The sequence below is a fragment of the Phyllostomus discolor genome, chromosome 3 (genome assembly GCF_004126475.2).
Source record: "Phyllostomus discolor isolate MPI-MPIP mPhyDis1 chromosome 3, mPhyDis1.pri.v3, whole genome shotgun sequence".
NCBI lineage: Eukaryota > Metazoa > Chordata > Mammalia > Chiroptera > Phyllostomidae > Phyllostomus > Phyllostomus discolor.
In genome coordinates, this window is record NC_040905.2 from 93,317,260 (window position 1) to 93,378,757 (window position 61,498).

Genomic DNA, 61,498 nt, shown 5'->3' on the forward strand with positions numbered 1-61,498 from the left:
TTCCCTGTGTCTCTGGGTTTCTGTGTGTGTGTGTGTGTGTTTTCAGTGTTGGTGTGTATTTGTGTGTTTCTTAGTGTGTGCTCCTCTGTGTCTTCCTACTGTCTTGTTGCCTGTGTCCCAGTGAAAGCTCCCATTGCATTCTTTCTCCCTGCCCTGTGTGGGGTGTCTTGCCCTCTGTGTGACCTGTGTGTGTGGGTGTGTGTGTGTGTGTGTGGGTGTGTGCAGTGTGAGTGTGTCTATGCCCTTCTGTTCTCTGCATGTTTGTCTCATCCTCACCCTCTCAATCTCTCTCTCTCTCTCTCTCTCTCTCTCTCTCTCTCTCTCTCGTGTGTGCGCGCATGCGTGTGTATCTGTCTCTGTTCACAGCAGAGCCTGTCCGGCAGGGCAGCGGATGTGTGAGGGATGATTCAGTGGCTGACAGGAAGCCCGCCGCCTTGCCTGCTGCCCGCAAGTGTCAGTGGCATTGGTGTCGGCTCCGGTAGGTGTGTGGGCTCAAGATGAGGTGGCCGCAGTGAAGAGCTCCCAATTCTCAGGTAAGCCTTTCCTAGGAGTGCTGACTCTGAGGGCAGGGGTCCTGAGTCTGCCCCAGGCCCCCAACACCCCATGGGGGTTGAGGTGTTCTCACTGGCCCAGCAGGAGCACCTGGCAGCCCACTGGATAGAGTGGGAAGATGTCAGGACACCTGGCACCCCCTTCTTTGGCTGCAGTCCTGCCCTGGCACCCCCGACGAGGGAGCCTTCACCCTGGACCCTGCGGTGCTCAGAGGGGCAGCCTTTTTCTGGAGCTTCAGCCACTTTTCTGCCCTCACTGTCCCCAGCCCAGCCTGCCGTCCTAGGCAGCCCCAGGGTGGTCCCATCATTCCAGAGACAGGTGAGGGGTCAGGACTGGTTCCCCAGGCCATGCCCATGAGCCAAGATTTCTTTATCTGTAAAATGGAACAGTAACATCCCAGACATGGGGCTGTGGGAGAGTGGGTGAGACGCTGCAGGCAAGCGTGCCCATGTCCTGCCCCAGGCCAGATGGCAGCGTCTGCCCCGTCGCTCCCACCCGGTCCCCAGCCTGACCTGCCAGCTCTCTGCTGGGGTCCCGAGAGGCTGGAGGCCCTGGGGAGCTCCCTGTGCCCAGCTCTGTCCACAGGTGGCCCTGGCCCTCACCAGTCCCCCGCCTCTGCCCTGGGACTGGGGCTGCCCAGGCCCTGCGGAGTCACTGAGCATTGAGAGCCTCCAATAGGAGCATCTAATCTGGTCTTATCTGAAGGCCAAGGTTATTTGGGAAAACGAAACAGACCCCAGAGCAGAGCCCAGTGGCTAAAGCCTTCCCGGGGCTCAGACTGGGACCTCTCACTCCACCCCCACCCCCAGCCTGCCCTGCAGCCCTAGTGGGCCTCAGTTTCCCCATCTACAGTATGGTGAGTGCTGGGAGAGTGGGCAGTACCACCTCCAAGGGCCTTTCCAGGCCGGAGGTTCGGATGCCGAGTCCCGAGCCGCCCAGCCCTGAGGGCTTTCCCACAGCCGACTTGTTGCAACCTTGTTCATATGAAAACTGCCCACTTCCCCTTGTGCTATTTTGGCCTGCCAAGCCATGGGCTGTGGCAGCCTCCCTCCCTACCCCACCCTGCCCTGTTTGGCTTCTTGGGGCCTCCTGGAGCCGTTGGGTCTGCCTCTCCTGGGGCCCAGCCTCCTCTCCCTCCTCCCTCACCCCACCCCACCTGCTCTCAGAACATGGGTGGAAAGTGACAACAGAGGGCAGATTTATTCAGTGTGGCAGGGAGAGCACAGGAGTTTTCCTCAAATTAGCCTCTTTTAAAAAATATTTCATCATTATTGAAAATGTAAGAAAAAGGCAAAGGAGTGTGGCCTTTGGAAACAGCCTGCCCTGGGTTTTGATCCCGGCCCCGAGACTGGCCAGCTGTGTGATCTGGGACAGGGCATTCACCTCTCTGGGCCTGCTGTCTCCACGCAGGCTGCGCGTGTCTGTGACAACGACTGAGGGACGGGGGCAAGGCCACGCTCTCCTCCCATGCCAGCCCCACTCAGGGTCCCAGCTCAAAGCCCATGTGAGACAATGGAGGGAGGTTCAGCCTGCCCATCTGGGAATCAGGCGGGAAGCCTCCAGACAGAGTCACGCCACACTGCTCCCTGCAGGCCGCCCAGCCAGCTCTGTGCCCCCCAGCAGGCTGCAGCTTCCTCTGCCCCTTCCACTGGGACCGTGATGGCGGCCAGTCTCAGTGGTCACGGCCGACCATGCCCCGCCCTGCACTGGCACCTCAGGTGCGTCATCTCGATGCCAGGCCCCATGTGACAAACCCACGGGAAAAGCGTCATTGTTTCCCCTACTTAACAAAAGGGGTGACCAAAGGCCCATGACTCTAGGATTCAACTTTTCTTCCCGGGGAAAATTTGCATTCTTGTGCTCCTCTCCCAAGCCTCCCCGGTGCCAGGTGGGTGGAGGTGGCCAGGCCAGGGCCACCCTTGAGTGTGCTGTTCACTTCAGGAAGCAACAGGGCTCTCCATGGTCAGGGTCCCCTGGGGTGGGGGCCCAGGGCTCTGAGTGCCAGGTGGACAGTGTGAACTTGCTTCTGGGCTCTAAGCAGTCCCTGGGGACGGCCAGTGGCAGACTCACGTCTGGGGTCCCGCAGGGGGCATGTGCGTGACACGCCCCAGGTATCTGTGCCCAAATCTCCTTTGGGGACAGAGTCACTGTCTTAACCAAAGGACGAGTTGTCAAGGGTCAGGAGCCTGGGGGAGCGGTCCCAACCCGCTGGCTGGAAATAAGGTTTCTCTTCAGAAAGCCCCAGCCGTGAGCTGCCTGGACATGATTGACCCTCATGTCACAGACGAGAGAACTGAGGCCAAAAAATGAGATGCTGTGGCACAGGCAGGATTTGACCCTGGAGTCCTCCCTCTAAGGCAGGTGTTCCCCACTTCAAACTGCCCGAGATGGATGAGATGGACGTGGGCCGTGCCTGGGGGCTTGGGAGGGAGTCCACCCTGGGGCGGCCACAGGAGGCAGAGTGAGGAGCGCAGGCAGCACCCAGCCTCTGAGAGCAGGGGCGGGGCTCCCCTCACACTGCGTCCTGCGTGATGGGGTCCGTCTTTCTCCTCACTCGGAGGCTGCCCCTTCATGAGATGTGGGAATTCTCCTGTTCCCACTGACTCACTTGGAGTTTTGGGGAAGGAGAGGTGGCCTCTCCGTGATGGGTCCCTGACCAGCGCTCCGCGCTGCATGGAGGCCCCTTGTCATCTTAGCCACAGAGGTTCGGGAAGCTCGAAGAGGTGAGGGGACGGCCAGGCGCACACAGGCCTCAGGGGCGCCCAAAGCAGGTGGACAGTGCAAAGTCCATCTTCTCCCCAAGCCTCACCCTCTACGGCTATAAAGTGGGGAGAAGACCTCCTCCTAGATGCCTGATGCAGGGGGCACAGGTGTGCACAGAGTGGACGCCCAGTGGTGGGGGCTCCGTGTGTCCCGCTGGGCATGGCCTTCTCAGAGACCCCCTGCTGCCCTCAGCTGTGTCCCAGCTATTTTGAGGGGCTGAGTCTCTTTGTATTTCAATGGTTCTCCTTTGGAAACCCCCTCAAAAGGGCTGTACTCGCCTTAACCAACCCGATGCGTGACCACCAAGGCCTGACAATCACAGTGCCCCGAGGCCATGGCCTGGACCAGCCACTAAGAGGACAGTGGGCAGTGAGAGACTCAGGGCCTCCTCGCCCCGCAGCCTCTCTCCTCCAGCCACACATCCCACCACCAGCCACCGTGGGCAGCAAGCTCCCTCTGCCCTGAGCACACTTCTCCCGTGCTCTCAAGCCCACCTCCTCCAAGAAGCCTTTCTTGATCTCCCAGTTCCCATGGCAGGAGGAATCTGGGTGCACCAGTATTTAATGAATGGAAACCCCACTCCCACCTTCGCCAGGAGGCCATGGATGGGGTGGAGAAGCGTTGGGTGGGGGCTGCTGGGAGCTCCCATCCAGAAGGGTGGTCCACAGACTCGGAGTTTGGGGAGTAAAGCTGGATTTACAGGAGGGAGGGGATGCCGTGGGCAAAGCCAGAGTTGGGGTCTGGGGCTGGAACTTGAACCCCATCTTTCTCCTCAGCATCTCCGAGATCTCTGGCCTCAGTGTCTTTCTCTGTGAACGGGAGCAGCCTGCCCCTCCAAGGGCAGTCGTGCGGGTTGAGTGAGGGCATCTGCAGGGATGTGCACACGCACTGGCGCTGTCTGGTGGGCCCCAGAACCTTCCAGCACTTGTCAGGGTGCTGGCCTGGGAGGTCAAGAGTACAGGCCTGGAGTCAGATAGAGAAAGGGGTCTGGTCCTGACCCGGTCCTCCAGCAGGGTAGGGGGGCATTTCCACAGCCTAAGCTCAGCTGTGGGGCTGCCAGGGGACTTCAGGGGTAAGAGCCCTGAGAGTGTGGGGCTGGGCGTGTTCCCGGAGGGGCAGCCCCGCTGCCCTCCCACCTGACTCATGGGGGCCCCCACGTTGTAGCGTTGCAGGAAGTGGCCAGGAGCGAACATGAATGCAGAGACTGAGCTGCTGTGGCCTGGGGCGGCCCTCCTGCTGCTGCTGGGGGCAGTGGCCAGCCTGTGCGTGCGCTGCTCCCGCTCAGGTAAAGGTGGGGTTACGAAGGGGGGACGAGAGGTTGTGGGTGCAATGGAGGGGATGACGGTGCGCCCAGAAACCCTCCCAGGCCTAGATCTGACGCTGGTCGGAAGCGGCAGTCGGATGAACCTCACAGGGCGGGGATGATTCCCCCTTGGACTGGCCCCAAACTGCGCCTGAACACAGTGTGTCTGCCTCATTATGCAGCTTTGGTTTTGCCAGATCGAGGGTTTGTCTGAGGTGGGGGTGTTGCTCAGGACAAGGTGGTAAGGCTGGGTGGCCTGGGCAGCCACAGCGGCCACCTTCTGTACATTCTGCTTTCCTAAATAAACAGGGAGAAACACCCTGTCAGTGTCAGGGGCCCACAGAGATTGGCAGGCCCCCATGTCCTGTCCTAGGCCTGCACGGGGCACAGGGGTGACAGGAGGAGGGGGGCCGTGGATCTCAGCCCCACTCTGGCTCTGGACACTTGCAAATCTGGTCCCGTTCTTACAGGTATGAAGCGGCCCGAGAAAATCTGTGAGCAAAGGAATCTGTGAGTGCCTCAGGGTCCCCAGCCTGGTGACTTCATGTGCCTTGTGTGGGGCATCCTTTCAGGTGTCCCTGCATGCTGTCCCTCACCCCTTCACCCACATGTCCTCCATGCTGAGCTCTGCTGGGTCCTGAGCAGTCCAGAGAGGGAAAGGGGGCCACCCAGAGGCTGTCCAGGCCCTGGCCTCGCCTGGTCAGCAAGGGCTTCAGGAGGAGGGGAATGCCACTCTCCAGCTGGCCCAAGAGCATCTCCAGAGATGCTCCCCGTGAGCCCAGCCCAGGGCAGCCCCAGTGCTGGCGTCAGGGGTGGGGGAGGGGGAGGGACAGAGGAATCCTACCCTCTCCTACAACGGGAGCTGGGGGAGGGGGGCAGTGTTGAGCATGGGTCAGAGACAGAGCAAAATGTGAGCTGTGTCTGTGTCTCCCCTGGAAAATGCAAAAGGAGCTCAGGGGAGGATGTGGCCCTGACCCTGGGTGATTAAGGATGGCCTGAGGCTTAGAGGAGGTGGGAAGAGTTTAAGAGAGAAAGAGGCAACAGGGAACATTCCAGAGAGACAACAGTGTGGGTGGGTCACTGACATAGGACCATGCTGGCCACTGTCTTCCAAGGATGAAGTGATAGGTACTGTGTGTCCTGCGAGCGATGAGCTGGGTGAGCCCTTGACCATGGGGGAAGGCCTTGGCCTTTGTGCCAAGGCAGCAACAGAAGAGCTCAAAGCAGGGGCTTCTGTGCAGCAGGAAAGGGGGATGTGGGGTAAAGGTAAAATGGGGTTAGTGATCATTTCCTGCACTGTGGCGGGACCCCAGTGATGGAGCTCCAGGCACTTCGAGGGCCTGTTTTCCGCTCCATGAGTCCTGGGAGGGTCAGCCGTGCTGACCACTGCAGACCAGGGGGCGACCCAAGAACAGCCCCAGGCATGGGGGCAGCGGCCATCGGTGTCCTTACTTTGAATGGGAACATGGCCGATGGGGGGCCTGGGGACCGCCAAGGCCTGCGTGTGCACATGTGCACAGGCCTGCACGCCTACTCTCGCCCACACGCTTCCTGCACACTTGCTCATGCGTGGACTTGTCACACATGCAGCACTGCGTGCACACCCGGCGGCTACTCACATACAAACACGCACACACACCCTTTTCTCATTTCCTTTTGCAACCGAAAAACCACAGTGAGATTTGAAAATAGAATTTTCCCATCCAGGCCCATGCCCGGGGCCAGGACTGGGTCTTTCTAGGCATCTTCGGCTACTCAGCTGGCCGTCTAGATTGCCAGCCCACCACCTCCGCCAAGGTGGGCTGGGCCCCCCTGGTGCCCCTCCACTCTCCTGCCCCAAGGCATAGCTTGGCAGCATCTCCCCTCTGCCCTCCTCCCTCAGTCCCTGCCCACTCAAGGCCCCAGGTTGACGTTAGTTACAACTGTAGACAAAACTTCCTCATGTGGGGAGTATGAAAATGGGGCCAGGGTTAGGGGAGGAGGGGAGGAAGCTCGGGTTCTCCCCACCCCAGCCCTGCCAGCCTCTGTGTGTGCCGGGCCCAGCTCCTGCACCGCGTCATCTGGGAAGCCATGCCTGACTCCCATGGATTCAGAACACCCTTCCTAAACCAGATCACCCTGACCCCCAGCACCCCAGGAGCTTCTAGAAGGCTGGGCCAGATACCCATATTAGTCCAGGGGAGGAACCCCAAATGCACTTGTGATTAGCTAATCTGCTCTACTATCCTTACTTGTTGCTTCCATTCTCAAGGACACTTTATGGTCCAAAACGGCAGCCAGGGCTCCAGCCCTCATCTCTGCATTTCAGCCAGTAGTAAGAATGAAGGACAAGGACAAAAAAGGCTGTACCCCAGTTGCCAGTAACTAACTCCTTTCAGGAGCTTTCCTGGAACTCCCAGCAACATTGGCTTGCATTTCAAAGAATGGAGTTTAATCACATGGCCACACTTAGGTGCAAGGGAAGCTGAGAAATACAGTCTCTTACAGGGGCATGTTGCTGGCTAAACAAAAGTCAGGGTTGTGTTTCAAAGGCAGGAGGGGACCCTGGGCAGTGGCTAGATACCTGGCTAAGTCTGCTAACCTGGAAGTAGTCCCACCAGTCACTTGGGAGTAGATGGTGTGTTTGAGGGATGTGATCTCTTACGTTCAACACTCCTGGAGTGGGAGGTGGGCAGGGGCAGCCTCCTTGTTGCTCCTGGTTGAAGTCCCCACTGGGTCCCCAAGCAGTTGTCCCAGGAGTCTCAGGGCTACCTCCCCAGCCCCACCCACAGACCCTCTGACCGGATATCCCTGGGGTTCTTGGGTAAGCCCCATGGAGAGAGACAGGCCTCTCCGGTAGCCGACTCCAGCCCAGGGCCATGTGACAAGGGTGAGCACCAGGGGGCAGGGCTCTAGCCCTGAGACCTGGAGGGATGGCAGCTCCTTCTCCTCACTCTCGCCCTGGTGTGTCCCTCCTCTCTGTCCCTTGTCCCTGTCTGTCTATCTCTCCTGTCTCTCTGTCCCTTGGGCTGTGGGAGCCAAGGCCCTAGCTCATCACAGCCCCATGTGTTTCCAGGCCAGATGACCAACAGAACTTCGCAGTGTCCCGGACCTATTCCCGTGAGTCCCCAGATGGGAGGGTTCCAGGCACTGGGCTCAGGGTTGGGGGCTCCTATCAAAGCCCCTTCTGTCTTTATCACCCTGAGGCTGTGGCCTGGTCTGATGGGGCAAGGGGCTACACTGGCAAGCTGGCCTGGGGTCCAGCCAACACCCCATTGTCCTTTGCAGTGGCCAAGCCCATGATGGACATAGCCTCCGACAGGACACCAGCACGGTAGGAATGAGCCACTTGTCCTGGGCCCAGAGGGGTCGCAGCCCCATGGAGAGGACCGGGGTCCCCACCTGGCTGAGCCCGGGCCAGGACCTTACTCCCCGCTCAGGCCTCAGAGTTGCGTGGCTGGATTCCAGAGCCCCACCACGAGGCTGGAGGGCTAGGGCCTTCCAGTGACCCCCAAACCGTGGGGCCATTCCTTGTCCCTCAGCCCCTACCTCCCTTCTCCTGCAGGAAGGACAAGCTGCTGCAGTTCTTCCCCAGCCTCGAGGGTGAGTGAGCCCCCACACAGGAGTGGGGCAGGGCTGAGGGGGACCGAGACAGACACTGTGCAGAGGCCTTTGCAGAGGAGCCACACAGCCAGGCCGGGAGTCCTAATGGGCTTGGCCTAGTGGGGGAGGGGACAGAGGATAGGTACAAAGGTGTGAAGATGGTAGGAAGCCCTTGGCCCTTCTTCCAGGTTCTGCATCCCCAAGGTATCAGAACTTCAGAAAAGGTAGGCGGGCTCCAGAGACATGGGGGCTGTGGTGGGGCCACCTCCTGGAGCTTAGGCCTGATTCTGCTCCTCCTGCAGGAAGCAGACTTGGATCGAATGCAGTCTACATGTGAGTGGCCTTCTCCCAGCCCTGGCCCCTCCTCCCACACCCACCCGCCCCTGCCTTCAGCTTCCTTATTTTTGGTGGAAGGTCCGGCCACCAGCCCAGGCCCAGACAGGCTCTCTGCAGCGTTGTCTCCCTTCAGGTGGTCTTGTGGGGATGGGGATGGCGACAGGAACATGGCCCTGCTCTGGGGATGGGCTGTGTCGGGGGAACTCATCCTTCGTCACCCTGTCAGAGAGGCAAGTGACTGGGGCACCTGGAGCCCCAGAAAGGAAAGGCCCTCAGATATCTAATCTCACAAATGGGCGAACTGAGGCCCAGGGAAGGTGGAGACTTGTCTAGTGTCACATGGCAAAGTGGCTAGTGCCAGGCTGCCACCCCTCAGCCTCAGGAGGGCTGGGGGGGGGGGGGGTGCCGGGGAAGTGGGGTGGAGGGAGCAGGGGAGAGCCTGGCCCAGCCCCCAGGGCCCCTGGGGCCGTGGTGGCTGGAGCATTCCTTGCCTCACTGCTGCCCCGGGAAGCCCCGTCCCGGCCACGGGCCTGCCCGGCAGCTGCTACTGTGTTTGTGTTTTCCACCAGAGACCCCACCAGCATGGACTGTTTCACCTGGGAGCAGTTCCAGAAGCCCCAGGAAGGTGAGGCAGAGGGAGAAGAGGCGGATAGGGAGGAGGAGCATGGGAGCTCAGCTCACTGGTGGGACCAGAGGCGTTCAGGAGGACCCAGAGGAGGAGCCTGGGCCTGTGTTTGGGTGGATTGGGGAGAGGAGGGAAGATGAGGGAGTTGGCACCCGGGGCAGGAGACCAGGTGCAGAGGAGGAAAGGGATGTGTGGGAATCCGAGGGTGGGCCACAGGAGTGAGGGGGAAATGGAGGCTCTGGGGACAGGAGGGAAGTTGGGCCCCTTGTCATCCAGGCCCCATTCAGGGCTAGGCACACAGGGGACCTCAGAGAAGAGCCCTGGACGGGGCAGACTTGCTGGTGGCTGCTGAGCCCGGCAGGCTCTGAGGGTGATGGAGCTCTGGGCTCTTCACACTTTGCGTTATAGAAAGAGGAACTGAGGACTGAGGGCACGGAGTGCCTGCTGGGAGATGCACAGGCCTGGGCTCCTGTCTGGGCCCTGCTTGGATGGGGGGTGAGGTGTTGTGGTGGGCAGGGAGTGGGGTCCTCTTCTTCCCCTCTCCCACTTCCAAATTGGGGTGGGCCCGTGTTTCTCAGAGCATTTTTGACGCAGATGGACCTGGATGGGGCAGTGGTTAGAGCTCAGCTTTCTCATTGGAGGTGGGGGGCAGTGCCAGGGTGCCAGGCTCTGGTGTGCCACACTCACCAAGGCCCTGGGCAAAGGCTCCCGGCCCAACCAGCCCTGCCTGAAGGGTTCTGCTTCCAGATAAGCTTAGATCTGGTCCTGTCTCCTGGGCTCCCAGAGGCTTTCTGTGCCCCTCACTGCCTGATAGAGATGGGCCTCCCTCCATCCAACTATCCATCCTGAGCCTGAATGCAACCCTGTCCCCTAACCTCCCTTCCCCAGTGCATTTGGGGGTGACCCTGGAGGACAGAGAAGGAGCCTGGGGTGGTGGGTGCTGGGTCAGGCCAGTGCCCATTTAGAAGCTTGTCCAGGAAAATGTTTGAGGCCCCTGGGGGACCCAGATGTGTGGGGGCTTGGCAGGACAAGTCATCTGACAAAAGAGTGCTGGGTGGAAGGAGGGAGGAAGAGCCAGGCTTGACGGACAGTTGTCACCATAACCAGAGTCCTCACCCCTCTCCCCAACAGATGACGATGATGCTAATTCCTATGAGAACGTGCTCATCTGCAAGCAGAAGCAGCCCGACTCAGGTGAGGCTGCCAGCCCAGAGCTGAGTGGGGCTGGCGAGATCTGAGGTCCTCGTGGCTCAAAGGCATTGCCTGCCTTGCAGCCTGAAAGTTCACCAATACCTCTCGCCTTTGGTCAAGTGCTGAGTCGTGTCCTGGGAGAAGGGCCCATGGGAATGCCTGGACCTCAGTGGGAGTGCTCTATGGGGATCCCTTCCTCCCCCGTGGGGCTGCCCACAAGGGCACAGGATGCCTCTCTGAAGGGGCCATGGCACCTCGAGGGCCTGAGGAGTAGCTATGGCGGCTCCGACCCGAGGCCCCTCTCCTGGTTTCTCTCCCTGCAGGTGATGAGGGATCTGAGGATTACCAGAACTCAGCCTCCATCCAGCAGTGGCAGGAATCCAGAAGGGTCGTGGGTACGTGCCCCGAGAGCAGGGGCTCCTGAACCATCCACTGCAGCAGGCCTGGACGGATGTGGGGAAGGGAGGTGGCAGTTGGGGGCCAGCTTGGGAGGGCCAGGCCAGGGTGGGCTCCCCTGCAGCCAGTTCAGCTAATTTCAAGTGAAGCCTTCAGCGCATGAGCGGCTGCACTGGCCTTGAACCATGCCAGGACGCCACTCAGCAGCCTGGCCCCCCGAGGCGGGGGCCCCGTCCCGGGTGACCCATCCGGCTGTATGGATGGAGTCCCACTTGTTCTGCTTCCCCGGCAGGACAAACCTGGCAAATCCCAGACCCAGGACAGACACGCCATCCAGAGCAGCCTTTTCCTTCAGGCTGTTTCATGGCATCTGGGGTTTTGAGCCCCGGGTGGGTGCGCTGGCTCAGGGAGCATGTCTGGGTGTGTCCACGGAACCACCTGACGGTTTGCCTGCTGGTCCACAGAGAAGGTCCTGAGAGGAGCACCTCCCTGCCCTGCAGCAAGCCCAGACGAGGACGACGAAGAGCCCGATTATGTGAATGGGGACGTGGCAGCCGCAGAAGCCTAGGGCAGACCCAGAGGAGGTACCTCTGCCTTGGCGCAGGGTGGCGGCCTCACTGGCCGGAGGGGCCCCTTTCCAAGAGAGATGGCAGCTTGGGCTGGAGGAGCCACGGTGGTGGCCAAGGGGCGGCACCATGCACATGGGTGCTGGAATGGGGTGGCTCTGCGGGGTGCTGCACCTCCTAAACAGTGCCTGCCCACCCTGCCCCCACATCCCATGGCAGGCTTGGTGGGGTGACAGATTCATGGCCAGCACGAGGGTCTCATTCTGTGGGGTTGTTAGATAGGGAAGGCTGGTGAGTTAAAGGTGGGCTCTGGGTGGGTCCCTGCAAACTTAACCTTCCCAGACTTACTTCCTCATTTGCAAAATGGACCTATTAGGACCTGTGTCTTAGATAAGACACTGCACATAAAGCATGAGCCCAGCAGGGCTTGGCCAGTGTTGGACTCAGGGCCAGGGCTCAGGACTGGGAGATGATAGTGCCGACGACATGGTGGCTGAAATGTGGTAAGCAGCCACTTTGCCGGCCGGCATGGCGCCAAGTGCTCAGACACACCGTCCCTTACCACCCCGAGGGCATCTAGCACCAAGCCATCTGCCCGATGTCACACTTAGAATCAGTGGAGCAGGGGACATCGGAGAGGCAAGATCCACCCCAGGCCCTTGAAGGCTGTCCGAAGTCCCTGTCGGAGGGACATGTGCCCTCCTCTCAGTGGGTAGTGGGCCTGGGCTGGTCAGGAGCCAGCCACAGAAGTTTGAGCTCAAGTGCAGAGAAGCCCACTGCTCACTCCTCCACCCAACATTTACCACACCTGCCGGGGCAGGTCCTGCCTTCGGTGTCAGGGACACGGTGGTGAACACAATGCACAGAATGCCTGGCATTGTGGTGGGAGAGAAACAGGAACCGTGAGGTAAGAGATAGGACAGACAGGAAATATGGTGTGCTACATGGTGGTAAGTCCTTTGGAGACACCACAGCAGGGAGACCCAGGGAGTGAGGTGGGGGGTAAGCAGGGAGGCCCCCTCTGCTCCCCTCTGGGGTAGGACACCCCAGATGAGAAGTGAGAGAGAAGGAAAGGAGGTGGAGGCCAGTCCCATAGGGCCAGCATCTGGGTTTTTTCTGAGGTTTGGGGGTGAGGAGTGGGGACAGGGGAAGGTTTGGAACAGAGACTGATATTTCTAGAGGATCACTGGCTACTGAGCAGGGAAATGAATACAGCTAGCCTTCTGAATCCTTGGATTCAACCAACCTCAGCTGGAAAATATTCTGGGGAAAACAAAGACAATACCTCAGAAAGTTCCGAAAAGTAAAATTTCAATTTGCTGAGCACTACAATGAACCCACACAATTGGTGTGCAGGCGTACCCTGCTGTGGCCACACGCAAGCACACCATTTCCCATTACGGACTCTAGCATCCTCGGGTTTGGGTATCTGGTGGGGTGGGGCAGACAATCCCGGACCCGAACTCAAGGATACCAAGGGGCGACTATATGCGGGGGCCGGCAGTGGGAGCAGGCAGACCAGGAAGTTGAGTCTAGATCAAAAATAAATGCCACCGCGGCCCAGGAAGATAGCGGGAGGAGAGTGCTGAATGCTGTGTGGAGTCAGCAGGCATCCCCTGGGCGTGGGCACAAGGTGGAGTCGAAGAGGATTGCAGGTTCTGTGTGAGCAGTGACAGGGTGTCCCTATTGGCCACTGACGTCCGGAAGGCTACATTGCAGGCAGAGCAGGTTTTGCGGGCAAGTCGTTTATTTCTGAGCCCGTTCATTGGAGAGACCCATGTAGGGGCAGTCTGTGTGCAGAGAGGGGAGAAGGCGGGCCAGAGAGGGACACTGAAGACAGGCCGGAATAGGCCAGGCCTTGGTTATTAGGGACCAAAGAGCAGTCAGGATTTCAAGGGAAAAGCAGAAGCTCCTGGAAGCACTCCATTTGGTAGGCAGGCTCTCTGCTCAGCCCAGCTGTGGGCGTGCAGCTGAACGCTGACCACCACCGTGTGGCCCTCTTACCGACCCAGTCGCTCCCTTGCCAAGGGAACGAAATGCTAGCCAAACAAACCTTTTCCTTTTAGCCAACCATTTTCGCCTTCACTGAAGGGGCCCAGGAACCCAAAGCTCACAGGAATATTGACTGTCTCCCAATGACTGCTTCTCCAGAGCTGCTCGACTTCTGGACCCCAGCGGTTACTCATGGGAGGTGCACCGTGTCCCAGGGACCACCCCTCTGGCCACGCGGAGCCGGCCTGGTGCCAAGGGCAGTGCAGCTCCCGCCGTAATTAGAAGCCCAGCAGTAAGGGCAAGCCGCAACTCCGTCCCATCTAAACATCCTACAACACTGGTGTTTGTGTTCTTTTCTGCTTCAGATTTGGATCCCAAATTGCTTACCAATGTCAGTTGCTGGGACTTTTTTCGTGATCGATAACTTTGTATGATTAATTTATATAGATGGAGCCATATTTGGTATTCTACATCCCAAGTTAGATTTGGTCTATCTTGTCTCCTGTAAGCATTACACGGACTAACTTCAGCAGACACTCAGGGGGACCCTGGGACTTCCTTTGGACCTCGGTTCACTGAGGAAGAGCTGAGGCTCCAGCACCTGAGTGCCCCTTTTGTGGGCACACCCTGTGGACACAGCACGTCAGTTCTGCCGAAGGGGCAGGCAGGGTGCAGCGGAGGCACCCCATCATCTGCTCCGAACCTTCTGCTCCAGGGCTGGCCTCGGTCAGTGGACTGGGCAGCATGACCGTCTCTGCACAAGGGCAGAGGCCCAGTGGGACTTTGAGTGAGAAGAGCCAGGCAGGAAAATGCCTCCTGCAATCACCCTTGCAATAAACCTTTCTAGTCTAAGAGCAGTAATTCTCCAGTGTCCGTTTTCCCTGGTTCCTGTAAAGCCAAGGGAATCAATCAGCCTCATTTCATAGAACGGGGGCCTGAGGCCGAGAGAGAGAGAGAGAGAGAGGGAGAGAGAGAGAGAGAGAGAGAGAGAGAGAGAGATGGAGATAGGTTGGTCTGGGAGCAGGGGCCCCAAGGAAAGCTCCTTCCAGGATGCCACAGTGATTCTTTCCATGAGAAATTAATGCCACAAACTAGGAAAAAATATTTACAACACAATCGTCACCTCACACCCGGAAGCCCCATCCTCACAAGCTCAGAAGTCAGCTTAGGCCTGAGCAGGGGGCGTGGGGGTCATGGGGTCAGCGCTGCGGGAGGAGCGCCTCCTTGGTTACAGGTGTGGAAACCCTGTCTCTCTGGGCCCCTCACCAGACACTGGGCACAGTCATTTCTCCACCTCACAGAGATCCCAAGGCTCCAGACAAAAAATAAGACCAAGAAATGACATGTATTTTGTAAGACTTCACCTTGCAGTTTTTGAAGACCTTGTATTTCTCCTAATAGAAACCCAAACCTAAAGAGCCAGCCATCTCAGAGCCTCCTGTGTCCCCATCCAACAACGGGGTCTGGGCAAGGGGCTTAACCAGCCCTGAGGGAACGGCACTAAGCGGCAGGCCCTTTCCCTCCCTGCTTCTGCTGGCGGCAGAGGTTCCGGCAAGAGCACCAGAGCCACTGGGAACCAAGCCTGGGCACAGAGGAAAGCAGACGGGCAGCCCAGCTGGCCCAGCACCGAGTACAGCAGGGTGCACGTGGCTGCACGCCAAGGCCCTTCGCCCGGGAACCCACAGCGCAGGAGCCAGCCTGGCTCACAAGCGTCTTCAATCAAAGCTTCTCACAAGACCAGTAGGCACAGAAGCTGGGTCACTCCCACCCTGACCACCTAACACCACCATCAGAAAGTGACGCCCGCAGTTTGCTTCGGAACAATCCCAGAGTGGGCTAGGGTGGTGGGATGCAGAGGAAACAAGGTTGGCCGTGTGTTGGTATAACTTTAAGATGGATGATGAATATGCGAAGGCTCACTGTAGCACTCTTTTATGTACAATTGATATTTTTCATAAAAAAAATAGTACCTTGATAAAAAGAAAGGAGGGGGAGGAAGGGAAGGAGGAGGAAGAAGAAATTCTACAAGTTAATGTAAAATTCACTGAGAAATTCTAAAGCACCAAGCACTGCATAAGAAAAGGTGACATGGCGGGAGTTTTTCTAAACAGCCAGTCCTGCTGCATGTGGACCGTCCTCCAGGTTCTAGAACTCAGACTGGCTTGAGCAGTCTACCACACAAATCACCTTCTCTACCTGCAGCATGCAAGGGGCGCACAGAGAGACAGGAAGCTGGCTTTCTTTGCAGCCGTGCATTGCCACACCATCAACGACAACGTTGTGTGGTTTTATTAGCTAAAATGCCAACATATGCCCAGACTGGGTGACATGCCCTGGAGGTTCTCTGGGGCCTTTCCCGCCACCACGTTCCTGAGCCTGGGGCTGAACACAGATGCTCTGCGGGTGTGCGGGGGCACCAGGAAGGCCGTGCCGCACGAAAGAAAGGTGAGTTCCATGGCAGCCTGGGCAGCATTTTCTTCTAAGGCAGAACCCCGGGACTGCTGTCCTTCAGGGACTCTCATAACCTGCCCAATGAGTCCACTCTAACTGGCCACCGGGGCCATTGTCTTCTGACACAGCCGGGCCAGCAGCCCTGACATCTGCAGAAGGGAGTTCACACCTTCTGCTATCTTCATGTGAGTGTATCCAATTTCCTGAAAAACATAGCAAATTTAAATCGGGTTAAGTGAGGGAGGAATTTGTTTATTTTTAATCTGTACCAATGGTTTACTCAAAATTGATGCAATGAACTCAAACTCCAACTAAAAAATGAACTTTAAATTGTCCTGGATTATCTTTAACTAAAAGTTCAATTTATTTCCTAAAAGGATATTGATACTTCTTTGCAAAATACTGTTAATTCAAAGAAAGTCAATATTAAAATATTTATAAAACATATACCTGATAAAAGATTTGCATCCAGAATATATAAAGAACTCTCAAAACTCTTACTAGGTTAATAAGAAAACAACCCTTCCCAGCCAGGGTACATTTTTGGGTTGCAGGCCATAACCCCCAGCAACCGCACATTGATGTTTCTCTCTCTCTCTCCCTCCCTCCCTTCCCTCTCTAAAAATAAATAAATAAAATATTTTTAAAAATTAAAAAAAACACAAAAAAACAACAACCCAATTAAAAACCTGGTAGATTTGAGCAGATGCTTCATCAAAGATTTTGAATGGCAAATAAGCACATGAAACAGTGCCTGACATCATCAGTGGCTGGGAAATGCAAACCAAAGCCATGGGGTACCACTACACACCTATTCAAATGACTGTGAAGAACCAGCAAGTGCTCCAAGGGCTGGCTGGGATGTGCGTCAGCTCAGATGCTCACGCACAGGGCTGGTCGGATGCAAAATGCAACAGCCGCTTTGGAAGACGGTTTGGCAGTTTCTTCTAAAGTTAAACTTGCACTTACCATTTGACCAAACAATCTCACCTCCATGCAGTGGAACACTACTCAGCACTAAAAAGGAACGACCCACTGACACTTTCAGCAAAAACATGAGTAAGTCCAAACTGCATTTAGCTAAGTAAAAAAGCCAGACTCAAAAGACTATGATTTTGTTTGATTCCATCTGGATGGCGTCCTGGAGGATTCTGCCCCCAAACGGAGAGCAGACTGGTGGTTTCCAGGTGCTGGAGGTGGGGAAATGACTACAAAGGGGCATGTCAGTTTGAGGGGTTAGAGTTGTGTGTACAGGACTGAATGTTTTGTCAACGGAATGCCCCAGGAGACCAAATTTTACTCAATGTAAATTATACTTCAATTAATCTGACCTTAAAGATAAATAAACAAACCTCTAAAGAGGAGAGTCATCCTCAGGAAGAGTAGGGCGCTGGCGGGCAGACTGGCTTAAGCAAACTCCCAGCCCCCAGGACAAGCAGCCACCCGCCTCCATTGTAGTCGGGAACGCTCACCGAGCATCCTTCTGGTGCCCGGACGTGAGTAAACCCAAGAAAGCCACAGGGCCCCGCATTCTTGAGGACTGAGGCCCGGCTGTGCTCTCACTGACCTTAATGAACTCCAGTTTCAAGTATTCTGCCATTTGGAAGGTTTTGCACACTCGAAAAATGTTGCCAATGATGTCTTCTGGTGAATAGCCCAGATGCCACAGGTGGGCGAGAATCTGGACAAAAGAGGGCATCTGTAAATGACAAGGATACTCGGGGGAAATGAATTTAAGTCACACTGGCCTTGGCCTGTCACACTGCTAGGAGCGGACAGACCATCCTACCAAACCCAAGAGATTCTGAGAATCGGCTGAACACTGTGGACCTGTGGGCCACACCCTCTGTATTGTGTGGGGATAATGTAACTGGTTTTCCCAGCAGACAGAAAGATAATATTGCAAATGTTTCAAAATACATGACAAGGTCTGCTACCACCCTGAGGCTCTTTAAATGCTTTATTAATCATCCCCAGAGCAGAAATAGTAGAACCCTGTATCTGCCATGCTTTCCCTAGCTACGAGTCCTAACGCTCCGTCTGCAGGAGCAGCCCTCAGCACGCCCTGACCAGGGCAGAGATTACAGCAGTGGTCCCAGCCCCTGCCTTCTTGATCCCCAGTCCACCCCATCTGGACCACAGGGTCTGGAATCAGTTGTTCTTGCCTTTGCTTGGTTGTGTTGGGGTAAATTCAGGGCGTGGGGAAGCTCCGGGCACCTAAACCTGAAGGCTTCCCTCAGGCCCACTCAGTGATCTAGTCCTGGTACCTGGGTCTCTGCCTGTCTCCCTGCCTTGCACTTCACTTTCACATTGGGTCTAGCCCTGCCCTAAACTTAGTCAACTTCTAGCCTAATCGAATGGGAGCAGGGAAACCCCGCAGTGGCCAATGGCCTCAGATCACACCACTGCCACCCACGTGATTTGAGAGTCACTTGAACCCCAAAGGTGCCCACTGGAACCTGCTCACAGGACCAGACTCTGTAATTAGGCCAGAAACCTCCTGGGCTCTCCTCTCCTGGCCGACTGGGGACTACTGGGTCCCAGGATGCCCATGTTCCTCGGGAGGGTGGTGGGGAAGTCTCCCCTTAACAGAGACAGATGGCTTCACCGCAAAGTAAGGAGTTGGGCTGGTCCTTCCTCCCGTGTTAGGTGCAGAGAATATAATTATAGCACAAACACATGTCTGAATACCGGGTCTACCACTTTTAAACAGTGTGATGCACACAGAGAAGGGGGTTTAGCCTCTACCATGGTTTTCTCATTGGTAGGGTATACGTAGCATCTTTTTAAGAACTAAGGGGAGCTCCCTCAGCCTGCTCAAGAAGAGATAGGTCCCTCACAGATCAGGGTGTGGGGCAGGAGGAAGCAGACCTTGTAAGCTTCGTCGATATTGGCATTCACACAGTGCTGGATCATCTCCTTCACCAGCAGAGGGTGCGGCTCGTCGCAGACCTGACCAAACCAAAAAGAAGTGGCTGAGGGCACCACCTGAGGACCCCAGACACACCAACTTCTGGGCGATTTATGTGACCAACTTTCCTACTTGTTTTTCATCAAATTCTCTAGCAAACAGAAGCAGGTTGGGGAAAGCCACTCACCACCAAACAAGGCACCAAGTAAAAAGAATACGATGTCGACCTATCACAGTGAGGAGAGCTTCCGACACCATGTTACCAATTTATCCAACAGAAGATGAATCAACAAGGGCCACTGACGAATCTCTGCTCGGGGGCAGCTTCAAAGTCATTGTAAGTCACATCTCAGACCACCCGGCTGATCCCTTGCTCAGAACCACTTAGAACCCACTTAAGATGTAGGAGATCTTTCAGGCCAGTCTCCCACTGGAATCCCAATTGGCTTTCCCAGGACAGGGTCCCCCAGCCTCAGTGTGACCCGTGGAGCTGCCTGGTAAGTGCTGTGGCAGCCATCCCCAAGACCAAAGGCTGCCTCCGCCACCGGCCTCAGATCCCAGCATCTAGCACAGCATCAACATGTAAATCTAAATGAGAGCCTCCTGATGCCTCAGCATAGTGCCTACAGCTACCTTTGGCCTTCTCGCCCCAGTTCAATTAACTGCCCTCAGAAGTCCTGGTTTCCAGGGTCCACAATGCTCTGGAATTCCAGGGGGACACGAGACCCTAAGTGTCACTACCAGTGATTGAGCAAGTTCCCCTCAAGTGTCCTTGAGTGTGCATCACTGCCAGGGTCTAAGCAGAGGCTTTTGGCACAGCTGTCTTCACCCAAACACCCGGTAAGAAAGGGCTATAGACGGAACACATGGACCGCCCTACCCAATTCTTACCCCCATTAAGGGGAAAATCAGATGCCGAGCTATCAGATACGGCAGTTTTCAAAAGTATTCCCAAAAGAAAAATCCTTTGCCAATGTGGGAGAGGGAGAGTCTTTTGGCTCAGCTTTGAAGAGATGTCGTACGCCCCGCAGGCGCCGGAAGTGCTGAGGGGAAGGCACCGTGCTCTCCCGTGCTCCCTCCTGGCCTCCGGCAGCTGGGTGGTCTCGGGCAGGCCACCTGAGCTGCTTCCTTAGCTGCAAAATGCCGATGAGAACCTGTGTGTGCAGGGCTTCTGAGAGGCTCAGAGCATGCGAGGAAAGCCCCCAGCACTTGCATCTGTCTCACGCTGGGGGCATCCCGAGTCCCTCCCAACTCCCCAGGGTGGGGAGGACAGTGGACAGACTGGAGCCAGGCAAGCTCCCCACCCGCGGAGGGCGAGCCCCGGCACAGCGGTGATGCGGAGTCTGTCCCCTTCCGGCCAGGATCGTCCCACCTCCACTCCACAGGCCCCTGCAGATAAACAGGGTTTTCGCATGCTGTGATGCCCACACCAGTCTTGTACCTTGAACACATTCTCGCTGTTGATGAAGCCGAATCCCGAGAAAGTAGACTGCAAGTTGTTCAATGCCTGTTGAGGAACACACACACATCGAGGCTGATATTTGACCTCGGCCCTTCCCCATCCCTCTTAGCTGAACACCCTCCTGGCAAGCCTGCTCTCCGTCAGCCCAAGGCCCCAGCGCTCGTCCCTCTGGCTATGCTCGGCTCAGTGCCGCTGGCACTCCCCTCTTCCCCCTAAAATAAGGGGCTTGGCACACACGGGAGGTCCGCGCCTCATGGCCGGGACCGCACACACCTGCCTCATGTCTCCCTGGGCGGTGAAGATAATGGCTTCCAGACCGTCATCAGTGTACTGCACTTTCTCCTTCTCGATCACGGTCAGTAACCTCGCGAGGATCTGGGCGTCGGTCAGCTTTGTGTAGCGGAGGACTGCGCACCGGGACTGGATGGGCTCTGAATGAGACAGGACGCGGGTGAGGCTCCCAGGCAAGGAGGGTGTCGGCCTGCTGGCTCCTTAGTTACTGGGATGCAGCTGCACAACCCGCGCGGCCCAGCCATGCTGGCGCCACTCTCTCTACCCAGCAGGCGCTCACCACTGATTGACTGATTGGGGTTAAATTTCAAAATATCAACCAATAAGCAACAAGAGAGGCCTCAACCAGCACTGCCTGGGACGACCTAGGCTGCCCACGGCTTCCAGAAGGGAAAGATCCTCCAACACAGAGACCTCCACGTGCCACAGCCCACAGGTGGGCAAGTGCCGGCCCAGGTGGACCCAAGATTACCCCGTGTCTGCTGAACATCAGGGCCCTTCTGGGGAGGTCATAGCCTAGCCAGCTGGGTAAGCACAAGACACCTGTGTGGTTTCTTTAAAGATCCACAGAGATTGGATTCTGACTGCATCCCCGCAGGGCTGGGAACCACTAGACAAACACATGCAGAATTCTGGAAGCTGTCCTTGACCCCAGGTTTGGACTATGACAACAGCTTCTCCAAGCCCCAGTCTGGTCTCTCTGCTGCCACAATGGCCGGCCTCAGACTGTTTTGATCTGTCACCTCTTCCTGCCAAAGCTAGCCCTTCAGTAGCCCCCCGAAGTACAGAGCAGTTCACCTCTCACCCTTGTATGTAAAATCTTCTGCAGACCTCACCTGTCTCAACTCTCCTAACTCCATGCCTGGGACCTCCTCTCCTGCAACAACAGACTTTGCATCTCCTGGAGGGCTCTGGCCACCTAGGGCGTTCTTTCCTCCAGTTCCTTCCCATTGAAACCCCAACCATCAACAGAAGCTCCTTTCAAACGCCCTCCTCATGCAGCCGGCCTGGATCTCCCCAGCCTGCAGTTATCTCCCTTCCTTCGTTCACACTTTTCAGGGAACTTATTCCTGTTTGCTTATTTCCATTAAAGAAACCAGTTAGCACCCCAGGTTTTGGGGACACATTGGATAAATATTATGATGAGGTCCTGGCTCCTCAGAGCCTAGGTTTTATGGGATGGAGGAGATATGAGCAAGAACATTATAACTCAGTAAGACAGGGCCTTGGCAGAAGTTTCTCAGAACAGCTCTGGGAACCCTGGCCAGATGGTGTGATCAACTCAGCCTGATGGAGCTTCTCAGTGGAGAAGCTGGGTTTTGGGGGACGAGGCTTTTAGCCCGGAAAGGCAGAAGGAATAGCACAAACGTGAGAGTGAAGACAGGGCCGGGGGCTGGGGAAGGGTAAGACTGCCCTGTGTGGGGGTGAAAGGAGATGAGGCTGTGGGCACAGGACTCTGTTAGCCTGGGGTGGGCTGGGAGGCGGAGGCATGGCTGCTGTACAGGCATCGGGAGGCCACCAGAGGGTTAAGCAGGGGAGTGGCAGGGTCATGTGTGCTGAGATGACCCTGGCAGCCGGCTCAGGTGCAAGAGAAGCTGGGAGAACACTGCACCAGGGAAGGGGAGAGACAGTGAGGCCAGACCTGGGGTGGAAGAGGGTAGGGGTTTGCAACACTGGGGAGGACTTTATTTGGGGCGGGGCTGGCTGTGGTGTGAGCACACGGAGGAGGACCTGGGGTGGGTGGCGGCCAGCTGTGCGGGCAGCCCCTCTCCTGTCCACGCACGAGCTCCTGCGGGGCTGGGCCAGAGCCTCACACGGACCTGAGGCCTCTGCAGTGCCTTGTGCAGAGTACATACTGGGTACACATCTGCCTGGGGGGAACTTCAAAAAGCAGCTTTCCTAAGAGTTAGTCCAGCTCAACTTATTTGAAAGCAGGAAGCCTCAAAACTGAAACTTATTTGCATATTTGGCTTATTAGCAAAGATGAGAAAGATCAGTTTGGAACTGAGTCCATATTTTAAAGCAATTAATATTCCAACTACACTATAAATTTCCTGCAGTAGATTTTTATCTTTTGAGAAGTCCCCAAGCTGAATTCCCAGGATTTAAATACATGTGAGAATAAGGGAGCTGCAGCCTTCCTCAAAGAAAGTAAGCCTCTCTCTCAACTGTATGGCTCCAGGAACCAAAGTGAGACTCAGCTACTAAGTTTCAAAAATCAACTCCGCAGCAATCTGATCACAAGCCATTTCCTCTAATGCTAGAAAGAAATTCCTATAGAGATTTCATTTATGTTTGCTATATCCTTTTAAAAATTAAAAATAATCCAAGACCTGTATCACAGACATCACTTCATAAAGAGGGAGGGCCGGAGCTTTCTCCAACAACTGCAGTTTCAAATCACCGTAACTCATTAACACCCAGGCCTACGCAATGTGTGTGGGGTGGGGGTCTCTAAGCACAGGACCTCCCCCGCCCGCACAGAGTTCTCTCAGCACTGGCTAAGGAGACAAACCACATACACGTCTGTCAGTCAAGAACTTTTAGTACAGTTTCCTTCACCACACTGTTGATGTCTTGAAGGCAGAGAATGTTTCTCATGAAATTTTGTATGTTCTGCATCAGTGGTACCCAACAGCTAGTGGGAACAAAGTAAATGCTTGTTGAATGAATGGCTGAATAAACTAATGAACAAATAATGACCATCTAGAAAAACTAAAAATGGCATAAAGGATTCCTAGTAACTTGAGGAGCCTGCCACCCCTGTGGGGGTGTCATAGTTGGTGACCAGCTTGTCGGCAGCAGCACACAATGGCCGGGTGGAGCAGGGGCAGTCAGAGAGCTGAGCTCACACAGGCTGGGGTCTAGCATGGGGGACGTGAAGCAAGGGCAGGGGGACAAGAGAACTGTGAGGAATGGTGAGAGAGGGCGAGCGAGCACTGGACTATGCCTGCAGTCATTATCAGAAAGGGAAGGATGTGAAACCACCAGGAAGTTGAGACACAGAGACAGGAAGGCTCAAAGCAGTGAGAAGACAGATTGATGAGAGGGAGGGAGCAAAGGAACTGGCAGGACAAATGCCAGGTCGGAGAGAAGACTCCGAGGTAAGGTCTCACATGTGAGGCAACTCCCGGTAACGAGCAAGCCCCGTGTGCAGACACAGTGCGTGCCACGCACTCAGACACACAGAAAGTGCAAGAACGTGTCTGGAGAGGGGCAGTGACTATGACACTGCACAGGATGTCAAAATGTCATGTGTGCCTGCAATGGTGCAAGAGTCAGAAAGACGTAGGGTTCCAATCCCAGCTTCCACTTGCTGTGTAACTCTGGGCAAATTGCTCAACCTCTCTGTGCTCCAGTTTTCTCATCTCTAATGTGGAGCTAATAATACCTCTGCAAATAACTATATAAGAATAAAGGAAAAAGATGAGGTACAGTGCTCAGCTCACAATAGGCAATCAAAAAGTTCCTACTCATCTGCTGCTGAAGAGCCAAATGAGCACCAGGTGGACCCCGAGCTGCCCAGAGCTGACCCTCACCTATGATTTTATCCGAAGCATTGCAAGCAAGAGCAAAGCGAGTCGTTTTGGAGTAGATTTCCATGGTTCTCCTCAAGGCTTGCTGGGCTCCATCAGTCATGCTGAGAAGAGAAACATTAAGTTTGCAACCACACCCAGGGCCCACAGGATACAAACACTCCCCACAGAGCCTGGGAACTGACCTGACTGAGCATGCTCAGCCTCTCCTCAGGACCCCAGCTTGGTCTTAAATGGACAGGCTGCACACAGGCACAGGAAGGGGGCTCTGCAGCCAGGCTGCCTGGGCTCACCTCGCAGCTCCTGCCTCTGCTAGTTTTGGGACCACAGGCAAATTATCTGAGCCCCAGTGTCATCACCTATAAGTAGATGATTCTGCCTACTTCAGAGGGTTGTGATGACAACTAAATGAGGTAATAACGTGTAAAGTGTTTAGCAGAGCACCTATGATAACATAAATGCTTATATATAATTGCTCAATAAATGTTAACTGCTATTATTGCTATAATGTTACAGTAAAATAGGGTAAGGTGCATTGTACTCTAATATGGAAATTATAAACAATGTTCCAAACAAGATTATAATAATGTAGAACATTGCTTTTTATGTTAAAATGAAAAACAAGAATACAAAATTTATATTATGATCTCAAATATGTAAAAATGGATAGTGTAGAAAAAGAAAATAAAGCAGGATATTAACATTTTCTAAGTTTTCTTCAAAGAATGAGTTACTTTTTTTAATGTCATTGGCTGTACAACATTGCGAGTATCCTAAATGCCACTGATTATAAACTAAAATGGTTAAAATGGTAAATTTTATATTATGTGTATTTCACAATTAAAAAATAATATTTAAATAATTCATAGAAGTGATGCTGCTGGAACAAACACATCAACTGACTGTCTTAGCCAACTGTTTGGAAGTTACTCAATTAAGACAGGTTTGGGGCTCAGGCCGCCTATTAAATTGCTTTTGAAGACGAGCGAACACACAACAGTGCCAAGGTAGGAGCTTTTCCTCCCGATTTAGTAAAGCCCGATAACAGATTTAGAGATCAAGGTCAAAACGTCTGGCAAAGCACTCTACCTGTCTGCTTCATCCAGGATGATGATCTTGTGCCGCCCTTTGGGGAGGGTGACTTTCTGCTGGGCGAACATTTTGATTTTGTTCCTCACGACGTCGATGCCCCTGAAATGAGGAGCCGGCACTTCACCCGCCTTCTGAGGCAAACCCGCGACCTCCCGGGCACTCCCGACCCGCAGCGTCCTCGGGAACCCAGCTCTGGCTCCAGGTTTCCTTTTCAGGAAATCCTAACTATTTATAAGAACTGAAATTTCATCACTTTTATTCCTTCTTGAAGGTCTTCAGAAGTACAAAAAAATTGACTTACTACTTAAAATACAATAAACTCATTATGTAATTACCTATGGGTCCACTGAATCATTTTATAACCAGATATATTTTAAGGTTTGTTTTTTTTTTAAAGATTTTATTTATTTATTTTTAGAGAGGGAAGGGAGGGAGATAGAGAGAGAGAGAGAGATCAATGTGCGGTTGCTGGGGGTTATGGCCTGCAACCCAGGAATGTACCCTGGCTGGGAATCAAACCTGGGACACTTTGGTTCCCAGCCCGCGCTCAATCCACTGAGCTACACCAGCCAGGGTGATATTTTAAGGTTTTAACGACCTTATTCTTCCTGTATCTTGAAACTGTTTAGTTTTATTTTTTATTTTTTTAATTTTTTTTATTATTATTTTTTAAAGATTTTCTTTATTTATTTTTAGAGAGGGAAGGGAAGGAGATAGAGAGAGAGAGAGAAACATCAATGTGCGGTTGCTGGGGGTCATGGCCTGCAACCCAGGAATGTACCCTGGCTGGGAATCGAACCTGGGACACTTTGGTTCCCAGCCCGCACTCAATCCACTGAGCTACACCAGCCAGGGTTAGTTTTTTTTTTTTAAGATTTTATTTATTTATTTTTTTAGAGAGGGAAGGGAGGGAGGGGGGGAGAGGGAGAGGGAGAGGGAGAGTGGGGGAGAGAGAGAGAGAGAGAGAGAGAGAGAGAGAGAGAGAGAAACATCAATGTGCGGTTGCTGGGGGTTCTGGCCTGCAACCCAGGAATGTACCCTGGCTGGGTATCGAACCTGGGACACTTTGGTTCCCAGCCCATGCTCAATCCACTGAGCTACGCCAGCCAGAGCTCGAAACTGTTTTAGTTCTTATCATCCCTTTAATTATTCCACCATTATTTATCAATTATTCTCAACTATACTAAAAGTAACTAAAATAATTTTTTAAAAAAACGAACGAATGAAATGGGGGGGGGGGGTTGGGATGGGGGTAAAAGGCAGAAAACTGTTCTTGAACAACAATTAAAATAAAAATTAAAAACAAAAAAACGAAAGAATGATAGATTTACCCAGAAGAATAATACAATATTAGGGGGAGGAATGCTATTACTATCATCTCAGCTTTCATTTTCAAAAAAGATTTAAAAAATATATTTTATGTATTTATTTTTAAAGACTGGGGAAGGGGCGGAGAAAGAGAGGGAGAGAAACATCAGTGTGTGAGGGAAACGTCAGTTGGCTGCCTCTGCACACCCCCAGCTGGTGACCTGGCCCACGACCCAGGCATGCACCCTGACTGGGTATCAAACAACAAGCTACCTCTCCCTTTGTGGGACGACGCTCAATCAGCTAACTGAGCCACACCAGCCAGGGCTGATTCTTTATTTTTTTATTGTGTTATTTGCTGTACTGCACTGTCTTTCTAAAAGATACAAAAGATCAGATATATCATCTTTGCTCCTTTTTAAAGATTTCATTGACCAAAACTTAAAGAAAAAATCAAAACTTTTTATTTTCCATCTACAGTGTCAAAGAGAAAAAAAGGACAAAGGAAGATCTTTCATAATTATTGGACAAATCAGAAAATGACTGCAAAGAAGCAAAAAGCTCTCTAGACTCTCATGATGGTGACATTGGTCCTGTAAGCAACATTTCTACTGTCTCCTCAGATGCCAAAATCCTAGGTGAATTTTCTCAAATGTAAGAGCCAAGGAGTGTGTTCACTTTGGCAGCACGTACACAAAAACTGGACAAAACAGAGAACGTTACCATAGCTCCTGCATAAGGATGACATGGAAATCTGTGAAACGTTCTGTAGTTTTAAAAGCAGAGAGTCACCGGGCTGTGATGCACAGCACAGGGAACACAGTCAGTGACACCAAACAACCCCCGGGGTGTCAGAGGGCACTGGACTTGCCACGGCGGTCACTTCACTAGGTATACAGAGGTTGAATAACCACACTGTACACCTGAAACTAATATAATATTGTATGGTAACTGTGTTTTAATACAAATAAATTTAAAAAAAAAAGAATCAAGGAGTGAACTATATGTTTCTGAGGACAAAAACTAAATGTATTTTCATGCAGCTGGTCTCTCAACAGGAAGGACTTCGCTCCCCAGTACACTACAAGAACTTGGACCTTTGGTTTCGATACAAGAACACGTGACGGTACTCTTTCATTGTCGGTGACGTGCGTACACTAACACTCACAGGCTGCACTTTGTAAGTGATCAAAAGCTGAAGGCAGGTCTGTACATAAAGGTGACTAGAAAGAAACAGATGATATAGAAATGGGAAAAAAGTCATTGTATCAATCACTTAAATAGGTGTTTAAAAATCTAAAACTGAAAATATTTACAACTATGGGCCATTCTTTCTTCAACAAAATTACGAGTCACCAAAGATTTCAAAAATAGTGAGTTTGATGATGCAAGTGGGAGAAGAACAAGAGATAAGGATAAAAATCAGCATTGACATCCTGGCTGGTGTGGCTCACTTGCTTGGAGCATTGTCCCATGAACCAAAAAGTCCAGGGTTTGATTCCCAGTTAGGGTGCATGCCTAGGTTGCAGGTTTGGTCCCCAGTAATGGTGTGTACAAGAGGCAGCCGATTGATGTTTCTCTCTCACATTGATGTTTATTTCTCCCTTCTCCTTTACTCCTGAAAGTAGTAAACTCCTTCTCTTCCCCCCCTCACTAAAAACAAAACACACATGTACACAATCAATAAGCACATCCTCAGGTGAGAAATTAAAACAAAACAGGCCTTCGAACCAAAGGGTCACCAGTTCAATCTCCAGTTGGGGCCCATGCCTGGGTTGTGGGCCAGGTCCCCGGTGGGGGATGTGTGAGAGACAACCACACATTGACATTTCTCTCCCTCTCTTTCTCCTTCCCTTCCCCTTTCTCTAAAAATAAATAAAGTCTTAAAAAAAAAAGGTCTAGATATAGGCTGCACAACAATGTGAAAATACTTAACACTTCGGAACTGTACACTTAAAAATGAGTAAGATGGTAAATTTTATGGTATGTGTATTTTACCACAATTAAAAGTAGTATTTTAAATTTCCATTAAAAAAAGTAAGCTGTCATGTCAAGTGCCTGTGATGCCACCCCGACGAGCAAGCAATTCCCATTCACTCTCACTGGGCAGGGTTAAAGAAAAATACCAAGCTGGCCAGGCAAGCTCCATGTACAACACAGCACAGAAAAAAGGCTGTTTCTATAACAATTCAACATGTACGACACTCACTGCCCTTCAGTCCTAACTCCCAGGTGTACCTGTCATTTGAGGCATTGAGTTCCAACACAGCATCCTTGAGAGCTGGACCCAGAAGGGCTCGTGCCAAACACAGGATGCTAGTAGTTTTGCCAGTTCCTGGGGGGCCCTAGGAGAGAGATCTCCAGTAAGTGCTTCAAGCCAACAGAACGAACTTAACACAACTTCCTGATTTATTGCTCGCCACTTTTCTGCATTCACCTCCCCCTCGAACCCTCAACCCCAGCCCACAGAACACACTAAATCAATAGAGCAGCCAGCCCATAGGCCTGCTGACCAACTAGGGTGAAATGTTTCCCTTTGCAGAGGGGAATATAAGGGCTCTAGGGGGTAATGGGCTTCTCTGAGGAGGAAGCTCTGTGCACAAGAATCACTTCCGAGGGAAGCAAAAATGAGACCTTAAGACACCCACCAGGGCTGCCAGGACTGAGTACTTACAGCAATGATAATATTGGGCACATTCCCTTCTCGTGCAAAGACCTGAAGGAAGAAATGCCTGTTACAACTGGTTAACGTATAAACCGCAAGGGGCAAGGCCTCCCCAGCCACGCGCAGGCCTGTGCAGTTATCACGGCTACAGGTTTCTCCACGTGGACGCCCCATGGAGCTCTCACCTCAGCATATTCACACCTGAATTCACACCTGAGGCCTCACCCACATTTCCCCTTTCATGGAATGTCAGTGCCAACCTGTCACCCAAGCCAGGAGCCTGGAGTCACTGTCACCCTTGACTGGGCCTTCCTCCTCACCCCACACAGCACCTTCGTTACAAAGGCTTCGTCATCCCTCGTCTCCTGGCCGGTAATCTTGCTTCACTCCCATCCACTTCCCATGCTGTAACCACAGCCAGTTTCCCCAAACACACATCTAACTGATGCACTTTTACCTGACTGAGACCCTTGGGCACCTCTTTACTGCTCTCGACATGAAACCCAAACTTCCTTCCTTCCTCATTTATTTATTTTTATTGAATTGATTGGGGTGACACTGCTTAATAAAATTCTATGGGTTTAGGTGTATAATTCTACAGTCAATCATCTGTATACTGTACTGTGTGTTTGCCACCCCAAGGCAGGTCTCCCCCCATCACCACTTACCCCCCCACACCCTCTTCCACCTGCCCCACCCTTCCCCTCTGGTAGTCAGCATGCTGTTGTCTGTGTCTATGAGGGTTTTTTCCCTTATTCCCTTCACCTTAATGATTTCACTCATATATAGAATCTAATGAATAAAATAAACCAACAAACAAAATAGAAACAGAGCCACAGATAGAGAAGAGACTGACAGCTGTCGGGGAGCAGGGTGAAGGGCTATGAGGCTGACTGAAAAAAGTGAAGGGAGCTGGGAGTTTTCTAATGTAAACTGAGGGGTGTGCTAGGCTGGCTTCATGAAGGCCACACTCTTAAACATGGCTCATGAGGCCCTGCCCACCGTGCCAGGTCATTTCTCACACACCCCAATAAATGCACTCTATGGCCTTGCTAACAGTGGGGCTTGTGGTCCAGCAGCACCAGCGTCCCCTGGGAGCTTGTTAGAAATGCAGAACCTGGCCCCACTCCAGAACTACGGCACCAGAATCTGCATTTTAACAAGATCCCCAGGCAATTCAAATGCCCATTTATGCCTGCAAATTAGCACTCCAATCAAATGGCACTCCCCCACACAAGACAATCCAAGCTTTCTCACCTCAGGGCCTTTGCACATGCTATTCCAGCTACCTCTTCTTTCTTCACCCTTCCCCTCCAAGTCTGGCTAACTCCCTCCCTAGCTTTGGTATTACTTCTTTCACTTGGGAACGCAGACACTGTGAATTTAACTCCTCCCTGAACTTTCCCCATGTGTTCCTGCAGCACCCTGTACCTCCTCTGGCAGAGTGCTCATCACGTCGTTGCCTGCTGACTTTAATGCTGCCCTGTTAGATTAAGGATCTTACTCGGGCAAGAATCGTGTCTATTCTGTTCACCATTATATCAATAGTTCCTACCGCCGTCCCATATCTGTCCCAGAGAACATACTCAAAGATTTGCAAAATGAATAAATTTGTAAAATAAGTACTTTGCTAGCTATTAAATTCTAAGCCCCATTATGACAAAGATCGTCTCTGTCATGTCTCAAATAGTTGGGCTTTTAGATTCTGCTTAAAGACCTCTAGAGCTAGGAATTCAAAGCTTGCTCTACTGCTAAGCATTTCTATCTGTCCATTTTGAAGCCACCTGCCTTGTCACGCAGTCCCTCTAGTCAAGGGTTGGTAAACTAGGGTGAACGGGGAATGGGGGGATTAGGGCAATCCACCTTGAGGCCTGTTTTTATAAGCCCCCTAGCTAAGAATGACTTCCACATTTTTAAGGGATTGTGTAAAAACTAAACAAGGAGCCCTGCTTGGTATGGCTCACTGGACTGAGTGCAGGCCTGTGAACCCAAACGTTCCAGGCTCGATTCTGTGTCAGGGCACATGCCTGGGTTGCAAGCCGGGTCCCTGATGGGGGGCGAGCAAGAGGCAACCAACTGAGGTTTCTCTCACACATTGATATTCCTCTCCCTATTTCTCTCCCTGTTCCCCACTCTCTAAAAATAAATAAATACGATAAAAAAAAATCACCTACCTCCAGTCTGCTTACAGTATCTTCATTCCCGACAATTTCATTCAACTTTACTGGTCTATATTTCTCAACCCTGTTTGTAAGAAAATGTATAAAGATGTTGACACAGCCATTTTTATGCTACACAAAAGAAAGCAGCAAAGGGTAGCAATCCTGAGAGCTTTGTCAGATGATATATATGTATATCAAAAATATAGTAAAAATATACCAAATGGCAGCAGGTTTTAAATTTAAGGGTGTGCTGAAATGCCATTTGAAAAATGCATGAGGATTACACACCAAGGCTTCAAACTCACCACAGCAAAAAAACAAACAAAAAAAACCCTGCTGTTGCTAGAGAAGGACCAGAGCAAGCCATCTGGACCAATGTGACACTGTGCAGAAACAGAGTCTGCCCATCACAAAAGAGGTCCAGCACACATAGCACTGACATCATTTCACCTGACACAGGTGCAGCCAAGCCCCCTTCTCATCCCTTGCCTGCCAGTTTCTGCAGACTTAGTGAGGTGCACAGCAGGGCTGGCTAGACAGAGACTATAAGCCTATCCTGTGACCCTGTTGAAGTGAACAGGCTAGTGGCTTAGTCAAACCAATACTTCTCTTTTGCAAGCTATGCTATGCGAGAAAGTTATTTTCTTCAGCAAGAACAGAAGTGAAAACCGATTTGTAATGATTTGACCATCAGGACTTCCAATACTCCATCCTTTGCAATACTCCCTGATGTGCAATATTATGCTGGTTGTGCTCCAGAAGCAACTGCATGCAAAGCTTTTTTGTCACATACTATAGGAAAGAAAAAGACAGGTCTTCTCTAAGACTAGCAAATAGAGCATGTTGGTTCCTACTCATTTATTCTTCATACTCAGCCCCTTCCAGGTGCCAGCCACTGTGGAAGGAGTTAGAGATCACAAGGGGAGGAAAGCAACAATACACAGATAAACAAGACATGGTTATTGCTTTCCCAGTGGCAGGGAGATAGAGCTTAGCAAGTCCTATTACATGCTAAACTGGTTATAGAAGCCAAGGGCTGTGGAAGCCCAGAGGAGGGAGAAAATCACCACCTGGGAAATTTAGGAGCTGAAATCTGAGCTGGATCATAGATGCTCCATCTACCTGAAAGTTTTCTCCAGTCATGACTTACTCCCTCAGATCAGGTCTTTGCTCAAATGTTATCTTATCAAAAGCCTTCCCTGAACACCATAGCAATTTACTCCACAGCACTTGTCACTATCAAATATACTATATAGCTACTTGTTTATTTTTTATTGTCTTTATCAAATGTAAGCTCCATGACAGCAGAGTTTGTTTTGCTAACTGAAATATCCTAAGCATGTAGTGTTGTGCATGAAAAATATGTTAGTGTAGCTCAGCGGATTGAGTGCTGACCTGAGAACTGAAAGGTCACTGGGTCAATTCCCAGTCAGGACACATGCCTGGGTTGCAGGCCAGGTCCCCAGTTGAGGATGTGTGAGAGGCCACTAATCAATGTATCTCTCACACACTGATGTTTCTCTCCCTCCCTTCCCCTCTCTGTAAATTTTTTAGAAGTTTTTTATATATATAAAGATATATATATATATCAATATACAGATATATATATATATATACTCAGCCACATATGTAATTTTAAACTTTCTGGTAGCCACGTTTAAAAAGGTAAAAAGAAAACAGATAAAATTAATTTTACTAATATAATCTATTGAATCTAACATGCTCAAAATAGTCATTCTCAACGTGTAATCAATATAAAAATTACTGAGTTTTTCTTAATACTAAGTCCTCAAAATCCTGGTGTATAGTCTACATTTATAGCCCATCTCAATTTGGGCTAGCCTCATTTGCAGGGCTCAAGAGACTCCCGTTGCTACTGGCTGTGGGGCTGCACAGCACTGCTGTAAATATTCCAATAATCCATACCACGCTCCATTTAGGTTATCTGCTGTCATCCAGAAGAGGGGTGGGCTAGAGGGATGGGAATACACAGAGTGTACACCACTGCAGGATGTAAACCATTACCATGAGCCGTGGAGAGTTCTGAGAGGTGCTTTCAGGGCGTGGGACCGAGCAGAGCGCCTGCACCATACCTGTGTCAGGGGCAGGTGACTTCCCAAAATCACCATTTCCTCCCAGCTACCTATGATGCTACTATTTAAAGCAAGCAAGCCACAGAAAGGAGACGGGTGCCATTTGCACACAACCCGTAGTTCCGAACCTGCATTCGACACTTCCCGCCAAGTGGCCATCAGATTCGTCCTTGGCCTAGCGCTGAGTGGGTGGTCACAGGGGGTTGCTAAGACCACGGTTCCCCATGTTCTGACCGACACTCCGTTTCCAGAGGTCAGACCGTCTACTCTAGATCCTGGGTGGGCTTAGCGACCCACATCCCTCGCCCTCTCCAAATAATCTCTAAGACGCCACCCTGGAGCCTCCTGCTTCGCTCAGATGTCCCCCGAAGTAACTCTGGCCCCTGAGTTCTCCCGGGACACGACCCGCCTCTTGCCCACCTACACTTCCAGAGCACCCATTATCTATGGCCTGTGCCCTCACCACGGCAGCTCGTAGTGGCCGGCGCTGCCAGGCGCCCTGCTAGGGGCCGGGGCAGGATCCTGGGACCCAGGGTCTGCCGACTCACTGCTGTTCTCCTGCACCTCCATTCTCCCGCCGCCTCTTCCCGCCGCCCGAGGCCCCGCCCCAGCACGCAATCACGTGAGCCCCGCCTCGGGGACGCGGGGGACACCGGAAGCAGGAGGAAGCCTTGCGTCCGTCCCTTTCTGCGTCTGCGCAGAGGACACCGGCCTGGCGAGTTGTCAGTTGCCTGAGGCCGCGGTTGCTATGGGAAACCTGACCTCTGCCCGTGAGAAAGAGGAAGGCGAGACCAGACCGCGTAGCTTTCCGAGAAGGCAGGTCGCACCGGGAAGGGACGTTCGGCGGTTTTCCTCCTTGTGTGACTCGCTGGGAGGCACTCTCCGCGCGGCCAGTAGAACAGCTGCGCCTAGATGGGGCCGCGCGCCCTGGCAGGCCTGGCGGGAAAGGAGCCTGTTGCTTGTGCAGAGAGGAGCAGGGTTCTGTGGATAGTCAGTCCAAATGCACGACCTGCGGCGGAAACAGACAAGGACTGACGTCCAGCAGTGCTGAGCGGCAGAAAGCCGACGTCTGGAACCTGCTGGTGCCCAGTTTTCCCGATCGCTCAGATGTTTCAGTGCAATACTAGCTCCTAGTGGGTGGGCTCCTGCGTGCACCCTGGAACTTGACGTTTATTAGCATGGAAGTCTCACAATGCAACAAGATGGGAATTACTCCCATTTTGCAGAGGAGGCAATTGTCCCTCTGTAAGATATGTCTCGGTATCATTTCAGAGAAATAGGTACCTCATATTCACAGGCGATTCGAGCATTCTTTTGGCTGGCTTTCTATCTATTTTACTAATGTTTCCTTCCATACCTCAAATTTATAATAATAATGAACAATAAGTAAAAATATAAACAATGATTGTCATTTACTATTACCTGAAATCCTTTAGTGGTAGGTAAGGGGCCAGGAGAAAGCAAAGGAGAGAAATATCTGGGATTGGGTAAAAAGGCAAGATAAAGAAACACATACTTCTTTTACATTGGTGGGTACAAGATGGTTAATAACAAACATTTTATAGCACATAGAGGTGGTATTGGGGCAACAAGATGACAGTGAGGGGTTCTGTGGTCTCATGCTCTCATGCTAGCAATTGTGCCTTAAGGAGTCTGGAAAAGAAAATTACTGTGACATTTCAAAGGTATGCAATCTTAGATGAAAAAAAGTAGACTCGGTTAAGGTAAAGACTGATCTTTGTCAAGGAAGCTACAGGCCTTGACATGACTTCCCACTGTGACCCTCCCTTAGTTAGGAATGTTTATGTTTACTAACCTATCATGCCTGAACTGGTCAGGCTTAGTATGTGGCCCCCTTTTTTTTAAAGATTTTCTTTTTTTTTTTAAAGATTTTACTTATTTTTAGACAGAGGGGAAAGGAGGGAGAAAGAGAGAGGGAAACATCAGTGTGTGGTTGCCTCCCAAACACCCCCCCAACTGGGGACCCAGCTCGCAACCCAGCAGGTACCCTGATCTGGGAATCGAACCAGTGACCCCTTGGTTCACAGGCCAGCACTCAGTCCACTGAGCTACACCACCCAGGACTATGGCCCCTTTTTCATTCACAATATATAACAGGTAGAAGATCTTGTCTTCTAGGTGATTGATTAGTAACTCAAATAAATATGGGCTCCAGAATCTGTATTGTAGGTGATTGTTTTTCTCTTTTTATCCCTAGCTTTTTAGTTTTCCTCCCCCCCAAAAAGCCTTGCCCGTGATGGAAATTTCCTGGGGAAGACAATATTGCTGTTGTATTTATTTTCCATGTGTAAATTCTGTGCTTCATCTTTCCAACCTGCGTGTTTAGCTCCTTGAGGACTTGGTACTTGCCCCTAATTCCTAGTTTCTTCCCTTGCACATGGCAGGCACGGAGCTGATGTCTGTGGGTTGCTCATTCCAGTTATGCTGCCAGGCCAGCAAGGGCCCAGCAGCAGGCACAATTCACAATTGTGTTCTGTGCGATGGGACGAGAACACGTGCTTTCCCATTCTTTTCAAGTTATTGCCAATTGGCAGAAACCTCAAATGACTCAAATTCTGAAGCAGTTTGTTTTAATGATGGTAATTAAAGTTTCCAGGTTCAGAACTTACTCAGTGTTTTTCTTCTTTTATATGATTCGGAAAAAGTGCTTGAGGTTGGCTGGCTCTCTTCTGTTACCCTTTGAACTAATGGAGCCATCTTGCATATTTTTAGTTCATTAATTTTTACATTGATTTTAGAGACAGAGAGTGATGGAGAGATAGAAACATTGATTTTTTTGTGCCACTTATTAACACATTCATTGGTTGATTCTTGCATGTGCCCTGACTGGGGATCAAACCCACAACCTTGGCCTGTCAGGACAATGCTCTCACCCACTGAGCTACCCAGCCAGGGCCACTCTTGCATATTTTTAACATCACTCTTCACAGGTCCTTTATTTCTCTGAAGGAGAAAATGTAAATTTTTCTTGAAATAATAAACTTCTCCTAAAATGTCTCTTTGTGGTTTTCCCTTGGGATTGTTTCCACGTGGTAATAACATTCATATTTCCCTTAGAGTCAGCTATGACACCTGCACACCTCCCACCACACACACTGGATGTTTGTGATGAGAAACTAAACATTCTCACCCTGGCTGGTATGGCTCAGTGGATTGAGCATGGGCCTGTGAACCAAAGTCCCCTGTTGGATTCCCAGTCAGGGTACATTCCTGGGTTGTGGGCAAGGTCCCTGGTTGGGGGCGTGTGAGAGGCAACCACGCATTGATGTTTCTCTCCCTCTCTTTCTCCCTCCCCTCCCCTCTCTCTAAAAATAAATAAAGTCTTAAAAAAAGAACCTAAACATTATCAATAAATGTAGAAAACAGTGCACAATTCTTTCTTCTTTCATGATTCTTTTCCAAAAAGCCCCTATCTGCAAGAGGCCTATTGGCACTCCTAGCACTCTGCTTTCGCTATTGTGCCTGGAATGCCAGGAGGATCAGAGGAGGTGACCTTTGGGACAGAACTGCACTATCAGGACATTTTTATTTTCCCTAGACTGAGCCTTCTGTGACTTGCTGGACTTGGGCCCAGACAGAGCTAAGAGCTTAAGAATGCCAGTCCTCCCCTAGGGCCACACGCACCCCTAGAGCCACACGGCACCCCCGGGGCCACACCGCAGGCAGGGAGTGCTGGGGAAACCACAGGCTTTTGTGAAAGAGCAAAGATGAACCAAAGTGAATTCCTACTCTTCCCACCAAACGAGCCTGTGAAATCCCAGGACACTGAATTCACCACTAGGCTAAGCTTCCAGATTATTTTCTCACAAGAGGGCAATTAGCTACACAAAAGAGGAAAGACTGGAAAGGAGAGAAAATTGAAAACAAAATCTTTACTTAAAGCCAGAGCCTTCCAATCAAATTATCACATGGGACAGACAACAAGTCTTGGTTAAAATGACACCTTGACTTTTACCGGCGGATGATAGCCCACTTCCCCTGTTGCTGGATGGAGTTGAAAATCTGGTGGCATCTCAAAACCAGGACTGCTGGCTACTCCTGCTTCCCACCCACCCATTGGCCCAGAATGTTGGACCTGCTTGATGCTGTTTTCCTTGTTTACACTGAGTTTTTAAAAAATCACTTGTTTTCTAGTGCATTTCTTTATTAATTTTAGCTATTGTTTTAAGATGGTGATACTATTACTAAAATAATTGTTTTCTCTCGTACACCGAATGTTCCATCACCATTAGACTTTTTCTGACATTCTTATTAGCATTTTCAGCATTAAAAGGCTCATTATGTAATGAAAAAGCGTATTTCCTAAATATATCTAGAGTGTAAAACTTGGTCATTTGGGTAACATGTGTCCTCATGAATCGCTCTGAATAGGTTTGTAGAGTTTGGAAGCTGGTTTAGCCTGACTCTTAGTTTCTGTGTTTAACTAATACTGATGTAGTGCCTGCAGCCACTGTGATGGACACAGGATGTGTGAACAGAGCAAGCTTCTGGCCCTCAAGTAGCTTACAGACACCAAGCAGCCAAACATACTTTTACTTCATTATCATGATGATGTGTTAGAAAGGCACTGATTGATTGTTAGGATATCAGCAATTGGGTTCCGCTCCACCTGGGAGATCAGAAAGTGCTTTGCTGGGGACAGGCATTAGATGCAAGACCTGAGATCTGAACAGCTGTTGGCTTTGCCTGGAAGGCACCTCCTAACACCCTCCCTGTCTCTCACTGCTCTCTTCCCTATCACCTTGTTTATTTCTTTATTGTACTCATCCACAGTCTGTAATTACCTGGGTTTATTGCCTTGTTTATTGATTGTCCCCACCTCCAGAATGGAAGCTGTTTGAGAAAGGGAACGAACTCTGCCCAGGTCACTATGATGCCCTGCTGCCTATACAGCTGGCCCAGCGTAGCTGTGCCCTTTGTGCTGAAGGGGTGAATGACTGACTGACGGCGAGGGTGGAGCAGCAGTGGTCAGGTCAGTCCTGGACAAGTCGGGGTGGGGTTGGGGAGAGATGAGCCTAGGGTAGCACAAGAGCAATGAGCCCCTGGAGGAGGTGAGGTGAAGCTACCTGACCTGGTTTACGCTGTAGACCACTCTTGTTGTCACGTGGCAAGTGGCCTGGAGGGAGGCAAGGGTGCGTGTGGGGTCAGGTGTATAGGAGTGTTTGCTCTTGTGTTGTGATCTTTTAATCTCAAAGTTTTACATTATAAAACATTTCAAGCATACTGAAAATAACATCACCACTCATGTGCTCACTGTCAAGACAGCTATTAAAATTTTGCCTCCATTTTTAAAAAAAGAAATACAACACAGAGAACACAGCTCTCTGCTGTGTCCTCTTCTCTTTCCTTTCTCACTCGCTCTTTACAGAAGAGGAAACTGAGGCACAAAGAGGCCCCCTGGTGTCTCTTGGTGAGTAGGGGAAGACTGACTCTAGACTAGGTGGTCTGAACCTGGAGCCTATGTGTTTTATAAACTTTTATACTTTGATGAGACTTAGATTATCTGTTAACATGACATATTATTATTTGGTGAGTGTGGTGGATTTTAAAAATTTCCATAAATTGAATCATTCTATGAATAACTCAGTTTGTTTTGTTTTTCACTTCACATGATGTTTTTGAGGTTTATCTAATCAGTATATTTCACCTCAGAGAATGTAAAATTGTCTCTTTTGTTCAGTGCCTGGCATGGAGTAGGTGCTCAATAAAAACTTGCTGAAGGAATTCACTTGTTTTCTGCCATAGCGTATTCCACTGTGTTTCTGAGACAGTTTCTCTAGAGTAAATGCCTAGAGAGAGAATTATCAGGTCCCAGGTAAGGGCATCTCCAATTTAATAAGGATCATTAAAATGACTTTCTGCAGAAGGTCTCCAGACAAATCCTCACAGAATACTCAAGGTCAAGGTGGAATAAAAATCTCCCTTTCCACCACCCTCACCCTCATACACTTGATTCCCATCTCCCGGGCCTCCTTGCTCTAAATGAGAAAGCCCGTGGACATCCTCACCCCAGGGCCTTTGCACTCACTCTTCCCTTGGATGTCCATGTGGCTTGCCCCTGCCTCATTCTGGTCTGTGCTTGGTGTCATCTACTCATTGAGGCTTCCCTGCTTCCCACCAGTTCTTTTCCTCTCTATACTGCTTTCCCTTTTCTATAACATATGCCTCTAGCTGTCAGGGTATTATGTATGTATTGAATGTGTCCCCCATTGGAATAGATTTCACAATGCAAGGATTTTCTCTGTCAACCCCTGCTATTGTCAGTGCCCCGAATAGTGAGTGCTGGACCTTTTGCAGACACTGATGAATGTTTTCACATCAGTGGATAATCTCAGGGAGTTTCAGAAGTACAGACATGATGAAGAAAATAAAGATTTTGTATTAGTATTTTTGTAGCACGTATACACAATTGTTATATATTTGATATGTTAAGAATTTGATCTCTGGCTGGTGTGGCTCAGTGGACTGAGTGCCAGCCTGCGAATCAGAATGTCACTGGTTCGGTTCCCAGTCAGGGCACATGCCTGTGTTGCAGGCCAGGTCCCCAGTTGGGGGCACATGAAGAGGCCACCTATCAATGTTTCTCTCCCTCTCTTTGTCCTTCCCTTCCCCTCTCTCTAAAAGTAAATAAAATCTTTTTTTAAATAATTTGAAATGCTTATGAGAACTTGGCATACTAGTGTATAACAGGGGAAATGTATCATTCTATTAATATTTTAAATGTAAGATTGAATTAAGTTGAAAAAGTGGTTTTAGATTGAAATTTACCAAATTATAAATAGTATTAGAATGTTTAAAAGAAGCTTAGATCCAACATATTACAAGTTTAATTTATTAGCTTTGTAAGATATATTTAAGTACTTGGAAAATTTGGCAGAAAAGTGAGATACTTAAAAAGAAAGTCAAATATATTAAACCTGTAAGTGTAATTTAAAATGTTTCAGAGAATGTCATTATACTGTGTCTAAAAAGACCTTTAAAAGCTATTGTCATAAGTTGCCAGAGTTATAAGAAGAAAAATAAGATTTGTAAAGTGAACTTGAAAGTCTGAGGAAGAACAAGGGTTTTAAAATTTGTAACTTTCACAAGGCAAAAACAAAAGTTGTAAAGTAACTTTCCAAATAAACTCTTCAGTACACGGAAGTTGTCTCAGGAAACCACATTCCCGGGGGGCTGGGGCTGCCACTTATGTCCTGAAAGGTGGTTCTAGTGTATAATCCTACTAGCAGTGCCAGGAGGTAGTTTTTTAAAGTGCCATTCAATAGTCAAGTACTACTATTTTTTAAAAGATTTGATTTTTAAAAAAGATTTCATTTATTTATTTTAAGAGAGGGGAAGGGAGGGAGAAAGAGAGAGAGAGAAACCTCAATTTGTGATTGCCTCTTGCACGCCCTCTACTGGAGACCTGGCCCACAATCCAGGCTGGGGACCTGACTGGGAATTGAACTAGTGGCCTTTTGGTTCACAGGCTGTCACTGAATACACTGAGCTACACCAGCCAGGGTGATTTGATTTATTTTTGGAGAGAGGGGATGGGAGGGAGAAAGAGAGGGAGAGAAGGAACAATGTGCCAGAGAAACATGGATCTGTTGCCTCTTGCACCCCTCCAATGGGGGGACCTGGCCCACAACCCAGGCATGTGCGCTGAACCTCTGACCGGGACTCGAACTGGCGATCTTTCAGTTAGCAGGACAACACCCAATCTACTGAGCCACACCCATCAGGGCTCAAGTACTATTATTACAGAAGAGAAAACTGAGGGCTGCTGAGATTCAATGAGGCCCCACTGCAAATGCATGCTCAGCCCACAGCTGCTACCTCAGGTCTGCTCCTTCCACATTGGACGGCTGCCTCTCAGCCTGCCTACCTGGCCTCCCCTCAGCATCTGGGGTGGGTGACAGTCTTCAGGCCCTGCTGAGGGTCAGTAATAGTAACTAACAACTGGCCCAGGTAAAAGGGCTTTATGCTTTTCTTCAAAACCCTCTGCGAGGTTGTTATTACCTCCACTACAGATTTGGAAACTGAGGCCCATGGTACCACAGGTTTCTCCATGTGTAGAAGATGGAGCCTGGATTCAACCTAAAAGTCCTCCTCTGAGCCTGTGCTTCTCCCGTGTCTGAGCAGCTGTTCTCACGTCTGCCTCTGTGAGGACATTTGGCCCATCCAGGAGCGTTCTGGGGGCCTTGGTGTCCTGGGGTTAAGGTCACTCTGTCCACAGAGGAGGCATGCCTGCCACCTGAAAGGTCCTCCCTCCAGGCCTGGCTCTGCCTCTCTGAGCCTCTCCCTGAATCCGGTGTGTGTCTCCGAGTGTGTGAGTGTGTTCCTTGCTCCTGTCATTCGAGTTAATGAGTTCACAGGGTGACACCCAGTTAGACTGTCTCCATAGGCACCCATCCCAGAGAGGGCTGCCCTTTCAACAAGGAAAGGCTCTGCCACAGAGTCTGGGTGTGACTCTGGCACGGTCAGTCCACAGAGGACCAACCGTGTGCGAGCACTGTTCTGGGAGCACTGTTCGGACCATGGTGCCAGACGCAAACATGAGTTTGACAACAAGTTCATGGTCTGAGAATCCTGGCAGGTGTTCAGATGTCCCACACACCTGAGGAGCACAGGAAGGGAAGGGTCCCTTGCAGCTGGAGTGGCCCAGGCTCTACAGGGAAGTGACCTGTGAGCTAGGCCTTAAAAGGAAGCACAGGTTTAAATTTGGTGCCCTGAGCCAATGTGTCCAAGAAGACTCTGGTCTTTCCAATTTCTATGCCTCTCAGCAGTAAAGCTCTGGTCCTGTCCCCTGACACCTCTATTTTGAGGGGCTGAGAAGATGTCTACGAAATACACTGAGATACATCTTTTCAGACATTTACTTTTTCTCACAAGCTGGCATTTTAGAGTGGGTGAGGCTGGTGATTTCAGGGAGAGGCTGCCCTGCTTTAAGCAAACCCTGAATAGTGATACTTCAAGAACCCTTCCAGAGAACAAGCTATTCTACATAGAGACGTGTTCCAGTTAAGTGCCCTCTGTATGCAAAGGTTTTTATTTTAACTGTTCCGTTAAATTTTAACAATTGGGAAACTTTGAAAACTGCTTAACACACTTCCTTAAAAACAAGGGTACTGGGTTTTCCCTGGTGCTTCAGGGTCGTTACCACCAAGGCCAAATGATTTGTGTGCTGTGACGTGGGAATGACCCCAGACCATGGGCGGGCGTGTGGGCGACTCCGCCCCCGCACTCCGCAGCAAGGATCGTTAGGCTGTTGGAGTCTTTACTTCTAATTTTGTTCTTTTTGTTTATTCATCCGAGCTCTCCCTGCTTCCTGTTCTCAGTCAGCATGTCTGCCCTGGCCTCCACGTGGCCACTTCTAAATCTGCTGAGGGATGGGGGACCAGACCACCAAGCTCCTTCCAGCTCTGTCCAGCTATTGCTCCATCAACAGCATACGAGAGCTGGGAGTGCCTGTTTTTCTTTGTTTTCCAATCTGGGGTGTGTGTGGTCTGTCCAGAAGGTATCCAGCCATGTACTATGAAAAATACAGACATTTGTTGAAGAAGGTACAAGATACAAGAAACATTGTGCACAGGACAAGGATGCCTCAGTCCCCTTCAAAGTAGGCACCTTGGGACCTCACACAGTTTTCTCAATCACCATCAGCTGCCCTGTTGTATTTTTATGAATCTCATCAATGGTCTGAAATCTCTTCCCTTTTAAAGGTGATTTTAGTTTGGGGAAAAGCCAGAAGTCACAGGGCATCAAATCTGGGTTGTAGGGGGGCTGAGTCACCTGGGTGATTTGATGTTTCGCCAAAAAACTCTGCCTGAGATGTGATGCGTGAGCAGTGTACGTTCTTTTACCCAAAATTTGCCTCTAGAAACTTGAATTACAGAAGTGTTTACGCATGTGCACAAAGACATCTGTACTAGGATGCTCACTGCAGCCAGTTAGGAAGGAGAAAACAGGAAATGATAAGACATGTCCATCACTGCTGGAATGGGTCGGTGAATTCCCATGTGGTATAATGATACATTCATATTACAGAGTCACTGAATATGAAGGCCATCTATGACACTAATTTTGTAGGGGGAAAAGTTGCAGGAAAAAAAATAATCTAATGTATCTAAAAAGAAACTCTAACTCTGCCTGGAGCCACAAACGTTAGTTGTGTCTCCCCGTGGGGAGGACAGTGGTGTGGAGGGAGTGCGGGTAAAGGGGGCAAGGTAAACCTTCTCTCATGGTTCGCTCCATGAATTTCTGTTAGTTTTAGTCTTCTGCAGTAAGAATTACTTGTGAACTGCTTGTGTCCTGAAAACTTTATTTCAAGTGAAAATCATTCTGCCGAAGGGCGTGCCACTTTCAGGTGTAGCCCAGGGACCAGCAGCATCAGCTTCGGCTGGGAGCAGGTTAGAAATGCAGAGTCCCAGGTGGGCCCCGTCAGGTTCTCCAGGCTGGCTACACAGAATCACCTAGAGTTTTAGCCAAATGCTGAGTCCCGGGCACACTGCAGAGGTTCTGATGCAGCAGGTCTGGGGGCCTGAGCACACACCGGGGCGGAGCCTCTGCTTTAGACATCCCATAAATGCAGGAACAGCAGTGTGCGTGGTGGTCTGGGCACTTCCAGAAGGAATGTGAAGACCAAGGCAGGCCCTCTAGGCTGCTAGGCTGCTGCGGGTCCTTTTTTTTCTTTCTTTTGCTTCCTGTCGGGCTCTCTGTGTAATGGGATATTTGTACCGCTAAATCACGGAGCCCACTTTAAGCTAGGAAGTTTCATATGTACTGGAAAAAATCAACATGTTCACGCAGGATGAATTAGGGATTGATTAACTGTGCTTAAAAAAACCTCACCTAAGCAGCCTGACATTTCTTTCAACAGCAATCTCCCCAGGACATTACTTCTCAGCGTGAGGTTGCGCCTACCATTCCCATCCCACCTCCACTGCAAACGGAGTAGTTCAGCTGGGTCCAATCTGGCCAGCTGGTGCTCCAATTTAGGTGTGTATTTTATGTTTTTCCTAATCTCAGAAGCAGCCAAGTGTAGTCTCATTATCTGAAGAGTGTCAAGAACATATTCAGCGAAGCTTAGTCCCAGCATGCCTGCTCATACCCATACACGCTCACCGCATTCTTTGGGAATTCTGGAGAGGGTGTCATTTCCAAGAAGGTTATGTCTCACAGAAGCGTTTTCCTCATACCTGAGGCTGTGGGGTGCAGGGTGTAACTTTGAAAATCCTCTTTACCCTGTGAGAGTCCACCAAGACTGCTACTTATGATGCTCCAGGCAGTGTCCTAGGTGCACAGACTTGCACAAATGAACAACGAATGCACAGTTGAGTGTAAGGCACTGAAAGAGGGCGGTCTGACTTCTGTGGTGCAGACGCACGGGAGTGAGGGTTCCATCTGGAAGTGACGGCCAGTTAAAGATGGCCACAGACACAGGCAGTAAATAAACTACACCTTCACGCATCTATCCACCCACCCATCCATCCATCCATCCATCCATTTATCCATTCAATTATTCAACAAGGATTTAATTAGTGAACAGGACTGAAGGGTCTGGGCCCTATCTGAGTGCGGGATAAGGAGGAAGGACCTCAGCTCAGCATTGCAGGTACTAACACAGAAGTCTCAGATAGTGGGGAGGAGGAGGACTTCAAGTCCAGATTTGGAGGGGAAGCCTCAGGGACAGTTTCTTGGAGGAAGTGATACCCACACCAGGCCAGGTAACTATAGCTGAGCAAGAGTTATTGTCCCATGGGAGCCCAAGAGGTGGGGAGGCCCTGAGTTCCAGGAAAGGGCGTTGTCCATGCAAACATCTGGAGGGGGTCTTCTCTAAGAAGCCCAAAGAGGTAAATTCACACCAGGTGGAACTGGAACAAGCAAAGGGACAGCACCACGAGAAGGTACAATTTGGGAAATGGTACGGGACTCCACAAAGCACAAGAGGTGCTTTCTGGCACTTCTGCAAGTGCCCGAAGGCCTGTCCTAAGTCTCAAGTCGAGGACGGTCCCGTGATAACGGAAACGGGATGCGGCACAAGGTGAAGCAACGACCCCACTCACGTGGAGGGAACCAGGTCTCCAAACCAGGTCTCCAATCAGGGGTACAGCCTGCACAAGCCCTCCAACCCCCACCTATAGAAGAGATGGAGGTGGGCGGGTCCAAGCAAGCATTGTCCTGGAGGTCCCCACTTCGGACAGTCCCTGCTCAAATACCACCTCTCCACCACCACCCGCAAATATTTACATCCTGTTTATGTTGAGGCCTCCCAGGGCCTCAATTTTCATGAATAAAATATGAGTCCAGGCTGAGCCAAGAAGGGAAGAAACCCTGCCAGCTGGTAGGGACCGGAAGCTGTTTAGTGTTTCGGTTGGTGTCGCCGCCCGTGTGCTATTTGGGAAAATTTGAATTGATTCGCAAAAGCACGGGGCAAGGACTTGACATTTTCTATACTACCTGGGGGCTCCTAGAACTAAACTCCTTGCAGTACACATTCCCTGAACCTTACTCATAGGGCTGTTTCCTGAGAGACTCAGACTTGCACTCTGTATCCTTCTGAAATGTTGTTAATAGTAAAAGCGGAGGAATTCAAAGCCCGAGGGGATGTTTAGAAATAATCAAGCACAATGCCCCATTTTAAGGATGAGAAAACTGGGCTCAGGGGGCAAGGGGCTTTCCCAGGGCCACTCAGCTAATCAGTGACCATTGGTCAGAGTTCCGTCACGGGATCCCGCATTATACTTCCTACAAGTACACGTTTTAAATTAATAGACTGTATTTTTCAGAACAGTTTTATATTTACAGAAAATTAAGCAGATTGTACAGAGAGTTCCCATATAACTCCCTTTACAGGCACATAGCTTCCCCTTTATTAACATCTTGCCTTAATGCCGTACGTTTATTACAGTGAATGAACCAACAGTGATACATTGTTGTTATTAACTAAAGCCCAGCCCTGGCTGGTGTGGCTCAGTGGATTGAGCGCAGGTCTGAGAATCTAGGCCCATAGTTTACATTAAAGTTCACTCTCTATGTTCATCAGTTTTACGGGGTGTATAATGCCATGAATCTACCATTACAGTGTCATACAGAATAGTTTCGCCATCCTAAATAAATCACTTGTGTTCCACCCATTCAATCTTCCTCCCTCCCCTCCCCTAGCCCCTGGCAACCACTGATCTTTTTACTGTTTCCAAAGCTTAGCCTTTTCCAGAATGTCACAGAGTTGGATTCATGCAGTATGCAGTCTCTTCAGACTGGCTTCTTACATTTGGCAACATACATCTCCTATATGTATAGTATAAGTGCCCTTAGAAACTTCTGCATGAGTGACAGAGATCTTGTGGGTTGGCTGAATATTTCACATTCTTTGTCCAAGCTGTGGAAATTCTTGGAAAACTACACAGAATTCTCCCTTATTTAAAATTAGAGGAGGATCCAGGTTGGTGCCTTGAGTTGCTTCTTTGAGTTTCAGAGTTTTTTCTCCCTTGCCTTTCTAATGCCTTCCATTCTGTTCTTTTTTCACTGTGACCTCTTCTAATGAATTTTTACCTCTCATTTTGTCTTGTCCTCTGTTTGGACCACTCTATGAGACCTCGACTGGGAGGAGGTTAGGGAGAAGTCCTGTCTCCTTGGCCATTGACGTCTTTTCCTTTGCCAGCCTCTGCTCTGGAGAAGCCATCTACTGCGACATTGTATTTAATCTCCACAAGTCTATGGTGAAGAAATTCTTTCTGTTTTTTACATGCAATGACCTACTGAATGAGGCCCTGAGTGATTTGTCAAAAATCAGATAGCCAGCAAGCGCCTCGGGGGGGATTTGAACCCAGATCACCAGGCCAAACCAGGGCTCTGAACCTCCACCACTTCCTTGGGCAGTCGGTAATCTAAAACTTCGTTCAGATGAAAATCCCAAATCTCCTTCATTTTCAGAGTGGGATGAATGTCAGTAATCTGAAGAAATACTTTTTATGGGAAAGAAAGTTTTGCTTTGAAAACTGCTGATGGAAAACAAAACAGGAAGTCAAGCATTCCAGATTAAAAGGACCATCTGGGAATCTACTAGGTTAGTTCTGCCATAGGCCTGGCTGTGCGAGCACCCCCGGGGGGTCAGGGAGAGGGGCTGGAGACTGAAAACAGCCCCGGGCCAGGTCTGCCTCCCTTGGGGACGGGAGTCAGGGTGGTCAGAAGGCAACTTCTGGGCTGAAGCTGGGAGCGTGGAAGAGAGGAGCAAGGACGCCAGAGCACAGGATGCCACCTCACTAATGGGAAGCAGTGTGGGTGTGTGGGTGGAGGGGGGCACAGACTGCAGGGCTGGGGAGGATGAGTCAACCTCAGAGGCATTTGGGAAGCCTGCCTGGCGGGCACTGGGGCAGCCCTTCCAGTGCAATGTAGTCACTTCCTCCCAGCAATCCCTTCTCTGTGAGCGCATCGTTTTTTGTCCCTACACAGTACTTGCAGCATTCCAGGCGTCATGTGAAGAGCCCTAGAGAAAGCGTTATCTCGGAGAGGGAAACGGAGGCACAGAGCAGTGAAGGTTGTTGTCCGAGGTCACACAGAGAATAAGCAGTAGGGCCAGAATCCTAATGGGGGCTGATGGTCCGCAGCGGCTGCATCACCTGGCCCTACAGCCTTTATGTTTGGAAAGACACTCCCATGTTTTTCCAGAAAGTCCACCAGGACCTGGGCCTGAGGTGTCATCTCATCTCCTGCCTGAGGCAAAAAGTGGGGAACAGGGACAAGGGTCCCAGGTGTCTGTGGCCACAGTCTGGTTGGATGGTCGGAAGGGGCTGCCCTGGGTTGGGGGCATCCTAGGGAAACAAGATTCATGGATACCTTTTTAAAAAAGATTTTATTTATCTATTTTTAGAAAGAGGGGAAGGGAGGGAGAAAGAGAGGGAGAATAACATGGATCAGTTACCTCTTGCACACACCCCAACCTGGGGCTGAACCATAATCCAGGCATGTGCCCTGACCAGGAGTCGAATGGTAACTTTTCACTTTGTGGGACGACGCCCAACCGACTGAACCGCACAGGTCAGGGCGGATTCATGGACTTTCCCAGCCCTGGACTCCTTGGGCTGCGGCCCCAAGGCTGAAAAGCTGGTAGGGCCCACAGGGCGCCTCCCCACAAGGCTGTAGCTGGCAGTTGCCGCAGGAAGGCTGATCCATGCAGCTGGAAGACAAATAGGTGTGTCCACAGTGTAACAGCCAGCCAGACCATAACCCAGGCGGACGAAAGCCTAGGTGAGGTTGGCAGGGACCTTCATCTTCCTCCTAGGGGTGCTGTTGTCACTGGCAGGGCCAGGGAGGTGAGGGAGACCAGGCCCGAAGGGCCCCTTGGTGGTCTGCTACACCAGGCCCACTGTCAGGGCCCAAGGGGGGCAGCAGGCCAGGCACCTCAGTTGGATGCAGGTCTGAGGTGGCTGAGATGAGTTCGGAGGTGGACAGGCCACATGTCTGCAAGCAGCCATTCAGGTTTGAGGAGCCCATCCAAGGGGAGGGGCTTCCCTTGACACCTCCACCCCTCTGTTTTTGGCAGCTCTTCCTCCCCCCCCCCCCCCCCCCCAGGCCTGCTGTAAGTTTCTTGCAACTCAAGATCTCCAGAAAATGGACCTTAGGCTCCTATTTCATAAAATGAGGGAATTTGGTCAAAATGTTCCAGGATCCCATAACATTCCAAAATACTGTGATTTTGTGTCATTTAGACATTTGTTATTTAAAACAAGTACTAAGTTTACTCAGCGACTTTCCCTGGAAACTTGGATTAAAAATACATCCATATTTTAAGCACATAACCAGAGCTTATGTACCAATGTTCTGAAATTACCTTGCAAAAGAAAGAATCATCTTGTGAAGTGAATTAATTTAATTTTATCTGGAAAAAGAAAGTGGCTGAAGAGTCTCAGCACCCTGGAGCCTGGCCTGGTGGCCTGTAGCTGGCCTGGTTTGCGAACTGAGCACTGGTGACTGCCAGCAGCGCTTGTAGAACTGTCATTGATTTTTCTGTCTTTACTCTTCTTGTTTCATTGTTGTTATTGCAATCAAGATTCAATTATTTAAACAGAATAAACATGTGCATCACATATTTATTTTGTTAACTATTTAAAAATATGTAACATTAGCCCTGGTTGGTGTTTCTCAGTGGCCTGAGTGCCGGCCTGCAAACCAAAGGGTCATCGGTTCAATTCCCAGTCAGGGCACATGCCTGGGTTGTGGGCCAGGTTCCCAGTAGGGGGCGCATGAGGGGCAGCGACACAGATGTGTTTCTTCCTCTGTTTCTCTCTCCCTTCTCCTCTGTCTAAAAATAAATGAATAAAATCTTTAAAAACAAAATGTGTAACATTAATCTGTATGGCAATTAGATCTTTGTTTTATGATAGTTTGCCCAGGAAATTTTCTTCAAGAAAAGAATTGGCCCTGTAAGGGGGTGGGCATTCAGTGTGGGGGGACCATTTGTGGTTTCCTTTGAACAAAGAGCCGTGTTGCTAAAAAGTAAATAGAAAATCTCTGATTTAAACAAGATCCCAAAGACTTAACCTGTAACCAAAAAAAAAAAAAAAAAGGACAATAAATTTTACTACATTCATACTGCAAGCTTCTGCCTATTTGCAGACATACAATCAAGTTGAATGACAAGCCACTAACTGGGAGAGGTCTTGACAATTCTTTAAGCTGATAAAGGAATAGCGTCTGAGATATGTGAATGCTCCTACACATTATGAAGAGAGAAGAGCAGCCGCTCAACGGCAGATAGACAAATGCGCGGATAACTACTGCACAGGAGGGGAGATGTTTGAAAGGCGCCTCACGTGTAGTCAGTTTGGGTTGCTTTTTTGCTTTCTTTTTGTTTTTTACAATAACCAGGCCAGAAAAAATGAAAAGGTCTGACAATGCACAGTGCTATTATGGATACCAGACCGAAAGGACGTGTATTCTGCTGTGAAAATAGAAATTGGTACAAACACTTGGGAAAACAATTTGACGGTATCGTATAAACGTGACTCTGTCACTTCCCTCCTAGCTGTGTACCCGAGAGGCACCTAGGCAATAGACCCCACGAGTTTTGCAAAAATAACAAAACTAAGCAAGACGCCACACTGGAAACTACAGGAGACAAGTAGGTTGAGGGACGGGGCACAATGGGACACTCCGTGGCCAACCTCGTCTGCGTGGCTGAGTCCCAAACGTCCAGTTGCAGCACAAGAGAAATCACAGACGAACGCCTACCGCACACTTCCATTTACATGTGATGGAAAGTGTGCAACGTGAACACAGCCTCGTTTGAGGTGTTTGTACACAGGAAGAGAAGCCAAGCAAAGAGAGGAGAAACACAGTCACAAAAGCAAGTACCTTTGAAAGGTGCATGTAGGGGATTCAAGGTCCTGGTAAAGTTTTATTTCTTAAGCCAGATTTTTAAAAAAATCTCACCCCAGGATATTTTAATTATTACTTTAGAGAGAGAGGGACAGGGGGTGGGGAGGGAGAGAGTAACACTGATGTGAGAGAGAAACACTGATTGGTTGCCTCTTGTACATGCTGCAACTGAGAATAGAACCTGCAACCTAGGTATTTGCCCTGACCAGGAATTGGACCCACAGACTTTCCGTGTTCAAGACGATGCTCCAGCTAACTGAACCACCTGGCCAGGGCTTAAGCCAGATTGTTCTTAACATAGGCATTCACTTTATTATCTTTCAGTCAGGTTTACAAATGTGCTTTATATGTGAGATATTTTATAATCAAAACCAAAAGCGATTTACCACCTAGCTCCCCCATCTATGAACCAAGGGCAAGGATAGTGGGTGCAGAAAACTTCCCAAAGGCACACAGTGGCTCCACCCTCAGCCCCACCTTGATGTAGAGACCCCCACCCACCCACACCCTGGTCTATAGACCCCCCCACTATAGGGAGACTCCCGGTGTGTCTCCTTACTTGCAGACATAATTCACTTCTGACACCCAGTATGTCGATTTCCCACACCAAGCAAGTCTCTGCGACACCAACTGGGTGTCCTATAATTTCATTCAGTTCTGACACTATCTACCTGGAGTTAGAGCAGACCCCACAGCTCAAGGGCTCAGTTCCACAGGATGACCCCTCCCCCCACCTCAGGCGCCACTCACAGTCCAGGCTGTCACCTGTGCCTCTGCTAGGCAGGCTGGTAGACAATACCCCCTTGATTTGTGTAGGCCCTCTGACTTCCTCTGGGGCCTCTGGGACTTCAGTTCCCAGGGCTGAGTGGGAGGCTGCAATTGCAGAAGGGAGAGGGAGTCTGAGGGGTAGGGGCCTGGGGGGTGGCACCGTGGGACTAAGGCTCCATTGAGCACTTCCCAGCCTGCAGCCCGAGCACTCTCAACTGTGCAGGACGCCAGACCCCGAACCTTGTGGGGAGGGTTGGCGTGGAGCTGACTGAAAAAGAAAAAGGACAGTAGTAGTGTGATGGGGAAACCGAGGCACACAGCAATTACATGTCTTCAAAGGGTCCTATGGAAGGTTTGTGCAGAGGTTGCTTTCAGCTCCCAGGCTGGGGACCGGCTCACAGATGACATTCACAGACACCCTCCATCCTGCCAAAGACAAAGAAGGTTCATTCTGGTCCCTTCCCCCTCACTCCCTTGCTGTAAAGCCTTGACCTGAATTGACCACTCTGGACTAACACCTTTGCTTCTGCTTCTCCGTGTCCAACCAATGAGAAAAGACAGGTGCAGCAATGCTTTGTGCAGAAGCAATCCCCCTGCTCTAAGCTACCTGGCACACTTTCTAGCCCCACAGTTGAGACTCAGATGTGGCCCCCAGCACCCTCGCCATGCTTCCATCAGAGCGCTGCGGCTCTGGACTGAGTCTACCTGTCCTTGTGTCCTTGTGTGTGGAGGTGGAGCCTGTTGTTCGCGTGTGGCAGACTAGGGGCTGGAGGCTGGGACCCGAGTCCCTCATCCAGGGTCACATGCTGGTACATCCCGTGCATCGAAAATAGCTCAAGGTCCCACAGGTCTGTGGCTTCCCAAGCCTGTGCCTCTTTCTTCCACCACGTACCCTTCCCCAAGCTGCTCCTCCAAGGTGACGGGTGCGTTGGCATCATTGCAACCTCAGCTCCAGAGGGACACCCAGCTAGGTGCTCCCTCCACCTGGTTGGGACCCCTGGGAATCAGCCTGTCTGCAGCACCACTTTTCTTTGGGTTCAGCCTCCCTGCCTGAGGGTCACAGGGAGCGCTGGCCACAGAGTGGGGGGTTCTAACACATAACACAACATCCTTCAGGAGTGTGGTGGAGAATGCAGTCTCTCACAGAGGGGCAGCGGGTTTGGGAAACAAGTATGTGCTTGTCCCTGGCCCTGCTTTCTTAGGCGGCAGCTGCATCTATCCTGAAAGCCAGCTATAGAAGGCAAAACCCTCCCTTCAGCCTCAGAGCATGAGGGGCTGGGGTCCCTCCTCTCACTGGGAGGAGCTGGGAGCCTAGAATCTGCAGGTCCTGTCTTCTGGGACTTGCTCTTTCTCAGCCCACACACCCTGCTAGACATTGAGGCCCGTGTGGCTGAGTCATACTCCTCATCCCTGTCCACAGGGCCACCCCCGAACCCTGCCTCCCCACTGCCCTGCTGCTCTAACCTGCCTCCACACTGTCCCTGCATGGCTTAGGGAGCCAGGTTTCAGGTCTGAGATTCATGGCCCTCCCCTGCCTAGAGCCCTTCAGGGCTCCCCATTGCCCTTAGAAAAAAGCCCAAGTCTGCAGCCCAGCCACAGGAAGCCCTCCCTCTCTGACAGGAGCCTGCTGCCCCTCAGCCTCCATCTCGGCTCCGTTCCCTCACGCTCTGGTGGCCTGGGGTTCTTCAAGGTTCCTCACGACAGCACCTTCGGGCTGCTCCCTGTGCCTGCCACACACTTATCCTTCAAGACACATCCGGGCTGTTACCTTCTCCGGGAAGCTGCCCTTGGTCCCACACATCAAGAATGAGATGTGGCCCAGAGCACCCTGCAGGTGACTCCATCAGAGCTCTTGCCACTTTAGACGGTGTACATCTGTGTATCTGTGTTTTCAAAGCAATTTTGTAGCCATACACTGGGCAGAAAAGGAGCTAAAGGATTTAAAAGCAAAAGAAGGGATTCTGTTGCTAGGACACCAGCAGTTTGAATATGAGCTCTAACTTTAGTATAGTATACATACGTGGACCACATTTGTGGGATGAAGGGGCAGTTTACGAACAGGGAAGCTGCAGCGGTAAGCTGCAGAGACAGGAGGCTGTGGTTTTTCAAGAGGACTGCTAGCATTCCTAATGGTGCTTTGTCTAATGGCACTTTATCCTTCCTGCTGAAAAGCAACAGGGATTGGACAAATTAGCTCCGAGCTTCTCTCCAAACATCTGGCTCACAGACAGCCAAGGCTCTGGGGGCCCCGGAAGGTGTACATGCAGGGGGATGGAAGGATGTGTGGACTGGTCCAAGAAAAGCCAAACAAAGCAGCGCAGTTCTCTCAGGAAACCAAGGTGTCCGGGAGCAGCAGAAGGGGCAGGGACTGGGGCCTAGGGGAGTCACTGCCCTGGCTGGGGAGCCGGAGCCAGCCTTCTGAGGATGCTGGTTCCCCAACGTCCCAGGAGCAGCTGCCAGCCTTGACCGAGTGTTTCTCCTTCAGCAGCAAAGCAAACAAAACAAGAGGGTTCCCCCCCTCACCCAGAAAGCCAGATTTACTTAGTTTAAAGGGTTGGCCTGTATTCCAAAATTATGTTCCTTCCTTTATCTGGTGCTAAAACATCCTTCCTTGTAGGAAATGATGGCAACAGCATGGTTATTTCTTCCAGTGCTTTTTTGTGGTAAAATTAGTCACATTCTGTTGATCTCTAATTTTTGTGCATTTGGTGGGGTGATGGATGATTTGTGTGACTTCTCAAAAGGTGCCCAAAAGACCCAGAAGAAATGTCCCCTTCCACCCAGGCTGCAGAGAAAGTGCAGCCTTGTGTGAAGCGGGTAGCCTCAGAAGCGGCAGGAAGAAAGACACTGGCCATGGACCCTGCAAAAGGCTCACAGAAGCACAGAGCAAACAGGCCTCCAGGTGTGCCACCACCTCCACTGCCTGGCGCAATACACAGATGTGCAAACTTGGGGATGTGGAGGGAGAAGGGATAAATGAGGAATGCAGTGGTGAAGAGAGGCCATGAGGTCGGAAAGCTAGGGACCGAGAAGAGCTCCCCAGCCAGCACCTTCTAGACGCTTCCCTTGGCAAAAGGAGGCTGGGTGCCTGCGGCCCAGCTCAGCATGCAAGGAGGAAGGAACCCCAGGGGCAGTGGAGGCCACAAACACCGAGGCCCCTTCCCCGAGAGGTGAACGTCCACCCCAGCAGCACAGTCCTTAACATGTGTCCACTCGAGTGTTAGTGGCTGTGGGTGTGGTCCACCCTCAGAGGGGGTGGCCTCTTCCCTCCACATCCCCTCTTTTCCAGGGCCCCCAGTTGAAGAAGCCCATTCAGAAGTCACTCAGAAAGAAGCAATTCACCTTATCCGGTCTCAGCTGAGGCTTTGTGCCACCTGGACTGTTGCAGGTGCCCCCGCCCTTCCCCGGGCCACCCGTTCAGTTCGGAGCCACTGCTTCATCTCACGGGCAGGGAGGGAAGGGCTGAAACACCAGCTCTGGCCCCCGGAGTCCTGGGTTCTGAGTGGTGCCGCCCCCCACCTGCTGTGTGAGCTCTGGCAAGTTGCACACCTGCACCTGTAGGTGGGGCAGGTAACGGCCCACTCAGGGGGTGTCCTGGGGATTACGTGAGTTGACAGAATCTCAGGTGCTTAGAACCACGCCTGGCAGAGAGGAAGCGATAACTACAGCTCCCAGCAGGCACTCCACACGCACTCGTGCAACTGGCACTCCACACCCAGCGCCTCCTCTCCGTGCGGCTCTCCGAGCGGCCCTGTGGAGGAGGAGGGTTCCGGGGCACCTGCCCTGGGTCGTAAAGCTGCTGAGTGGCAGAGCTCAGGCTGCGGTTCCAGGTGGTGTCTCCCTGTTGTCTTTTTGTGGTCAGGAGCGAGCCCGGCCCTGAAGCCCAGTGTCCTGGCTAACCTTGCTCTCACAAGCTGTGTGACCTCGAGCATGTCCCTTGACCTCTCTGTGACTTGGTTTCCTCTTCACTAAAGCAACATTGTAATCACACCAGCTTGAGCGTAGCTGGCAGGACCCCGTGAGTTAACAATGAGAAACTGGATATACATAAGCAGACAACAGCCAGACCATGTGCAAAAAAGGACTGACCCACTCTCTGCAGCCTCCAGTCCAGGAAGCCAAGTGACAACCCCAGATGGCCAGGACTTGATCAAGAAATGCCAGCTTCCGAGTTTTTGCTTCTTCTCCCAACTCAGGACCAACTGGACAACGCCAAATATGCTCCCCTCACTGATCCCCGCATCCAGCTCCCGACGCCTACAGCCGCCCCCATCAAGACACACCTGCGCTCTCCCTCCTGGCCACCCCGAAGCTTCCCCACCCCTGCCTGCCGTGACTCTCCGCCACGCGCGGAGCTGGTGCGGACTGCCTTGCTACAGCAAGCTCTGACTAAACTGCCTTCGCTTGTTCTCATCAGGGAGGTCCTTATTTCCGCAACTCATGCAAAGTTCTTAGCTTGAAACCTACCCTGTAATAAGCTCGCTTAGAGATGCCAGCTTCCGTTCACTCAGCAGCCTTTATGAAATTCAGGAGGCTGCATGGAAAAAAGCCCCTTAGGGCCTTGGGAATCCCCAACAGGAAGTGCCCGTATCACCCCCCCCCTCCCCCATAGTAGACACCTTTCGCGCTGCTGGTCTCCCTAGATCAGAGGCCGCATCCTCTCCGGGGAAACGGGGAAGCGAGAGCTGGACACTGGCAAACCCCACGTGTTTGAAAGGGGTGTGGCCTCGGCGTGAGGGCCTCAGCTGATATCTCCATGGTGATATCACGCCCAGCCCCAGGCCACTGACAATATCCAATCATTTTTTGTGTGTGTTTGCAACAGAAAAGGATTTGGGTTTAAATTTCTTTTTCTGTTTTCTTAATCCCTTTGATTTTTTCACCCAGCCCCCAAATCCCCTGCTCTCTAATAGCTGTCAGTCTGTTCTTTGTATCTATGAGTCTGTTTTTATTTTGTTTGTTAGCTTATTTTGTTCATTAGATTCCACATATGAGTGAAATCATATGGTACTTGTCTTTCTCACACTGGGCTTATTTCACTTAGCATAAGACTTTCTAAGTCCATCTATGCTGGCGCAAAAGGTAAGATTTTCTTCTTTTTTACGGCTGAGTTGTAGTCCATTGTGTAAATGTACCACGTCTTTACCATCCACTCACCTACTGATGGGCACTTGGGCTGCCTCCAAATCTTGGCTATTGTAAATAACACTACAATGAACACAGGAGTGCATATATCCTTTCAAATCAATCTTTTGGGTTTCTTTGGTTAAATTCCCAGAAGTGGAATCACTGGGTCATATGGTTGTTCTATTTTTAACCTTTTGAATTATCTCCATACTCGTTTTTAAAAATATTTTATTTATTTTTATAGAGGGAGGAAAGAAGGGAGAAAGGGGCAAGAAACATCGATGTGTGAGAGAAACATCAATTAGTTGCCTCTTGCACACCCCAGCTGGGCATGTGTCCAGTCTGCAAACCAGGCATGTGCCTGACTGGGAATCGAACCGGCAACCTTTTGGTCTGCAGGATGGCACTCAATCCACTGGACCACACCAGCCAGGGCTCCATACTGTTTTTGATAGTGACTGCACCAGTCTACATTCCCACCAACAGTGCACTAGGGTTTCCTTTTCTCCACATCCTACAGAGCTTGCCTACACTTGTTTGTTAATTTATTGATGATAGCCATTCTGACAGGTGTGAGGTGATATCTCCTTGTGGTTTTAATTTGCATTTCTCTGGTGATTAGTGACATTAAGCAACTTTTCAGATGTCTATTGGCCATCTGTATGTCTTCTTTGGAGAAGTGTCTATTCAGGTACTTTGCACGTTTTTTAAAAAAGATTTTATTTAGTTATTTTTAGAGAGGGGGAAGGGAGGGAGAAAGAGGGAAAGAAACATCAGTGTGTGAGAGATACATCGATCAATTGCCTTTCTCACACCCGGAAACTGGGGACCTGGTGCAACCCAGGCATGTGCCCTCACTGGGGATCAATTGGCAACCTTTCGGTTCGCAGGCCAGCACTCAGTCCACTGAATCACACCAGCCAGGGCACTTTGACCATTTTTAATTGGATTGATTATTTTTTTAGAGCTGAGTTTTATAAGTTATTTATAAATTTTGGACATTAACTCTTTATCAGATGTATCATTGGTGAATATGTTCCCCCATTCAGTGGGCTGTCTTTTCATTTTGTTGGTGGTTTCCTTTGCTGTGCAAAATCTGTTTAGTTTGATGTAGTCCCATTTGTTTATTTTTTCTTTTGGTTTCCCTTGCCTGAGGAGATATAACAGAAAAAATATTGCTATGAAAAATGTCCAAGATTTTCTTCTAGGATTTTTATGGTTTCAGGTCTTACATTTACCTTGAATTCATTTGGAGTTTATTCTTGTGTATGAAGTAAAAAGATGATCTAATTTAATTTTTCTCCATGTATCTGTACAATTTCCCCAACACCATTCATTGAATACACTATCTTGACCCCATTGTATGTCTTGTCTCCTTTGTCAAATATTAGTTGACTGTAAAGGCATTGGTTTATTTTGGGGCTCTGTATTCTGTTCCATGATCTGTATGTTTGTTTTCATGCCAGTACCATGCTGTTTTGGTTGCTACAGCCTTGACTATAGTTTTATATCAGGTAGCATATGAAACTTTGTCCTTCTTTCTCAGGATTGCTTTGGCTATCAGGGTCTTTTGTGGTTCCATATAAATTTTTGGAATATTTGTTCTGGTTCTGTGAAATATGTCATTAGTATCTTGATAGGAATTGTGTTGATTTTATAGATTTCTTTGGGTAGTATGGACATTTTAATGATGTTAATTCTTCCTATCCATGAACATGGTATATGCTTCTACTTATTTGTATCTTCTTCAATTTCTCTCTTCAGTGTCTTGTAACTTTTCCAAGAACAGTTCTTTTATATCCTTGGTTAAATTTATTCCTAGGTATTTTCTTTTTTAATGCGATTGTAAATGGATTATTTTCTTAATTTCTCTTTGACCGTTCATTATTGGTGTATAAAATGCAACTGATTTCTGGATATTTATTCTGTATTCTGCTACTTTACTGAATTTATTTACCAGTTCCAGTAGTTTTCTGGTTGAATCTTTAGTGTTCTCTATATAAGTTTCTTTTGTTAGCTCTAAAAGTAACACACGCTTGTTTAGGAGAATGAAGAAAAGGGCAGGAAAAATCCCATGGGTCCCCCCCCCCACCCAAGGCTATCACGGTGACCAGTTTTTCCTATTCTACCACACCTACAATTTTTTGATGTCCATTTTTCATTTGACACAAATACCAGAGTGTTTCCCCATTTCTTACAGATTCCTTATAAGCAGTGATTCAGAGACTGTAACATATTCCATCACGTGGATGTCCTATTGGTCCTGACGAATGAGACAATAAGGAAGCATACCCAAGGGGCGGCAACCTGAAGGGCAGCCGGGCCTTGTCTGTGGCTGCCTAGGGCAGGGCTCTGAGACCTCCGCCCCGGTCCCCAAGTATTCCTGATGTGCTCTTCCCACAACTATCCCCCTCCCGCTGTGGGGGCCGCTGGTCATAACCAGTGTCAGCAAGAAAATGGTCAAATCAGCACTTTCTGTGGAGACAAAAGGCTGTGAGAGGTCTGCTGGGAGAGCCCGTCTCCCTCAATCCCACCCCCACCCCACCCCCATTCCCAGGCCTGGTGCCTGGGGCATCATGCCCAGCTCCCCCTTCCACATCTGCATCTTTTGTTTGGTTGCAGCAAGCACAAAACCCAAACTGAACCTGCAGTGAGATAGAATCCTGTAGTTTCTCACCTACAAGCCTAACAACCGCATCAGCAAGTGACCTCCTTGGGGATGAGTCGAGTATTTTTCAGTCTCGCCCGCCCAGTCTAGGTAAGGAGGAGTTAGTGCTCTGCAGGAACTGGGAGCTGTTGGTGAGGGAGGAGGGCAGTGGGCCTGCCACCCACCTTCTGAAGGTACTTGGAGGGGTTGGCTGAACCTGCTGGTGCAGGTGAGCTCAGGTGCATCACAGCAGGGTCTGTGTGTCCTGAAACCCCTGCCTCTCTTTAGACCTCCGTTTCCCCACCTGTGCAAAGAGGGGCTGGGATGCAGTGATGGTTTACATTCTCATAAGGAACCTTCTTAGTCTCTCTCTGATGGATGATATCCTGGGGTCTTTGGCCACTTTCCTGGTTCCAGAAGCCTCAGGTATCAAAAAGGGGAGGGGTGCTCCTGCCACTCAGTCTGGGTCAGAAGCCCACATCTGGGCAAACCACACACTCAGCTATAGCACACCCGCCCTGTTTTTTCTCAGCACTCTCTCTTGCCCTAGAATCCAGCTGTACAGACCAGGGGTGCTTCAGGGGGTCTGTGAACGGTCTGAACCTATTCACAAAACTTTGTGTCTGTGTGTCTGTGTGTAAGCATATCGCGAGTTTCTGGGGAGAGTCACCCTGGATTTCGGTCTCAAAGGAGCTCCGAAAACCTGACCTAGACTGGTCTCTCCTTTGGTTTCCTCTGCTGCTCTCTCACCCTTAGAGTGTCCCAGCCCCCCAGGTCTAGCTTGGACCCCTGCAGCCTTCCAGCGGATCTCTCAGGGTCTCAGCTCGCCCCCATGACCTGTCAGGAGAACCTTCAGAATGGCCTCTGACGGGGCCTTTCCAGCTTCCCATCGTTGGGATCCCCATGGCCTTTGTGTCCTCCACTGATTCCCAGCGAGGGAGGAGTGGGTGACTAGAAAGGCCCCATTCTTCATTCTGTGCCTCTTCCTCCCCGTGGGAGAGAAGTCCGTCAGAAAGCTCCCTCGCACAGGAGAAAATCCAAGCTCCACGTATCAAAGTCATTTTTATGACCTTGCTCTCTTGACAACAACCCTAGGAGGCAGTCTAACACTAGCTGCATTTTATAGATGGAGAAATAGAGTCCCAGAGAGTCTTGCCCATGGGCTGGAGGTGATGGAGCTGTGTTTTTACCATTGCCTGATGCCTTGGACCTCATTTCTTAATATCTGGACCACTCATCCCAGCCACATGGAACACTTTGCTCTCTGGTTCCTGAACGCAGCCCTTTCCACCTCAAATCCCCTTTCTTCCATTGGGTTGACACCTCCACCAGAAGCTTGCCCCCCTCTGGGCTCACTCTGCACCCTCCCCCACAGCTGGTCTCCAGGTCTGGAGCCCCTTCCCCACTGAGGGCCTCCTCAGGGATGGCCCATGTCCAGCCTCATCACTATACCATTACACGTCTGCTGAACCGAAGTGAAACACTACCTCTATTTTATAGGTGGGGAAACTGAGTTCCAGAGGTTAACTCATTCCTTAAAGATTATGGATACCAGGGCAGCAGAAGGATGGTTGGTGGCCACTTAGCAAATTCATTCATTCAACAAGTGTCATTGAAGGTCTGCCCTTGGCCAGGGTCTGTGCTAGGTACCTTTAGGGGATGTGAACAACGCTGCTCCTTGTGTCTGCCCTCCAGAGTGGGCCTCACTGTGCAGACCACAACCTACACCAACACACCCACATTGCCTCGCTCAGGGAAAATGAAGGTAAGTTTGAGCTAGGCTTTGAAGGGGAAGTATGATTGTCAAACAGAGAAGGCCAGGATGGGGGGCACTACTGGTCGAAGAACCAGCATAACAAAGGCTGAGAGATCAGTTTATCAAAGGGGAAAAGGTCACAAAGGCACAGAAGGCAACCACAGTCGGACACCAGGAACCTGTGGGTGTTGGGATTCATTTATTTCTTACCCCTCAGCTGCCACTTAGCTTGTGCTGCCCACTTTGGGGAGAGGACCACGCAGCTGTGGCAACTCCTCTGATATCGCAGGAGATTCTGCTCGGGGGAGGGGCGTCGGGGATCATCTGTGTCTTGGGTACCACTTTTGCAAAGACATGTTGGGAGCAAATCACCAAGAACCCCGAGTCATTTATTACCATCTCCTTTGGCCTCAGGACAGCTCAGTAGGACCTGGAGTCAGAACCTCGGTCACACCATCCCCTTCTCATCTCTTCCTGTCCAGTCTAACGTCACCTCCTCTGTGAAGCCTTCCCGGAACCTCCCCGTCCCTCCCCGCAACTT

General features: G+C 50.5%; 2 protein-coding genes and 1 non-coding gene across 4 annotated transcripts; 2 read left to right on the forward strand and 1 right to left on the reverse strand.

Annotated features, from left to right (window-relative positions):
* Positions 1-281: 281 nt before the first annotated feature.
* On the forward strand, positions 282-14,163 carry LAT2 (linker for activation of T cells family member 2). Its single transcript, XM_036020836.1, has 13 exons — positions 282-534; positions 4,487-4,600; positions 5,089-5,128; positions 7,674-7,717; positions 7,886-7,931; positions 8,163-8,200; positions 8,389-8,424; positions 8,503-8,533; positions 9,106-9,161; positions 10,293-10,355; positions 10,676-10,747; positions 11,213-11,332; positions 13,381-14,163. Exons 2-12 carry the CDS (start codon positions 4,507-4,509, stop codon positions 11,314-11,316), a joined length of 624 nt encoding a protein of 207 aa, XP_035876729.1. The 5' UTR covers positions 282-534; positions 4,487-4,506; the 3' UTR covers positions 11,317-11,332; positions 13,381-14,163.
* Positions 14,164-15,543: 1,380 nt separating this feature from the next.
* Positions 15,544-33,878, reverse strand: RFC2 (replication factor C subunit 2). Of its 2 annotated transcripts, XM_028530111.2 has the most exons (11): positions 33,741-33,878; positions 31,197-31,266; positions 29,032-29,073; positions 28,596-28,702; positions 25,047-25,148; positions 23,961-24,061; positions 20,404-20,561; positions 20,110-20,175; positions 18,629-18,709; positions 17,325-17,438; positions 15,544-15,960 (listed from the first exon to the last, which is right to left on the reverse strand). In XM_028530111.2, the coding sequence occupies exons 1-11, from the start codon at positions 33,845-33,847 to the stop codon at positions 15,850-15,852; spliced, it is 1,059 nt and encodes a 352-aa protein (XP_028385912.1). In that variant the 5' UTR covers positions 33,848-33,878; the 3' UTR covers positions 15,544-15,849. The 2 variants fall into 2 exon arrangements, with proteins under 2 accessions (XP_028385912.1, XP_035876727.1); XM_036020834.1 differs by lacking the exon at positions 18,629-18,709.
* On the forward strand, positions 27,028-27,133 carry LOC114514059. The gene has a single exon (XR_003685901.1). It is a non-coding gene; the product is annotated as a U6 spliceosomal RNA (small nuclear RNA).
* Positions 33,879-61,498: the final 27,620 nt, after the last annotated feature.

What these genes read in the sequence shown, in the direction of transcription:
- LAT2 (XM_036020836.1), top strand. Translation starts at nt 4,507, where the DNA reads ATGAATGCAGAGACTGAGCTGCTGTGGCCTGGGGCGGCCCTCCTGCTG. An exon ending in TCCGACAGGACACCAGCACG is followed by an intron (nt 7,932 to 8,162) that starts GTAGGAATGAGC and finishes CTTCTCCTGCAG; the next exon opens with GAAGGACAAGCTGCTGCAGT. An exon ending in GTTCTTCCCCAGCCTCGAGG is followed by an intron (nt 8,201 to 8,388) that starts GTGAGTGAGCCC and finishes CCCTTCTTCCAG; the next exon opens with GTTCTGCATCCCCAAGGTAT.
- RFC2 (XM_028530111.2), bottom strand. Translation starts at nt 33,847, where the DNA reads ATGGAGGTGCAGGAGAACAGCAGTGAGTCGGCAGACCCTGGGTCCCAG. An exon ending in ATACTGTAAGCAGACTGGAG is followed by an intron (nt 29,074 to 31,196) that starts GTAGGTGATTTT and finishes TTCTTCCTTCAG; the next exon opens with GTCTTTGCACGAGAAGGGAA. An exon ending in TGAAACTGGAGTTCATTAAG is followed by an intron (nt 15,961 to 17,324) that starts GTCAGTGAGAGC and finishes TATGTTTTTCAG; the next exon opens with GAAATTGGATACACTCACAT.